At 48.8% G+C, this 71,016-nt stretch overlaps 1 protein-coding gene across 3 annotated transcripts; it reads left to right on the top strand.

The window, feature by feature from the left end:
* Nucleotides 1-440: 440 nt before the first annotated feature.
* On the top strand, nucleotides 441-50,284 carry NKAIN1 (sodium/potassium transporting ATPase interacting 1). Of its 3 annotated transcripts, XM_066269833.1 has the most exons (7): nucleotides 441-833; nucleotides 42,394-42,531; nucleotides 44,724-44,804; nucleotides 46,107-46,304; nucleotides 47,080-47,140; nucleotides 47,757-47,838; nucleotides 47,986-48,074. In XM_066269833.1, exons 1-7 carry the CDS (start codon nucleotides 780-782, stop codon nucleotides 47,993-47,995), a joined length of 624 nt encoding a protein of 207 aa, XP_066125930.1. In that variant the 5' UTR covers nucleotides 441-779; the 3' UTR covers nucleotides 47,996-48,074. The 3 variants fall into 3 exon arrangements, with proteins under 3 accessions (XP_066125930.1, XP_066125928.1, XP_066125931.1); XM_066269831.1 differs by lacking the exon at nucleotides 47,080-47,140 and having other exon boundaries at nucleotides 47,986-50,284; XM_066269834.1 differs by lacking the exon at nucleotides 46,107-46,304.
* Nucleotides 50,285-71,016: the final 20,732 nt, after the last annotated feature.

Below are 71,016 nucleotides of genomic sequence, written 5' to 3' on the forward strand. Positions count from 1 at the left end.
ACAGGACAGACAAGGGTTCCTCCAGCACACTCAGGAAGCTGGGCACAAACAGAGCTAAGTGCTTTGTTCGCATAAATGCATTTCATCTTCGTGGCAACACTGAAGTAGAACTTGTATTATTCCTCTTTTAAGAAAACTGAGGCCCAGAGAGGTGACATGATTTGCCCAAGGTCACACAGAGAGTGAGCCAGGGGGGGAAGTCTGGGTTTGACCCAGGGCTGTCACCCACCCTCCAAGTGGGCACTCTTTCTACTTCATTCCCTGCCTCTCCCCCAACTCTCCACTTCCCTACCCCTTCCCACCTCCCCTCGGCTCCCGCGGCCGCCCCGCCCCACCTTCCCCTCCACTCCCTCCCTCCCTCTCGGTGGTGGCGGCGGCAGCGGTGGAGCCACGTGGTGGGGCCGGGAAGCCGCGGCCGCGGAGGTACCGGGCGGCTGCCCCAGCTGGGCAGTGCTGCTCTGCGCCGCGCTGCGCTCGGTGCCTGAGCTCCCCGCCAGCCGCCCCGGGGCAGGCGGCGCGCCTGGCGGCCGGCCGGTCAGACAAAGAAGGCGCGGCGCGGCAGAGCCAGCGCGCGGGTGGACCGACCATGGACTCAGAGAGCAGGCGGCCCACCCTAGCCCTGAGGACCCGGCGCTCCGGGGCCCGGCCCTAAACACCCGGCCCCGCTGCCCGGGGCGCCCAGCGGGAAGAACGCGGAGTCCGCGCGGTGCGGAGGAGGCGGCGGCCGCCGAGCTAGTGGGGCGCCGCGGCAGCGGACGGCCCGCGCGGCCCCTGGAGCCATGGGCAAGTGCAGCGGGCGCTGCACGCTTGTCGCCTTCTGTTGCCTGCAGCTGGTGAGCGCCGCGGCCGGAGCAGGGTGGGGCGCGGCAGGGCGGGGTCCCGGGGCGTGCGGGTGGGATGCTGTGTCTCTGCGTGTGTGCCTGATGAGAGTGCCCGGGTGGGGGTGGCCTGGAGTCACAGAGTGGACGGGCGGAGTCTGCTCCTGCTGGCCGTGCTCTTTGTGTGCGCTTCTCGCCCGGCGCTCCCCAGTCCCGGAGTGCGCCCTGTGCGCGCGTCCCCGGCCCGCCCCGCGCCTGGGGCTCCACGCGTCTGGCCCACACTGTACAGAGACCTCCTGCTGGGAGGTGCGCTGTGGGACTGTGGCTGGCTAGGGCTGGGGGTGTGTCCGGGGCTCGTTTGTGGATGTGTTGAGGTCCTTGCCGTGTGTTTTCCTCTAGATCACTCGTTTGCATGGGTCTGCCTTCCTCTGGGTTTCTGCCTCTGGTCTCCGCCCCTGTGAGCGTTTCTCACAGTCTCTGCTCCTGTGTGTGTGTGTGTGTGTGTCTCTCTCTCCGGGTCTCTCTTTGGTATGTTTCTAGATCTCTGACCATTTCTGGTTCAAGTTCATCTGTGTATGTTGGGATCTTGTTGGGACCTTAGACTTTAAGAATTGTTCACTCCTTTGTGCTGTTTCTGCCTCCCTTCACCCTCAGGGTGGGCCTGGGAAGGGAAAGTCATCTCCCTAGAAAGGGTCAAAAGGAGCTGCCAGGTACTTACTGGACCAGTCTAACAAACAGGGTGCTGACCTCCCCCTGCTTTGGCTGTGGCCATTGTGGCCATGAGTGTTCCATCAGTCATCAGTCCCACCAGAGCATCAGGGGCGAGAACAGGCAGAGTGGCTCCTCTGCCTGGGCTGGCACTGATGGAGGTGGGGGTACTTGGGTGCTCTGGGGAGGATGGGAGCATCTGAGGACACCATGTCTCACCCCAGCTTAGGAGCTCAGGTTCTTATCTCAGGGAGGCTAGTGGAGTCAATTCAGGAGCTGAAGGGGACCAACTCTGTCCTTCAGTTCAGGCTCTGGCAGCTGCATTTGGGAAGGTGGTTAAGGAGAGGCCAGGATCTCCTGCCTACCCTAGAACTGAGGCCCAACAACAAGGGGTTTTTGAAGCTGTGCTGCTCCTCTGGATAGAGATGCATGGGGACCTCTGTGGGCAGAACTCAAGCCTGAGTGAGAGTTCTTCCTGCCTCTGTGATCTAAGTCTCCACTTTGCCTGCACCGCCGCCCCTTCTCCGCCACAGGAGCGTCAGTAATATAGGGTCGAGCTTGGAGCCTGGCTGTGCAGACCTCCTCATTCACCTTGCTTCTCACCTCTTGGGGACACCAGCCCCAAACTTGCCATCCACAGACCTGCCCTCTTGGGGCAGTGGTAAAAACAGCCCAGCCTAGAAGGTTGTAGCCCTGCTACCAGCTGTGGCAGGCAGGCCAGTGACTTCCCTCACTGGGCCCCCTTGGTCTGCCTATCTGTAAATTGCTCATCCTTGCAGGGTGCAGAAATTAATTAAGATCAGGTAGAATGGAAACTCTAGAAGGGCAGAAATGATCTGTTTTGTTCCCTGCTAAATCCCCAGCAGCTGGAACAGTGCCTGGCACTCCATTAATATTTGTAAAATAAATGAATGAATCTGTTATTTTGGCAACTCCTGGCTGACAGTAGAAACACCCTTCTTTATCTACTTTGAGGAACATAAAATGCCAAGAAGTGCTGAACTTTTCAGAGGATTCTTTTTTCTGTTTGCTCATTTTTAAATTTTAAACTAGGACTTTTTATTAGAAAAGTAATTTTTACACATTTGTAAAAATGAATAAATTAATAATCAAACAGAGTGGAAGGTAATGGTAAGTTTCCTTCTATGCTCAGTTCTGCACCCCAAAGCTAAGCAATTTTTAAAATTTTATTTCTTGATTCTAGAGAGAGAGAAAAGGAAAGAGAGAAACATCAATTATGTTCCACTTATTTATGTATTTATTGGTTGATTCCTGCTTGTGCCCTGACCAGGGGATCGAACCCACAATCTTGGCATATTTTGGCAATGCTCTAACCAACTGAGCTACCAGGCCAAGGCCAAAGCTAAGCACTATTCATAGCTTGTCCCATGCTCATTCTGTTCATGAATAGCAATAATAGCTACTAGGTGCTGGCTACCCTAGTAAGCACTTTTCCATGTATTAACTCATGAATTCCTTATAATGACCCTATAAAGAAACTTGCCCGAAGTTCTACAGTTAGGAGCCAGGCTTTGCAGCCGGGCAGCTGACCAGTGGCCTCTGTTGTCTTCTTAATTATATAAATAAAATAAGTACTTCTGGCCCTGATTAAGTTGGGGTCCTTTGGGATGTGCTTACTACTCTCTATAAAGAGATGAAGAAGGTGGGTGGAGCCTGACCTGTGGTGGCGCAGTGGATAGAGCATTGACCTGGAATGCTGAAGGTGAGTGGAGGTAGTCTCTCCTTGCCTCCCGTTCACTTGCTTCCATAGCTCTCACCAGCTAAGCTAAACCCATCCTTCCACACAGAGGGTTCACCAGCATAAGGGGTTCATTCTGAAGTTAGACATGACCTGGCTGGGATTCTGAATCTTCTAATATCTTGGCTTGGGCAACCTGTGAGGGTTACACGAGATAATTTGGAGAGGTGCTTCGGACAAGAGACTTGAAAGTTGGTCTTTTGGCTCTGTTGCTCTGTCTGGGCTGATGGCACAGTGGGTCCCTTCAGTTGTCACCCCCAGGGGTCTCTGCTACCTGGCAGCTTCTGTAATGTGCTCCCAGATGCTGGAATTCACCAGCCTGATACCATCCCGATACCATCCCAGAGAGAAGGGAGACTGTTTTCTCATCCAATGGAAAGGGGCAGAGAAGGAAGCGGCTGCTGTTTCTCAGCTGAAAACTTGACAAAAGGAACTGTGTCTTTTTCCTTTTTTGAGTGGGGTTCGATCATTACAATAAAACAGGCCAGTTCCAAGTATTCTCCTGCAGTTGGGGTCGACTTGCTTCTGGTGAGGGAGAAGGGTGTGAGGGTGTACAGTAAAGGAGGAGAAGCAGGTGGGGGCTGTACCATTCAGGTGGACAAGTGTAGGGTCAAGGCTCTGGAGTTTGACAGGTCAGACCTGGGTTTGAGTCCTGACTGTCACTTTCTAGCTGCGTGATCTTAGGCAAGTTGCTTACCCTTGCTGAGTGTTTTGTCATCTGTTAGCGATAATACAAACCGTTCCCAATTCTTAGGGTTGTTGTGAGGATTAAATGCATGAATTTAGCAGTATGCCAGGCATGGAGTGAGATCAGTAAACTATGTCTCTTACTGTTATCTTAATGATGCTTACCACAGACTGCTTTCCTGGGGCTGTCACCCAAACATCCAGGTGCCCCCTGCACTCTCCCTTTGTGGGAAGCAGTGAGTATTGGGCTCCGAACTGAGAAGCAGGGGGCCTGGATTCAAGCCCAGCTCTGCCACTGACATCCTGTGAACTTGGACAAGTCTTTTCCCCACTGTAAGCCTCGGTTTTTCCATTTGTAAAATGAGAAGAATCATTATTTGGTGTCTTTAGGGCCCTACCGGTTCTGCCCATCCGGGTCTCTGGGATGAAGTTTGGGCTGGCCTGGAGGTTTCGCTGCATCTCAACCCGGTTCCATTCTGTAGAATATCTTGGGTCCCTTGCCTTTCTGGCTCCTGCTTGATAGATCATCTTGACATTATTATTGCTATTCACTCCCTAATTTTTCTGTTTCCCTTTTCCTTCCCCTGTCCAGACCCCGCCCTTCTTTTCTAGTCTACCTCCTTCCTGAAACCTTACGGGCCACTCTGTTCTTCCCGTAAGAGGATGAACCGAGGAGATTTGCCCAAGGGAGCCATCATCACTTTCTTCATCATTGCCATCATTACTCCCATTTCTGGAGTCCTGTGCTAAGCACTTTATATGCATTACCTCATTTAACCAAATGAGCTTACATATGTAAAGTGCTTGGCAAAGTGCCTGGTACATGTTAAATGATCGATAAATGTTAGCTATTTCACTATTTTTATCCTTCTGATTGTTATTCCACACAATGGGAAAGACGGGATTATCCCCTTTTTCAGGTGAGGATATTGAGGCTCAGAGAGGTGACAAGGTTTGCCCGTGATCACTAAGCTAGTCGCTGACAGAATCAGGATGCGTGCACTCTCTTGCCCGAACAGAGCCACCCTCTCCTCCCGGTGCCACTCTGCTGCTCCCATCTGAGCAGTGTGTGACCTCAGACAGGTCCGTTCATTGCTTCAAGCCTCAGTTTCCTCATCTGAAAATGCAAATGATAGTATATCAATAAGATCATGCGCGTGCCTGGCACTGTGAGCCAGTGAGTGCTCACTGCTGTGATTGTTCTTGTCCCAGCTCTGTGTGACCTTGGACACATGCATTCACTCCTCTGGACCCCAGTTTCTTCCTCTGTCAAAAAGTCATCCCTAGCCTGACCAGGTGGTGGCACAGTGGATAGAGCGTCGGACTGGGATGCAGAAGGACCCAGGTTCGAGACCCCGAGGTCGCCGGCTTGAGCGCGGGCTCATCTGGCTTGAGCAAAGAGCTCACGAGCTTGGACCCAAGGTCGCTGGCTCCAGCAGGGGGTTACTTGGTCTGCTGAAGGCCCACAGTCAAGGCACATGTGAGAAAGCAATCAATGAACAACTAAGAAGTCACAACACGCAACGAGAAACTGATGATTGATGCTTCTCATCTCTCTCTGTTCCTGTCTGTCTGTCCCTGTCTATCTCTGCCTCTGTAAAAAAAAAAAAAAAAAAAAAAAGTCATCCCTACCTCTCAGAGTTGTACAAAGGGCTTACCCAGGCACCTTATACATAGTAGGTACTAAGAAAAACGTCAGTTTCATTCTCTTCCCTTTTGGATTGCTCTTTACTTTCTGGAAGGTGGTGGGCGAAGGAGGAAATATATATTTCGCTTCCTGCTGAGCTGCGCGTAATGGTGTGAAACGTGGTCAACCTGATTGATGTCGTTATTAGCGATAGTGATAGTGGAAATGGAGGGAGACAGCTCCTGGGGGGGGGGGGCGTGTTCCGAAGCAGCTGCCTCTGCAAGCTCACGGCTTCCTCGGAAGTGTCTGGTCTGCTCTGGGGGCTTCAGGTCCTTGAGCCAGGCTTCAGAGGCCGAAGCACGGAATTGTCCAGGCCACTGACGCCTTCGGACAGGTGGGGGCTGGGGTGATCGACTCCCTTTTGCAGAAGAACAGACTGAGGCCAAACAGCTCTCAAGACCCTTATGATGTTGGAAGAGCAAGGTGGAGTGAAGAAGGGGACCTCTGTGGGACTGGGGGATGGCTCTGCTTCTGTTCCTTTGCAAGGGTAGGTGATTTTTAGATAAGCTCCCCATAATGGCAGCTGCTCTGAAATCTGGCACAGGGGTTAGGAGCAACAAACCTTGGGTCAGACAGACATTGTTGCCTTGCTTTGTGACTTCCAGAAAGTCCCTTACCCTCTCTGAGCTCTGGCTCTCTCCTATAAAGGAGAACAGCAGTCCCTACCCCATGGCAGTTTGGGGGATTCCGTGAGACAGTGCCCACATAGCACAGTGCCTGGTCATAGGGATGCGCTCTTATTTGCCTTGAGGCTTGAACAAGTCACTTCTGCCCCCATCTCTGCCGGATTAGAGATTTAGTGATCACAGCCATGCCCATAAACTCTTCAAGTCTTAGGCTTTTTTTCGTTTTTTTTTTTGTTTGTTTGTTTGTTTTGTATTTTTCTGAAGCTGGAAACGGGGAGAGACAGTCAGACAGACTCCCGCATGCCCCCGACCGGGATCCACCCGGCACGCCCACCAGGGGCGATGCTCTGCCCACCAGGGGGCGATGCTCTGCCCCTCCGGGGCGTCGCTCTGCCCGACCAGAGCCACTCTAGCGCCTGGGGCAGAGGCCAAGGAGCCATCCCCAGCGCCCGGGCCATCTTTGCTCCAATGGAGCCTTGGCTGCGGGAGGGGAAGAGACAGAGAGGAAGGAAGGGGGGGTGGAGAAGCAAATGGGCGCTTCTCCTATGTGCCCTGGCCAGGAATTGAACCCAGGTCCCCCGCACGCCAGGCCGATGCTCTACCTCTGAGCCAACCGGCCAGGGCCAAGTCTTAGTTTCTTTATATGGAAAATGTATATAGTTTAGTGGGAAATTACAACAACAACAATAATAATAATAATAAACAACTTTCTTTTTTGTTTGGTGTCTGCTATGAACCAAGCACTACATTAAGCACTTTTTATACCTGTCCCTTGTTACTGTCTGGCTTATTCATGGCCACATATACAGGAGGGACAGAATGAGGCTTCAAACCCAGGTCTAGGACTCCTAGCTCCTACCTGTGTGCCCACTGTTCCCCCTGTAAGATCATGGGGATACTGGATGTGGAAGCTGGAGAAACCTAAATTCTTCCTCACTCATTAAGGGTTGTTACTAGATACCAGATATTCTTTTTTCTTCTGCTTCTTTTCCAAGTGAAAGGAGGGGAGATAGACAGACACCCACATGTGCCCCAACCAGGATCCACCCCCATCTGGTGCCAGTGCTCTGCCCATCTGGGGCCGTGCTTGCAACCAAGCTATTTTTTAGCTCCTGAGGCGGAGGTTCCATGGAGCCATCCTCAGTGCCTGGGGCCGATGTACTTGAACCATTCTAGTCATGGCTGTGGGAGGAGAAGAGAGAGAGAAAGAGAGAAAAGGGAGAAGGAGGGGTGGAGAAGCAGATGGTCGCTTTTACTGTTACCCTGACTGGGAATCAAACCTGGGACATCCACACGCTGGATACCACTGAGCCAGCCGGCCAGGGAAATACCGGATATTCTGAGCTCAATTTTGGTTGAACATTTGTCCAACCAAATGTTCCAACAATGCCCCACCCCCACCCCGTCCCCATGTCTACTCATCCCGAGGCCTATGTTGGTTTTAAGGAAATTATGATGCAGGTTGAGAAAAAATTACTCAAGAAAGAAATTAACTTGTACTAAAGCCTTATTAGCCCTCATAACAACTCTATGAGGTAGGGAGGATTTTTAGACCCATTTGCTGGTGGGCATACTGAGGCTCAGAAGAATGAAGTGACTTGTTACCAAGGAAACAAGACACAGTCTAGGACTGAGATAAGTGATCAAGGGGAAAGGTTTTGAGGACAATTATAAAATCTAAACCAAGCTCTGTTGGTCTCTTCATCAGAGGCTCTTCTTTCCTCTAGTTTCAGGGAGGGGTGGGTGCTGGGAGAGCAGGCTGAGACCAGAGATGTGTTTTTTCAAAGCTAGTTGCAGGCCACAGGGCGTGGAGCTGTCTTTGGTCTGGACAGTCCCAGTCCCCGTGTCCTGGGCCTCCCTCCCCACTTGATCTGGGAGGGGAAAGGGATAGTGATTTGAAAACTGAGGGATAGGCTCAGGTAGCAAAGCAAGCTGCCCAGAGTCCCATGTTTCTGCCAGCAAGCACCAGGGTTTCAGAAGAACTGTAACTGTGGTTGAGGTGTTTATGGGGTGCCCTGGCCCCCTAACCCCTGCCTCTCAAAGCAGCTGGCGAATCCTGGGTCAGGGACATTAACTGGGAAGAGCTTGAGCTTTGGGGTCAGGCTGGGTTGGAGTTCCATCTCTGCCTCTTTGTAGCTGGGTGACCGTCGATAAGACACTTATCTCTGAGCTTCCACCTGCATTTCTCGAAATCAGGATAGTAGTAATCTGCCTCAAAGAGTTGTCAGAGATTCCTCTGAGGTAAGATAAGCTGAGTAGGAGCTCACAAAGGGTTGATACTCTTGAGTGGCCCAGAAATGAGAAAGCAGGTTCTATGAATCTGAATTCTGTGGGATAGGAAATGGGATATGTCCCCTTTTTCAACCAGTGGAAGGCCCAAGTTGAAGTGGCAAGTTCAGCTAAATCTTGTGGCCTTGGCCTTGACTGTCCCTTAGTCTTTCCTTCTGGACTATAGGGACTATAGGGAGGGTGCCCTGAGATAATGCAGGGAGAGCTCTGGGCACGGAGCCCGGCACTCACTCAGGAGGAATCAGAGAGAAAGGCTTGACCCTCTGTGTCCCCCCTGTAAAGGGAGAAGGTTGGACTCCAGCTCTGAGTCATCACTGAGAACTGCTGCCCCAGGGCCCACCTTGCTGCAGGAGCGGTGACTGATGGGAATATCAGGCTCTGGGGAGAGCAGGAGACCCCTGCCTTTGAGGGCCTGCTCCAGGCTCTACACCTGGGTGTCATCAGGTTGTCAGGGACTCAGGTGACATCCTCTTTCCTCTTTCTGTTTGGATGAGTGTTTATACTGTCCCCATCCCAAATGGCCACACAGCATGTTTGGTTGTAACACAGTCCCAGACCAGAGGTTCTGACCCATCACTAACCCCTGGTCACCACAGGTGAGCTTCTTGAACTCCAGAAAAACTAAATACCATTGGGTCAGGGAGTAAGAATTGCCACCAGCTAACCTTACCCAGAGTTGCATTCACCAAATATTTATGAAGAGCCTGGCTGGTTAGCTCAGTTAGAGTGTCGTTCCAAAACACCAAGGTTATATAGGTTCGATCCCGGTCAGGGCACATACAGGAAGCGGCTAGTGAATATGTAACTAAGTGGAACAACAAATGGATGCCTCTCTCCCTCTCTCTCTCTCTCCCTCCCTCATCTCCCTTCTCTCCCTCATCCCCTTTCTCCTTCCCTCTTTCTGTCTCTCTAAAATCAATTTTAAAAAATTTAAAAAATATTTAAGAACACCACACAAAGTGCTCGGCACACTCCTAAGTGCTGATTCACCTTATGGTACAAAATGTGTCCTCAGCTGCAAGCCAGAATTCCACGATTCTCATCCTTACTTGCTGTGCAACTTTGAGCTGGCCCTGCCTCTCTCTGAGCCTTGTTTTCTCCAGTCTGTGACACTGGGGGATAGAGGAGAGAGTGCTGCAGTGGCTTTCAAACTACAGTGGCAAGCTGACAATCAAAGGTAGTAAGTTCCTTGTCCCTGGAAGTAATTAAGAATTTATATATGGATTGAACAACCACTTGGATGCATAATGGGGCCAATGATGATCTAGGTCCCTTGGAGTCACCAGATGTGGTTCTGGGTCCTGAGAGGACAGTGCTGATAACACAAAATGGTATCTAGTACAAATAATTAAAATTGTGAGTGTTTTTGTGCTCTTCCCATGTACTCTTGCCTTAAGCATGCTCCACCTCCCACCCCCACCCCAAGTCACAGAACCTGGCATAGGAAATAGGGGAAATGGGAGTTTATAGACACTTTCCCTTGTGACCACTCTGGCTACCCCTTACCCTAGAAGAGGGATTTTCAGGGTAGGGATGGTTCCTAAACCTCTTTCTGAGGGGCTGGGGGGTAGGTTCTGCAGCCCCATCCTGAACCAGAGATGTGGGTTTTCAATTACACAATTAAATGCACAATTAGGCATAATTACCAATGTTCAGAGCCTGAGACTGCTCATAATAGGCGTGTAATCTACTGCAGCCTCTGTTTATACTACTCAGTGTGCTCCCTAATGATGCCAGGATGCCTTCACACTGCACACTGTTGCCATGGAGATGAGCCCGCCACCACCATGCAGGACTGACAAATGGTGTTCCGGTCCGGGTCCCTGGATTGTTCTTGAGGCCTCTGCAGTCAACTCTGGAGTGGAGGGGCCAGCCAGGTGGGCCAGGAAGATGGGTCAGTCCTCCTTGGCCTCTAACACACCTCACTAGAGTGAACCAGCCTTGGAGACGCTAGGGAGGACAGGAGAGGGGAGCTTCAGCCTCCCTCACCTCCTAGAGTCCCTTGGCCTTGGGTAGGGTGGTCCAGGTGCCGTGAAAGGTCTTGTGGTCCGTCATCCATGCAAGCTGAGGTCTGGACCAGGGGGCCCTGCATACAGCTGGCTGCCATAGCTGGGTCCACCATGAACTGGCTCTGGGACCTCAGACCAGTCCTCACACCTCTTGCAGGGGTCGGGAACCTTTTTGGCTGAGAGAGCATGAACGCTACATATTTTAAAATGTAATTCCATGAGAGCCATACAACTACCCATGTACATTACGTATTATCCAATAAAAATTTGGTGTTGTCCCGGAGAACAGCTGTGATTGGTTCCAGCCACCCGCAACCATGAACATGAGCAGTAGGAAATGAATGGATTGTAATACATGAGAATGTTTTATATTTTTAACGTTATTGTTTTTTTTTTTATTAAAGATTTGTCTGCGAGCCAAATGCAGCCATCAAAAGATCCACATCTGGCTTGTGAGCCATAGGTTCCCGACCCTTGTCTTAGGGGCTCTGTTTACCTGTATGTGAAATGAATTGCAGGGTCTCTGCACGTGGTGTAGTCCAATAGAGGAGATTTATCAAGCGCTTACGGCACCTGTCCTGGCGCATTCAGCCTCACCACCGCCTCTGTGTGGTGGACACGGCTTTACAGAAGCTGAGCCTGAGGCAGCGCCGGAGCTGGGGTGCAAACCCCAGGGTGGCCTGGCTCGTGCCCCCCTTCTAAGCTCTAACATATGGCTTCACACATATCATTTTTTATTTCTTTTTTTTCTTTTTTTGTATTTTTCCCAAGTTAGAAGCGGGGAGGCAGTCAAACAGACTCTCGCATGCGCCCGACCGGGATCCACCCAGCATGCCCACCAGGGGGTGATGCTCTGCCCCTCTGGGGCATCGCTCTGCTGCATCCACAGCCATTCTAGCGCCTGAGGCAGAGGCCATGGAGCCATCCTTAGCGTCCGGGCCAACTTTGCTCCAGTGGAGCCTTGGCTGTGGGAGGGGAAGAGAGAGACAGAGAGGAAGGAGAGGGGGAGGGGTGGAGAAGCAGATGGGCGCTTCTCCTGTGTGCCCTGGCTGGGAATCAAACCCAAGACTTCCACATGCTGGGCCGACGCTCTACTGCTGAGCGAACCAGCCAGGGCCCACACATGTCATCTTATCTCCCTCTCTCAGCAGCCCCAGAGGTGGACTGTGGTCATCCCCATTTCCTAGATGACGGCTCTGAGGCTCAGAGAACTGAAGTCATTTGACAAAAGTCACACAGCAAGGCAGTGTCAGAGCTGGTTCTGGCTGATGCCCAAAACAGGATTCCCAACTGGTGTCTTTAGTGGAAGTCATGAAGGGGTGAAAAGGTTGCCTTCCACAATCACATACCAAGGCTCCCACATTATCCTACCTGGCCTGGCTCCAGCCACTGAGGAAGCAGGGAGTCCTAGAGTCCCTCAGACCCAGCACTTGGCTTTGACCTTGAAGGAAATTTTTACCTCATTCTAACTCCGTCAGCCCACCCTTACCTTGGTCATTAGAAACAGAGCCTGTTATTACAGTCACTTTTTTTCTACATTTCACTGTTACTCAGCATGTTGTTATGGATCCCTACTATGTGCCGGCTCTAGGGGATGGGTCAGACACAGTGGAGAAGCAAGACTGGAGTACAGAGGCTTCAGGGTCAGATGGGCCTGAGTTCAGATTCTGCCACTTAATACATGATTTTGGATAAGCTGCTTGACCCACGCCTTTGTTTCTTCGTCTGTAATGAAGGCACCGGTATTGCAGGATTGTTGACAATATTTGCAATCACAGCCACTACTTGCCAAACACTTACTATATGCCAGGCACTTGGCTAAGCCATTATAAGCCCTGGGTGAACCTTCATCACATATAGTCAGTCATTCCCATTTAACAGATGAAGCAACTGAGGTTCGAGAAACTCAAGTGCCTTGCCCAGGGCTTCACAGCTGGTGAGTGGCAGAGCAGGCATCGGCACCCAGAGCCCCTGCCCTTCCCCACCAGGTGTCCCGCCTGCATGTGGATGTATGTGGGTGTTCCTCCTGCCAATTCCCTGGAGCCCCCAGCTGCTTGACCATTTCTTCTTACAGAATGAGGCATCTGGGTGAAAGAGCAATCTGAAGGTGAGGGTGCAGTGCCCACCTGGCCCAGCTCAGGGTTCTGTCTGGCTGGGTGATCCCTGTTGACATCTGAATTCGGGGTTTTCTGAGAGGGGGCTGTCAGACATTACCTTCACCCCCAATCTATGCAGCCGGGAAAACTAGAATTTTCCCAGGACCACAGTGTAAGTCAGTAGCAGAGGTGGAACTGGGATACTTCTTGTTACCTGTGTTTTACTTCCCCATACACACACACACACACACACACACACACACACACACACACACCAGTCCTTTGGAGAGAGGTGTGATATGTATGTTCGTGTGTTTCTATGAATGTATACAAAACTGCGCACAACTCTGTGCCTAAGCATTTGTGCAGCAGACACTGGCACGCAGAGATTTGTGGATCAATAAACATCCCTTCCCGCTTCCTCCCTCTTCATTTATTCATGAACTCTGAACTCCTTGGCTCCAGAGAAACTGCCTGGAAGAAAGCAATTAGAGCATAATTAGAACCACTCCTATTATCAACTCTCAGCGGGAGGCAAAGGGGGGCTCTTAGGGTGTGGGGGTGGCCCAGGGAGTTCCCTCCAGCCCCAACTCCTCCAGCTGCCCATTCAGCTTCTGTTCACCCTCTGGAGCTCAGCCTCCCTGGAGTCCTGGGCACCTGTCCACCTTAAGCAGAGAATAAGGACCTCATCCCCAGAGGCATTCAAGCACTTGCTAAGGCTAGGGAGGAGGGCTTTCTGCCACGCATACTAAGTTAGAGTAGATGATTTCCAAGTCCCTTCCATACTGAGCTTCTTGGGTGCCCCCTGCCAGGGCCTGGGCCGGGCATTGCAGGAAAACTATGAAGCTCATGGCTCCTGCTTTCTAGAAAACATCCCAGTATCAGGTTATAGTGAATGAAGACTACAATGACAATAGAAAATGTAAATTACCAGGAGGAGGCAATTTACCAGACAGGACTCCGTTCATGGCCAGATGATTAGTAGTAATAATTACAGTACACACAGCCAATGTTTATGGAGTGTTTCTGACCCGATAGCCACTGATCTTCACTGCCAGATGTCCCACCAGCAGAGGGAGGTCACCCGGGAACCACATTCCTCCCTTCTCCCTGAGAAAGAGGAAGTCAAAGACGCAGGGAGGTGTCAGGCACTGTTTCTCACTTCAGAGGTGCATTTCCTCACTTAATCGTGCAGGAACCCTAGGAGGTAGATGCTAATATTATCTCCGATGTACAGTTGAGGAAACTGAGACCCAGGAAGCAACAAAGCCTGCCCAAGATTACACGGTGTTGGTGTAGGACTCAAGCCCAGGCCTTTTGGCCTCTAGAACCCTCGTGCTTTGTGCTCTATCGGGTTTGAGAGAGAAGTTTGCTTTCCTTTGAACTTCAATTTGGACTTGAGGGGTTCTGAGCTTCCTTATTGGGCCATTCTTTATCCGTGTCCTGGTTGAAGGTAACACAGTGAATCCTCTTGTTCCTCTTTTTCTCACTCTGTCAGCTGAAGAGAGAGTGGCGGAGCCCTGCACCTGATCTGGGTCACCACCCTGGACAGGAGGCACTGCCCCCAGAACCAGCGCTGGCAAAGTGAAAACCTGGCAGATGAGGGTTTCGGGCCTCTTGAGAGAGGGTCACCATGGATACAGGAGCCCCTGCTGTAACCAAGGAGACAGCTCCCCCAGCCCTTAGGCTGTGACAAGGAAGGTGTGGCTTCATGACGGGAAACTGCCACCTGGGGCTCAAATGGGCAGAGGAGGGGATGAAGAGCCAGACGCAGTCAGAGGAGGACTGGGGGGTCAGTGGGGCTCCCTCCTGGGGATGGGGATAGGGTGCCAGGAACAACCAGGCTGCCTTCTTCCCTTACCCTGTCCCACCTGAGGGGAGGTTGCCATGATAACCAGTTCCCCTCCACTGACCCTTTCTCCCAGTGGCAGGTGGTTACCCTGGCAACAGACCCCATGCCCAGCAGGGGTCTCTGACTTCCCAGTAGCCCCTTCCCTCACATGTGAAGATAGATTGTTCTGCCACACACAGCAGCTCTGCCCTGGGGAGGCGAAAGTCTCTGTGGGGGCAACTTTCGGACATGGGCCTTTTACCAGCCCATCACCAGACTGACGGCCCAGTGATCGCAATACGGTGCCATTCTGATGTTCTGATCTCCACCCACCCTCACCACGTACCAAACTCCCCTTTACAACCCGTCTGTGGATCCTCCTTGCCTTCAGGAGGAAGTTCACCTGGGGGTGGGGGTGGGAGGTTGCAAACTAGAGCATCAGCTCTAGTTTGTAGCATCAGCATCAGCTACAGCAGTGGCAGTCAACCTGGTCCCTACCGCCCACTAGTGGGTGTTCCAGCTTTTATGGTGGGCGGTAGTGGAGCAACCCAAGTATAAATAAAAAGATAGATTTAACTATAGTAAGTTGTTTTATAAAGATTTATTCTACCAAACTTAGTGAAAATCCGACATAAAGTACTTGGTAAGTAATTATAATTATATGCTTTAACTTGCTGTAACTCTGCTTTATAAATTTTATAAGTACTTCCCTACTTTATAAATCACCATTACTGTGGAACTGGTGGGCGGTTAGAAAATTTTACTACTAACAGAGATACAAAAGTGGGCGGTAGGTATAAAAAGGTTGACTAACCCTGAGCTACAGGGCTTATTAAAATATACGTTTTTGCCCTGGCCGGTTGGCTCAGCGGTAGAGCGTCGGCCTAGCGTGCGGAGGACCCAGGTTCGATTCCCGGCCAGGGCACATAGGAGAAGCGCCCATTTGCTTCTCCACCCCTCCGCCGCGCCTTCCTCTCTGTCTCTCTCTTCCCCTCCCGCAGCCAAGGCTCCATTGGAGCAAAGATGGCCCGGGCGCTGGGGATGGCTCCTTGGCCTCTGCCCCAGGCGCTAGAGTGGCTCTGGTCGCAACATGGCGACACCCAGGAGGGTCGCAACATGGCGACGCCCAGGATGGGCAGAGCATCGCCCCCTGGTGGGCAGAGCGTCGCCCCCTGGTGGGCGTGCCGGGTGGATCCCGGTCGGGCGCATGCGGGAGTCTGTCTGACTGTCTCTCCCTGTTTCCAGCTTCAGAAAAATGCAAAAAAAAAAAAAAAAAAAAAAAAAATATATATACGTTTTTGATCCACGCCCTAAGTTTCCAATTTAGTAGGTCTGAGTTGAGATCTGAGAATTTGCATTTCTAACAGGTTGCCAGGTGTTGCTGATGCTGCTGGTCTGGGGATCATACACTGAGAATTAATGGTCTAACCATTGGGACATCGAGCTGTCTGGCTGGCCTGCCAACCCTAACACTTACCACCTCCAGTCCCTGAGCCCGGGCCACAGTGGTGTAAACACACCAGCTGCACCTCACACCTCAGTGCCTTTGTATGTGCCATCTGGCCTCTGGAAGTTCTTTCCCCTCTTTAAAGCTAGCTACTCATTTGCTCTTTGGAGCCTCTCTGTACTCTTGCAGCCCTGTCACACAGTGGTGTCTCCCTTTAGGCTCTGGCCACACCTTGTCCCCACCGCCTCCCTTTCTGCAGGCTCTACACTGTTGGAATTCATTTCTGTTTCCACGTGGAATCCCTCTCCCTAGACTGAGCTCTGTGAGCCTGGAGAGGCATCTGAGCCACCGGGACCCCAGAGCCTGGCCCTCAGAAGGTCCTTTGGTGAATGTGTGATGATTAAATGAAGGTGGGAGCAGACAGAAAGCCCGGGTGAATAGTCATAAGCCTCAGCTACTCAGCCAGTCAGATATTCGTGGTTACTTACTCTGGGCCAGGCACTGTGCTAGGTGCTGGGCGCTCAGTGTTGTGGGAGGCACAGCCCCTGCCTGTGGGCTCAGGTGCTGTCAGAGATTGGGTTGGGATATGGCCAGTACTGTACAGGAGAAGATGGTGACGGAGCTGCATGCTACAGAGAGGGCTCCTTAGAGATGGTGGTCAGTGCAGAGTTGCACAGTCTGCAAACAAAGCACGAACCTTTGCGCCGACTCTATTGCATTTACTCCTCACTGCAACCCTGCCAGGCAGAAACTGCCATCCCTGTTTTACAGATGAGTAAATGGGGCCCAAGAGGAGAATTCACTGGGCCACAGTCACAGCAGGCACGTGGCAGAGCTGTGGCTTGCTGGGATTCTGACACTAAATCCCAAGCTCATTCCATCCCCTTCTGCTGCCTCAGAGGCCAGGCACCTGGGTGGCCTGAGACTGTTCTGGGAACAGGTCTCCAGTGAGGATTTATCAGCTTACTCATAACAGACCCCGGAGCCCCTGTCTGCTCACCCCAAGCTTGCTGCCAGGCCTTCTCCCCAGGACAGCCTCTGTGGCTGGTGTGTGCAGCCCCAGGCTCCAGGGACAAAAGGGGACTGCGACGAGGGAGAGGGCCAGGTGGGGATGTTGCCTGCGTGTGTGTCCTCACCTGTGTATGAGGCCGCTGCCCACAGGGAAGCCAGAGTGGGAACGCTGCTTAGAGCTGGAAGATGGGACTGATTTCCAGCACAGAACTCGAAGGAGTCAGAGAAATTTAAATTCACACCCTGGTCTTCCAGACCATTATGTCTAGGTAAGAAGCTAGAACATATTTTATTTGTTTAAGAGTTTGTTAGCGGCCTGACCTGTGGTGGCACAGTGGATAAAACGTCGACCTGGAAATGCTGAGGTTGCCGGTTCGAAACCCTGGACTTGCCTGGTCAAGGTACATATGGGAGTTGATGCTTCCAGCTCCTCCCCCCTTCTCTCTCTCTGTCTCTCTCTCTCCTCTCTAAAAATGAATAAATAAAATAAAATAAAAAAACAAAAACAAACAAACAAAAATATAATTAAAAAAAAAAAAAAAAAGAGTTTGTTAGCTTGGTTTGTAACAAATATTTAGACACTCTTGCCTCAGTCCTGAAGAGCCCCAGTGTTAGAGAAAGGGGTCTGGGCTTGGTGTAGGGTGCAGGCAGAGGCTCCCAGGGGCCTGATTTGCCTCTGAGGATCCCAGCTGCTCCAGCCTGTCACTGCTTGTCTGCTGTCAGCAGCCCCATGTGCCATCTGAGCAGGCTGCTGTCCTCAAACTCCTGCTAGCTGTTATCCCCAAGGTATTGTCCCACAGGGTTCCCCCACCAAAGAGAGAGGCTGTATGGGGCCCGTCCTGGGCTTCACACCATGGCTGTCAACTGTGACAGGCTGGGCTGGTTGGCTGCGCCGGGCCTGATGGGACAGGATGGGGTTGGGGGAAGGGAGGGAGGCATGGTGTATCCAGCCCTGCACCTGGCAATGCTGAGACACCCTGTTCCTGCTACTTCTTAGGAGTGTAGCAGTCAAGTTGCTCAGCCTCTCTGAGCTGGAGTTTTTCATCTGTAAAATGCCTCTTAGGGCTACTGAGCAAACTCAATGAGAGAATCCACGAAAAACACTCAGCACAGCACCTGGCACTTAGCCAATGCTTAAGACACAGGAGCTGCTGTAATTACGGCTAACAGGATCACGATCAGGCTCTTGGAGGAGGGTGCATGTAGAAGGTGCAGTCGTGACTATTTGCGGAGTGGGAAGCTCCTGGGCAGAGGATCCTGGACTTCAAGACCAGGAGGGTCCCCAGAGAACATCTCTCCAACCCTTTGTTTGAACAGACAGGTAGAGAGACCCAGGGAGGGAGTGGGTCTTAATGGGTCCGATCTGATATCTGGCATCGGGCCCTTCATGAATGGCTGATGCCGTTCTGGAAAGGGTCACAGTTGGGTGTGTGATTCCAGACAAAAATACCCTGAGCGAAAATAAACACTCCCGGGTGCGTGGGAGTGGCCTGCTCCTCTGCTCAGTTCTGGGCTGCCATGGGCAGGGGTCTGCAGCCAGAGCCGCTCCCCATGGTCTCAATGTTCCCAAGCAGAGCTGGTGAGAGAGCAGTGGCGAAGGGGCCCATCAGTTCAGGAGGTGTCACTGAGTTAAGTTATAATGCCACACATATTCCCAGAAGATGGGGCTCGAACCCCACTCTGACACCTGGCAACCTCAAGAAAGGTCTCGCTGTCTCCCTCTGGAAAATGGGGACACCACTCCCTTAGCAAGATGGTAAGTCTGTCCCTCATGGACACGGGGCAGAAGACCTGTCCAGACCACTGTCAGCCGTGTGACTTTGGGCACCTCTCTTCCTTATGCTTCAGTTTGCCGTGTGCGAAGCCAGGATGATCTCAGTCTCTACCTGGCGTGTTTTCTGCTGTGAGGATTAAATCAATCAACGCCTGCTAAGCATTCAAGAGATACTTGGCATATAATAAGTGTTAGCTATTATCTCTTTGTGTCATTCCGGGGGATAAAATAAAATGACACCTGGAAAGTGCTGTGCTCAGCATATGCACATAGTAGGCACTTAGGGACCGTTTCTTCCTTCTCCTTCCTCCTGTGAACCCCAGCCCCTTCTTCCACACACACCTCTCCCCCCAGCAGGCTCTGGCCCTGGGCCAGGCCAGATTGCAGGAGGCAGCTCCCCTCCCTCTTCTCAGCTCCTCTGCCCTCCCTTTAGCCTCAGCCAGCCTGGGGGCTGGGGGCTAGGTCAAACCCACCTGGGCTTGCCACAGCCCTGCCCCCTCTCCAGCTCTGAGATCTCAGGCTGTGCTCCCCTCTCTAGAACAAGGGTGGTGACCCATCCTCCCTCGGAGCTGAAGGCTCAATGAGATGGCGCACGCAAAGCACTTGGCACAAAGCCCAATACAGTAAGCACGCACAAAATATTAGCGTTCGTTATTAACACCAGTGCTAAAGATCAGAGCCAGGCATTTTGAAGGGAAATGCTTCAGCTCAGTCCTCTGGGGTAACCCCTTAGGGGCCAGGGCTGGACCCTGCATGGAGCCTCTCCTGTACCCCTTCTTACTGCCCGGGCTCTCACAGGTCTCAAATGAACCCTCCCCTGGCCCTCTTTTGGGCTGGACCAGAACAGAGCACCCCTACCCCCCAGAACTGGTAGATTACCAGGAAAGGAAGAAGGGACAGGTTGGAGGGAGGACACTCCTTTCATTTATTTATTCCTGTGTGCTGCAGATGAATCGGAGCAGGAGACCTGTGCCAACAAGCAGACCCTCACCATGCGGTAGGGCGGCGCAAAGGAAGGAAGTATTCCAGGCTGGCAACCCCCCCATCTCCTCTCTGAACCTTAGTGTCTTTATCTGTCCAGCGAGGCTAATAATCCCACTCATGGTGGTGGCATAGATCACAGACTGAGCTGGGAAGGCCTGTTGAGATGTTGGTAGCTGCTGTGGCTCTCTGCTGGACGGAGAATTAGGGAAGCCGGGAAGCTGGGATGGGAGCCAATGCTGGGAGATAATGGAAGGGGAATCCGGAAGACCCCGGGGAGGGCTTCTGACGCCCACCACTGTTGCTAGGCAGACTTCCCCACCTGGCCTTTAGTCAGGTGGGAAGTCAGAAGTGATTGCTGTTGCCATAGCAGTGAGACTGGTTTTCATCGGTATTTTCTTCCTGGGATCTTCAGTACAGGTGCCACTAAATAATCAGGGAATCACATTCTTTTTCCTCTCTTTCTATTAGGTTACATCAAGAGTGGCTCAGCCCAGATAAGTGACCTCCCAACTCCTTTCCAGATGTTGACTGGGAGCACTTCACTCGATTTTTTCTGTATGATACTTCATGTGTGTGTGTGTGTCCCCACCACCTTTCTCTCTCTCTCCTCTCTCCAAAATCAATAAATAAAATCTTAAATAAATAAATAACATCAAATTCATTAGCAATTACTCCCCTCCTGCCAGCTCTTGGCTACCACTAATCTACTTTCTGTCTCTGGATTTGTCTATTCTGAACATTTTATATGGGTGGAATTATATAATATGTGGTCCGTGGTGACTAGCTTCTGTCACTTACCATCATGTTTTTAAGATTCGTTCACTGTAGCATGTACCAGTACTTTATTTCTTTTTATGGGTGAATAATATTCCACATGTGGAAATATCACAGTTTGTTTATCCATTAATCATTAAGTGAATGAACATTTGGGTTGTTTCCACTTTGGGGCCACTGTGGATAATGCTGCTATGAACTTCCTGTAGAAGTTCTGTGTAAACACTGTTTTCAGTTCTCGAGTATATCCCTAGGAATGAAATTGCTGGGCCATATGATAACTGTTTAAAATTTTGAGGAACCAGACTGTTTCTCACAGTGGCTGCACCATTTTATATTCCCACCAGCAGTGTATGAGGGTTCCACTTTCTCTGCATCCTCGCCTGGATTTGTCATTATCTGTCTTTTTTATTTTGGCTATCCTTGGTGTAAAGTAGTATCTGTGATTTTGATTTGCATTTTCCTAATATTTAATGATGTTGAGCAGCTGTTCATGTGCTTATTGGCCATTTGTATATCTTCTTTGGAGAAATGTCTATTCAAATCCGTTGCTCATTTTGGGGGGGTTACTTGTCATTTTATTGTTGAATAGTAAGAGTTATTCTATATTCTGGATTCTAGACGCTTATCACATCTATGATTTGCAAATATTTTCTCCCGTTCTGTGACTTGATGCCTCACTTTCTCAACAGTGTCCTTTGATGTTCAGAAGTTTTTTATTTTGATGATGTCCAATTATCTAGTTTTTCTTTGGCTACTTGTACTTTTGGTCTCATATCTTAGGCATGCCTATTGATCATTCAGATTTACACCTGTGGTTTCTTCTAAGAGTTTTATAGTTTTAGGTCTTATATTAGGTCTGTGATCCATATTCAGTTAGTGCTTGTCTGTGGTGTGAGGTAGGAGTCTAACTTCATTCTTTTGCATATGGATCTCTAGGCATCCCAGCACAATTTGTTGACAGGATGGTGCTTTCTCCATTGGGTGGTTTTGGCACAAGACCATTGGAATGGTCAATTAACTCTAAATAGATGGATTTATTTTTGGACTCTCAATTCTATTGCATTAATCTATGCATTTAACCTTATGTCAATACCTCACTGCCTTTTAAAAAATTTTTTCATTTATTGATTTTAGAGAAAAAGAAGAGATGGAAACATTGATCCATTTCTGTATCTACCCTGACCGGGGATTGAACCAGCAACCTTTGCATACTGGGACGACACTTGACCCAACCAAGTTAGCTGGCTAGAGCTAAATAACACACTGCTTTGATTACTGTAGTGTCATTGTGAGTTTTGAAAGCAAGAAGTATAAGTTTTCTAGCTTTGTTCTTTTTCAGGATTACTTTGGCTATTCTGGGTCCTTTGCATTTCCATATGAATTTTAGGACCTGCTTATCCATTTCTACAAAGAAAAAAATGTAGTTAGAATTTGGACAGAGATTGCATTGAATCTATAAGATCAAGCTGGGAGCATCGCCATCTTAACAATATCAAGTCTTCCAATTCATGAACACTGGGTGTCTTTCCATTTATTTAATTTCTTTCAACATTTTATATAGTTTTCAGTGTACAAATCTTTCACCACCTTGGTTAAATTTATCCTAAAGGTCCTGGCCAGTTGGCTCAGTGGTAGAGTGTCGGCCTGGCGTGCAGGAGTCCCAGGTTCGATTCCCGGCCAGGGCACACAGGAGAAGCGCCCATCTGCTTCTCCGCCCCTCCCCCTCTCCTTCCTCTCTGTCTCTCTCTTCCCCTCCTACAGCCGAGGCTCCATTGGAGCAAAGATGGCCCGGGCGCTGAGGATGGCTCTGTGGCCTCTGCCTCAGGCGCTAGGATGGCTCTGGATGCAACAGAGCGATGCCCCAGAGGGGCAGAGCGTCGCCCCCTGGTGGGCATGCTGGGTGGATCCCGGTCGGGCGCATGTGGGAGTCTGTCTGCCTGCCTCCCCGTTTCCAGCTTCAGAAAAAAATGCAAAAAAAAAAAAAAATTATCCTAAGTACCCTAGTCTTTTAGATGCTATTTTAAGTGAAATTTTCTTAATTCAGTTTTGGATTATTCATTGCTAATGTATAGAAATACAACTAATTTTTGTGTATTGATCTTGGATCTTGCAACCTTGTTGATCTTAGTAGCTTTACGTTTTTTATAAATTCTTTAGTTTTCACAAAAAAAAAATTCTTTAGTTTTCTATATACAAGATCATGTCATCTGCACAGAGGTCTAGTTTTATTTTTTCCTTTTCAATCCAGATGCGTTTGATTGGCTTCTTTTTCTAGCCTAATTGTCCTGGCTGGAACCTTCAATGTGACGTTGAATAAAAATGAGGAGAACAGACATTTTTGTCTTCTTTCTGAACTTAGGGGGAATACTTCCAGACTTTTACCATTAAGTATCATGTTAGCTGTAGGGTTGTTGTTGTTTTTTTTACTTTTATTTATGGATTTTACAAAGAGAGGCGGGTGGGGCAGCAAAAAGTATAGTTGCTTTAGTTTAGTTGTTCACTGCTTGCTTGTTACTTCTCACATGTATGTGCCTTGACCGGGCAAACCCAGGGTTTTGAACTGGCAGCCTCAGCGTTCCAGGTCGACACTCTATCCACTACACCACCACAGGCCAGACAGCTGTCAGTTTTTCATACGTGCTGTTAACCAGGTTGAAAAAATTCCAGTCTGTTCTCATTTTGTTGAGTGTTTATATCATGAAAAGGGCTGTGTCTGTTTTTGCTTTTGCTCAGCACTCTATCTCCAATGGCTTAGATTGTGACTGACATTCAACAAATGAGGCAAAAATAAAGGTCTAATAATGGCCAATAGAGCCATTCTTCTCAAGACCCTCCTACAGTGTGATTCCAGCTGTCCATGTCCCTGACCTCAGGCTGGGATCCTTTCTCCTCACTCATTCCTCTTAGCCTTTCCCTGGCTTGGACTTAAGTTCTAGTATAAATTATCCCCATTTCAGATGAGAAAGCAGCCTCAGTCCTGCTGAGTGGCTTACTAGTCGTGTGGCCTGTAAGTAGTGGAGACAGGATTCATGCCGAGTCTGACAGCATCTCAGATCGCAGTTCCTATACCTGCCAGGTTGGAGGGAGGAGGACATTAAGCCACAGGATACAGATACCAGGCATCTGTGCAGAACGTCAACTCTATATCCCGATTCCTGGGAAAATGAACTAAAGAGGAGGCTCTATTTCAGAGTAGAATGCTGGATGCATATTCTTTTAAGATAAAACAGATTCACAGAAGAGTCCTCCCTTGTCGCTGTTGGGGATGCTCAGGTCGAAAGGAGGAGGGGCCTGAACATTGCTGTGCTGCTACTCTCGGCCCAGTTGGAACAGGAAGACTGGGCCCTGGGGGTCCCCCCTGTGAGGACAGAGCTGATGGTTCCTGGATCTCAGTCATCCTGCTGGAGCCACCCTTAACACAGGAGGCAAGAAGGATAGGGATTACAATTCCCATTTTACAGATGAGGAAACAGAGGCCCTAGAAGTTCATACAATTTGCCCTAGGTTGCAGCAACGTAACTGTGGGTCAGACAGGCTGTCCCAGGCTCACGCCAGAGCCCGTAAGGAAAAGCTGGAGTCAGCAGGAGGCATGGCAGTCAGGAGTGTTTGGTGTGCAGCATCTTGTCTGGTGTCTGGGGGAGTGCCTCCACTATAGGCAAGGGATGGCTGCTATCCAAGGGCCTGGAAAAGGAAAGTGTGAGGCCCACTACTGATAGGGGACCGTAGCTGAAGGAAGTGTGAGGTGACCGCCGGAAAGGGGGAACCTCACCTGAAGAGGTAGGGGTGACACGAGGCCTGGAGACCCCGCCACGTATCACTGGGTGGGTGGCTGCCTCCCTCATCCTCGCCTCTGTGGGCTTTGCAGAAGCTGCAGAGACAGAGGCCATCAGTGCCTTTCCTGGGCAGGGCAGAGCCAGGTCCTAGAGGAGGACACAGTCCCTGGGACACCGGTACCAGTCACTCTGCTTTCCCGCTATTTATGAGGGAAGCCCTTTCCTTCAGAAACCTTTGAACTCCTTAATGACAGTATCCTTCACTTATAACTTACGACTGTCCCCTTTGCCAGGAGAAATGGTTAGGGTCAAAGGAAACTTTCTACAGATGCATGCTGCGGTCTCTCTCTGTGCCCTGCCACCTGTGTGTCTGGGTTTAGGTCCCCAGCGTAGGCGAGCAGGAGTGAGCAGTCCCATCCATTCAGGTCCTCCATGGCAGGAACTCGTGTGTACTGAGGGCTCCTCCCCTTTCTCCTGATCCCCAAAGCTGGAGGGAACAAGAGAGGAACAGGCTACAAAACCCCAGGGGATACCTCTTCACACCCAGCAGGTCGGCCACCATCAACAAAGCAGAAACGACCCATGTTGGAGGATAAGGAGAAATGGGAACCCTGGTGTCCTGCTGGTGAGAAGGTGTGGAGGGTTCCAGAATAACCCCACACAGAATTGCTGAATGAGCCAGGGTTCCATTTCCAGTGGACAGGTGAGAGATATTTGTGTCACGCAGCATTTTCCCAACCATCAAAAGGTGGAGACAAGTTACAATAATTAGAGGAATAGAATTTGATAGAAAGAACTTGAGCACTGTGCCTGGCAACTACACTTTTTCCTGTTGGTATTACTTGTTATTGTAATGTTAATATTTATTAAGGATAAATGATGTCTAAAAAATCTTCAATAAAAATTTGTTTCTCTGTTTAAAAAAGAAAAGAAGCCTGACCAGGCAGTGGCGCAGTGGATAGAGTGTCGGACTGGGATGCAGAGGACCCAGGTTCAAGACCCCGAGGTCGCCAGCTTGAGTGCGGGCTCATCTGGTTTGAGCAAAAGCCCACCAGCTTGAACCCAAGGTCACTGGCTCCAGCAAGGGGTTACTCGGTCTGCTGAAGGCCCGCGGTCAAGGCACATATGAGAAAGCAATCAATGAACAACTAAGGTGTCGCAATGCGTAATGAAAAACTAATGATTGATGCTTCTCATCTCTCTCCATTCCTGTCTGTCTGTCCCTGTCTATCCCTCTCTCTGACTCACTCTTCTGTCTCTGTAAAAAATAAATAAAAATTAAAAAATAGGCCCTGGCCGGTTGGCTCAGCGGTAGAGCATCGGCCTAGCGTGCGGAGGACCCGGGTTCGATTCCCGGCCAGGGCACACAGGAGAAGCGCCCATTTGCTTCTCCACCCCTCCGCCGCGCTTTCCTCTCTGTCTCTCTCTTCCCCTCCCGCAGCCAAGGCTCCATTGGAGCGGGGATGGCCCAGGCTCTGGGGATGGCTCTGTGGCCTCTGCCTCAGGCGCTAGAGTGGCTCTGGTCGCAACATGGCGACGCCCAGGATGGGCGGAGCGTCGCCCCCTGGTGGGCAGAGCATCGCCCCTGGTGGGCGTGCCGGGTGGATCCCGGTCGGGCGCATGCGGGAGTCTGTCTGTCTCTCCCCGTTTCCAGCTTCAGAAAAATGGAAAAAAAAAAAAAAATTAAAAAAGAAAAAAAGAAAAGAAAAGGCTGGACTGGCGTGAGAGAGCCCAGGTCAGCCTCAGGGGAGCTTTCTGAGGGGCCCTGAGGTCCAGGACACTGTGCCCTGACATGAGTGGTTTCCATGAGGAAGCTGTCAGGCGACCCTGCTTCAGGAGATAGCAAAAGGGCCACAGGAAGGACTCTGTTCTGTCTCCTTAGCAGGGAAGAAAGGCCTCCAGAAGAAAATGAAAGAAACCTTCCCCAAAGGAAGCAAGCTGGGAGTGAGGAAGCCTCATGGGTGGCTGAGCTAGGTTAGAACCAAGTCTCCAGGAGCACGGATGGAGAGTGGCATGGGGCGTGGCGGGGGACTGGACTGAGTTGATGGAAAAATGGCATTTGTGCCCTGGCCAGATGGCTCAGTTGGTTAGAGTATTGTCCTGAAGCACAGAGGGTGACCTTTTGATCTTCAGTCAGGGCTCATACAGGAACATATTAATGTTCCTGTCTCTCTCTTTCTCTCTTCCTCCCTAAAGTAAATAAATAATAAAAAATATTTATATATATATATATATATATTTTTTAAGAAAAAGGAAGAAAGAAAGGCACTTGTCAGGTGCCCTTCTGTGCCAAGTGCCATATTTTGCATCCTTTAACACCAATTCCAAAAGGTAAGTTTTCATATTTTCCTTGTTGTAGATGAGGAAACTGAGGCTTTGAGGGTTAGACACTGACTGGAGGCCACATGGCTAGTGAATGAAGGGTTTGAGCAGAACACATCTCAGTGTCATCGGTGTCCTTAGCAGATTCGCTGGGAGAGTTGCTGGTTTCAGCAGTCAGGGAGTCAGGCATGGTGGGGACACTGGGGGGGCCCAGCAGCCATTTGTGGACCAGAAGAGCTAATGGGGAAATGTGGAGTGGTGGGGGGCAGGCTTCAGAGCCCAAAGGTCTGTGTTTGAATCCTGCCTCTGCCCTGTCCCTGCTGTGCGACCTAAGGTCTATTACTTGGCTCCCTAGGCCTCCGGTTCCACAAAGGGAAATAATAGAGCTGAGAGGAGTAAATGCAGAGGACATCAGGCAGCCTGTACAGGGCAGGCTCAGTGCCAGTCCCCAACGGAAGTCCTCGCTCTCTGGGCTTGTGCAACACTGACACTGAAGTCCATTGCCTGTGCCCCAGTGAAAGGGGGTGCCGTGAATGCTTGGTGGGTGAATAAGGAGAGAAAGGGCAGAGCCAGGGGTTGGGGGTGGGGTGGGGTGGGGGGAGCCCTAGCTGGTCACAAAGGGGCCTGCACACCAAAGATAACTGTAGTTTGTTCTTTAGAACATGAGTCCTCGGTGGGGGGACTCAGGCCCAGGACCTTCACTGTGGTCACATCATCACAGCTAACATGGCTTTTTACCTATGGCTCTAGGCCAGGCAGTGTTCTGAGCATTTTACACATACGGGGGTGCTCAGGTTATGACAGTCTCAACATACGATGTTTTGAGTTTACGACGCTCACTCCCATAAAAACTAAAAAAAACCTGAGACGTGTTTCAGCTTACACCATTAGCGCCATACTTACGGACTATGTGGGCAGACTAGTTCGATTGCATGTGGCAGAAGAATACGCAGTAACGCAATGTTTGTGTTTTTATGTTCTAGCTTATGATTTTACAGCTGTGTTAGAATAGGTTATGACTTAGGCTAGGGTGTGCTTCCATTCACACCAAAATTTGGGTTATGTTACTGTCATAGGAATGGAACTGTGTCGTAACCCAAGGACCCCCCTATATTCCTTCATTTAGGCCTCACAACAACCCCATGAGATAGGTCCTGTTATCATTAATCCCATTTTATAGGTAGAGAAGTTAAAGCACAGGGAAGTTAAGTGATTTGCTGAAGGTCACACAGCTAATGTGCTAAAGGTTGCATTCAAGCCCAGATAGCCTGGCTCCTTGGCGACACTATTAACCACTATACTGTACAGCTTCTCAGGGAACAAACACCAAGAATCTGACCTTGGTATGAAACAAAAGGCTTAATAATTATCCTAATAACAGTTAAAAAGCACTTTAGAGTGTATAAATTGCTTTCATGGTTGTGATCTTATTTGATCTCTAATTGCTCTGTGAAGAAGACAGAACATTATTATCCCATTTTGCCAGTGAGAAATTAAGATGCCAGAGAAGGACAATGACTTGTCCAATTAATGATAATTTACTGAGCACTTACTATATGCACGCACATGACCTCACTGAATCCTCACACAACCCCAAGTACTATTAGTAGTTGTATTCCCATTTTCTAGATGAGGAAACTGAGACTTCAGGAAATTACTTTCCCAGACCCCAACGTGTTTAAGTGAGAGCTGGGACTCCACCCCCGGTCTGCCAGAGCATGAGCTGATAACTACTAGGCTCAGACGGCAGTCCCACGCTGGGCAAATGTTAACACCCAATTGTTTTTGTCTATTTTCTGCTTTTTCCCACCCTAATTCCATCCTTATAGCCACTCCTGAACCTCTCAATGCCTCCTTAATTAATTCTTGCCTAAGTGTCTGCTCCATTAAGATGCTTTCTGCCAGGAGTTTTTGGCTTAATTATATGGTGTCATTTGTGGTACTTAATGGGGGGATCTGATTAATCACCTTTATATTTCTCCAAACGTCCATTTGTCTGTAGTTGGCATCTCCTGAGAGAGCCTGGCTTTTGCTGGGTTTTCTCCACCTGGATTGTCTTCCCTCCAACCCTGTCTGAAATGCTCCCCAGAGGATGCCCTTTTCCTGGGCCTTCTCTGCCCACTCCAGAGCCTGCTTGAATTCTCAGCCTCTGGGGATGCCCCAAGAATTTGGACATGGGGATATGAGCAGAGGTAGAGTGAGCATTGCCAAGAAGGTGGGAGAATGGGGCCCTGAGCAAGGAAAGCCTCAGCATCTCCCCCTGATGGCCCACTTCCAGTCCGTCCTCCACTCCCCCAAATCCCCCAGGCAGAGAAAATCGTGGCTGAAATGCCCAGCTTCTGTGTCCCTCTGCTCAAACCACCCCTGGCTTCCAGAAGCCAGTGGGATAAAGCTCTGGGTCTGAGCCCCAGCCAGGAGTCTTCCCCAGCCAGCTACCCCTCACATCATTCATTTAGAGACACCTCCAGACCCCCAAGTCGTCCATACTATCCCACATCTGGGCTGACCAACTTGTCCCAGCTTGCCTAGGACTTTTGGATTTTATCCTTTAAAGCAGTGGTTCTCAAAGTGTGTGCCAGGGTGCACTGGTGCACCCTAGGAGATTTCCAAGTGCGCCCTATGGTATTCCAGAGAAATATGTGCCTATTGGGGGCCAAAAAACCAACAGGGTTTTTGGAGTTTAGATTTTTGGAGGACAGAGGTGTGGGGAATTGGCTGTAAGCTGACAGTCTGCCTAACCTCCCACCTCACTTGCCTGATTAGGTTGCAAAAGGCTGTTAAGCTGTGGTGCTGGATTGTTTACACTACCCTCCATGTTCCCCGGAAAGACTGGAGGCAAGTTTCTTCTATCCTTTGTTTGGTGTAAAGTTAAGATGATATGTATGGTGGGGATTTTCTGCACACAATAGAATTAAGAGTAAAAAGAGAGGAATTTTTTAATGTATTGATAAGGAAATGAGAGTTTGCCTTTTAAATATATGCCCAAAGCCTGACCTGTGGTGGCACAGTGGATAAAGCATCAACCTGGAAATGCTGAGGTCGCCGGTTCGAAACCCTGGGCTTGCCTGGTCAAGGCACATATGGAAGTTGATGCTTCCTGCTCCTCCCCTTTCTCTCTCTCTCTCTCTCTGTTTCTCTCTCTCTCTCCTCTCTAAAAATGAATAAATAAAATTAAAAAAAAATAAAATAAAAAATAAATATATGCCCAAACATTGAAGAAATCGCTAGGACACATCAGGCTCATTTTTCTCATAAACATAGGAATAAAAAAACTTAATACATTCGGCTGGGACCTGCCGAATTTACTAAATCTTACTAAGAATGTACCTATATATAAAAAGATAACTTTTTTGTCATTTTTAAAATTTTCTTAACCCTCTTTTCTACGAATTCTAAAAAGCATAACTCAAAAAATGTAACATAAAAATGTTTTTTAATGTCAGAATAAATTTAATTTTGTCATATTTATTTCATTTAATTACCATAAAAGCACACTTGGACTTTATATTTTTTATTTAATATTTGACTTAATTATTATAACATATTTCTCAGAAACTTGTTTATAGTGCGCCTACAATTATTTGTAGGATTTTAAATTTGCCCTAACTTCAGAAAGTTTGAGAACCACTGCTTTAAAGTGATGCACCCCAAAAGACTCCCCAGTCCCAGGCAAACCAGGACAGTTGGTCACCTTGCTCACACCTCAGGGTTTTGTCCATGCTCATTTGTTCCCCGTTAATTTCTTCTTTATTTTGTTTCCATGTAAAGAGTATTACTCCTCAATGTAAAACCTTACAAAAATATCTCTAGTTGACTCTCAAAGACACCCCCCAATCTTATTCTCCAGAGTAAACCATTTGATAATTCCCTCTTTTTCCTTCTTTGCACAAAAATAGGACTGTGCTGCTCAGGAGGCTCTGCAGCCCGCCCCTCACTCGCCCAGCTTGGCCCTCTTTTCGCACCCCGTTGTAACGGCTGCGTTGTGTTCCACCGTTTGGAGGCGCCGTCATCGATTGCGGGTCCTGCTGAAGGACAGTCAGAATGTTTCCAGTGTTTCATTCTTATAATTGGGCCAAGGCCAAATCTAAACATCACCTCCTCTGTAAACCCTTCCTTGATCTTCCATGTGGTCTCAGGTTTTTTTCTCATTACTGTAATAATATATATATAGTTAACATTATGGAGCGCTTATTGTGTCAGGCATGTGACATATATTATCTCATTTAATTTTTACACCAGCTCTGGGAATTGTGGAAACCGTTATCCACATTGTACAGATGGGAAGGCTGAGGCTCACCTGGCTGATAAACCCAAGCAGTCTGACTCCAGAGCGCCCCCATTGCCCTAAATGCCCTCATGGTCCCAAGGATGCACTAGAGTGGGTGTGGGTCAGATGCCCACCCCCTGGCTCTACAAAGAAGAGGGATGAAAGGCCAAAGCAGGAGGCCTCCAGTTTCCAATTCATTTCCTGCCAGAATCCAAAAGTTAGTGGGGGGAGGGCCTGATAGGAGGAGGTGCACATAGTAACCCAGCCCTGAGGTGCAGGCTCTACCATGCTCCTGGCTTTTCTGGGCCAGTGAGAGGGGTCTGCCTACAGGCAGAACACAAAGAGCTCCACGAATGGAGACTGGGAGCTGGTAAGGGCAGGGCAGGGCTGTGCTTGGGAGTGGTGGAGAAGAATCCTCCATTCTCTCAACACCTCCGTAAAGCAGGCGTCCTATCCCCATTCTACGGAGGAGAAGACTGAGTCACAGAGGGTCACTGGTGTGAAAGCCCTCCTCGGCACTGCCCACGCTGCCTTCCACTTTGCTGCCTGTGGATTTGGACCAGATGGTGCATGAGGGGATAAGCCCTATGAAATGGAGGGGCCCTTTGATTTTTTTTTTTTTTTTTGGACTGACCTTGATATTATCCTGGTCTGCTAGGCCCAGGGTTTATGCAAATTAATGTCTATATATGCTAATTAGACCGTTGCCAATCCCCTCTTCCTAATGAAACTACCAGTTCAGAGATGCAGTGAGTGGGATAGATCTTCTCTAAAGAGGCCTGAGGAGCCTCCCAGCTCAGAATGGGTCAGCAGTCACTGGAGTGGAGTTGCCATGGAGACTGAGGCCAAGCCCTAGTGGTTGCCTCCTGACAGGACCCAGGCTGGCCAGATCAGCCCTCTGAGACAGTCCTGAGCCTCCTTAACAGCTTCAAGCTGGTCTCGCAGGGCTAATTACCCTGAAGGTGGTGGCCAGCTGCTCCCTGGCTCCCCAGGCCCTACTGAGGTAGAGGGCTGGGCCACAGCAGGAGGGTGAGGACAGACAGATGGCAGTCTAGGGGTTTGGGGGAGTGGGGAGCAAGACTATAATGGGCGAGATTCCCAAACGTCAGGTCTCAGGGAGCCCTGTGGGAGGGAAGAGTGAGGATGTGGCCCCAAACTGACTGTTGGAGCCTCAGCTCTTCTGTGTGTCCCTGGCGAACCCCTTCACTTCTCTGGGCCTTGTCTATCAGTGGGGCAGGATTAAGAGATGTGCTGTGAGTATGAAGTATGAGGGGTAATATACAGTAGGTGCTCAATAAATGATTCTACAATTCCTAGACCTAGTGAGAGAGAGTATTAATCTCCTTAAGGAAGAATTGGTTTTGTTTCCTATGAAGAACGTTGCCTCTTCTGCTTCCCCTGCTGTCTGGACTGGGGCAGTGTCCTAGAATCCGCACAGAGGAGAGAGCAGGCAGGACTGTCATCCTTGAGGACAGGAGCTGGGCTGTCTCCTCACCACTGACTGCTCAGCACTCAGCACACAAAAGGCACTCGAGAACTATTTGTAGAATGGATGAATGAACAGATGTGAAGTACGCAGAACAGTGTCTGGCACTAATTGGAGATTAATAAATGTTAGCTGTTACATCACTGCCCACGGAAGGCTGGGCTGGGTGACTCACGACAGGCCCCAGAGCCAGAATAGGCTCTGCCCCACTTTACTCTCCCTCCCCGCGCCCCTGTCTCTGGAGAGATGGCTGGCGGGTGGGAAAAGCCGTGGGTGTAGAGACAAGGACTCAGATCTTGGTTCTGACACCTTTTGTGTGTGATTTCAGGGGATTCAGGTGACAGCTCTGAGCCCCCCCTATAAAAGGGGAACCTTTGTATTCAGTGGCACTAGGGCTGTGGGGAGAGGGCACCCTTGGCTGGTAGAATCTAGAGGGGGCTGGTGGTGGGTGTGGATTTAGTCAGCTGGGAAGCAGAGCTGCGGTGACTCAGGTGGAACCTGGGAACGGGCCATCGTACCAGGGACTGGCAGAACAGCTTCTGGAGGAAAGGGCCATCAGCTCTCAGCAGAGGTCACAGGACCCCAAGTTCAGTCCCCTGCCAGCAGGCAGGCTGCAGCACCACCAGGCTGACAGTGAAGTAGAATTAAGAGGCCCCATGGTACAGATAGGAACACTGAGGCCCAAGGGGAAAACCCACCCAGCGGCCCACACACATTCATGTTGGAGGAGGGGGCCTCAGATCGTGAGCTCCTAGCATGTCTTTGGAGACATGGACTAAGCAATGAATCAACATTTTAAACCTTTTTTTCAAAAAAATATGTCTTTGTTGTAAAAAAATTTTCAGAAATACAGAAGTGTATATTTAAAAGTAACAGTCTCCCCATCTCCCTATTGCCACTTCTGAGAGAACTCAGAACCGTGTGCTGTGTTTCCCTGGCTCTCGACTTCGCACTTACAGTCATACACATTTTGTGTCTTTCTCATGCTCTTTTTCAGCTTTTTTTTTTTTTTTAACACAAATGGAATCATATTGTTCTGTGGCTTATATATTTATTTATTATTTTTTCCACTTAACGGTTATTGCTTGGCCATTTTTCAGCAGCATCCAGGACTGGGACAAAGTGTGTGTGTGTGTGTGTGTGTGTGTGTGTGTGTGTGTGTGTGTGTGTGTGTTAGGGGAGAGGAAGGAGTCCCCACACATCACCACACATAGTAAATGGGAACCTGGCAGCAAAGCCCCCATCATCAGCTCCCAGAGGACTGTGGGATCTGTCTTGCTGAAGGAGGAAGCACGACTCGTTCATGGCCACATGCCCTGCACAGGGCCTGGCACATAGTAGGTGTTCAAGAAACATTTGTTCGATGAATTTAGTCCCCACAAAGCCCATTCCCTGGGCCTGACAAAGACTACCTGGTTTCCATGACTGTACTCCTTTTAATCTCTTGTTGGGTGTTTATTTCAATGCATGCTCAGATGGCATTGACCCCAGATGGACCCTGGAGATGGCAGAGCTCAGGGAGAGTGCGAAGACCCTGTCCTTAGACAAGTCACTGCCTTTCTGCTGTCAGTTTGCTCACCTCCCTAATGAGGGGGTTGGGCCAGCAGATCTCCAGGGGTCCTTTCAGCTCTGCCATCTGTGGCTTCAATCCCACTCCCTCATTTCACGGATGAGGGGCTGAGTCAAGTTTAATTTTGTCAGCTGCCTCAGAAACCCATTAGAAGAAGGAGGGGCTGGAGTTTGGGGATGCAGAAAAGGCTGTTACCATACACGGAGCACCGACTGTGTACCAGGCACCAGGCTAAAAGCTTTTCGTGCACTGTCTGGATCCTTAGGGCATTTTCCTAGGCTCAGAGAGGGTGAGTAACTTGCCCAAGGTCACACCAGGACTGAGCTAGGGGTGGAACTCAGGCCCACCAGATCCCAAACAGGGAACTCTTCCCAACTCAGCCTCTGTGAACTAAAATCAGTAAAAGAGACAGCATCAGGCTGGATCAAACCATTCTCCAGAAACTTCAGAGGCCTCTGCCTCATCGTTTCTCAGACAGTCTGACTTCTGTGCCTAAGACCCGTGGCAACCTGACTGAAATTTTGGCCAGGAAAGTAGTTGATTCGCAGAATAGGCTGGCAAGGGCTTGGGCACAAGAGACTTCTGCCGGGTTTTTGAGGCCCCAACCCCAACTCCCTCCCTGCCCTTTCCCCCAGCCAGCTTTTTGGAGCTTCAGTGGGCCCATGTCCATTATTCATTCCTTGCCCCCTACTCTCCAGCCCCCACCTGGTGTTGGGCTCCTGGGGCTGGCGGTCTAGACAGACAAGGGCATCCTACTGAGAACAGAGGCAGCCCTGACTCAAGGCTGCAGGTTCCCATGGCAACTGCATCCCCCTCAGCTGGTAGCTACCCGATAAATAAATAATCCGGGTGGGGGTGGGGAGCTAAGGGCAGGGGGAGGGGCAGCAGGGGAGCCTCCTGGAGGCTTCACTCTGGAAAGAGAGGGGTGGGTTAGCCTTGAAGTTGGGGGGAGGCTGGCATTGCAATGGCCAGGTGAAAGAAGGCAGTGGAGGGAGAAACGTGGCCAGATGTGTAAGAGATTCCGCAGATCAAAGAACCAGGACTGGATGACAGGTGGGGCATGGAGGTGAGGGAGCAGGAGAGAGACCAGGACTTAAAGTTGAGCTTTCTAGTTCATGCAGCCTGGACACATCATGGGGCCCAGAAACACTGGAAACAGTCCAGGTTTGGGCGTGTTAAGTTCACGATGAGCCATGCAATGGGTAGTTGGTTCTAAAGGGGCTGGAGTCTGAAACATGAACAAGTAGTCACTGAAGCTTGGGTAGACGTGAATTTGCCAGGACAAATGGAGCATGAAGAAGGGCTGGATATAGCCCTGAGGTTCTTTGGTATTTACGGGCTGAGTGCACGGGAGGATGGGCCGCACTGGAATCAGGGGTGGCCAGGAGGGTGGAAATGAGTTTAACTTAGCACCTACAGTGTGCCAACATGGCCGTGCCACCAGACGTACAGCAGGGGACATCTCAGACAGAAGTCCCTGCTCTCGTGGAGTTTGCCTTCTAATGCAGGAGATGGACAGTAAATAGGGAGTGGGTAGGAGGGTAGTCGATGATAAGTGCCATAGAAATAATAAAACAGGTGGGGAAGGAGGGAGTTCTGCGTGGAGTATAATTTTCAATAATACTGATTCTTTTCACAGCCGTATGAAGAAGGTTTTTTGTGTTTTTTTTTTCAGGGACAGAGAGAGAGTCAGAGAGAGGGATAGATAGGGACAGACAGACAGGAACAGAGAGAAATGAGAAGCCTCAATCATCAGTTTTTTGTTGCGACACCTTAGTTGTTCACTGATTGCTTTCTCATATGTGCCTTGACCACAGGCCTTCAGCAGGCCGAGTAACCCCTTGCTCGAGCCAGCGACCTTGGGTCCAAGCTGGTGAGCTTTTTGCTCAAGCCAGATGAGCCCGCGCTCAAGCTGGCAACCTCGGGGTCTCGAACCTGGGTCCTCCGCATCCCAGTCCGATGCTCTATCCATTGCGCCACTGCCTGGTCAGGCGAGGAAGGTATTATAAATCATTTCCATTTTGTTGGTGAGTAAACTGAGGCACAGGGAGGTCAAGTGACTTGCCTTAACAGTTGTATAAACACCAGTGATACCAAGATTCTAACCCAGGCTCTACTCCTAACCACTGGACCAGATTGTAGGAGGACGTGGGCAGAGGAGCAGGTGGCAGGACGGCCATGGAGACCTTTGAACGAGAGTGCTGAGATAGAAAAGGCATTAGCAATAAGGGGTGACGTACCATGTTTTTCTTTTTAATGGGAAAGGCTTCAGCATGTTTAGGAGCCAGTGGAAAGGATCCTGGGCAGGGAGAGATTGAGTTTACAGGAGAGAAGTGACCATGGATGTTTTGAGCACCTGAGTAGACACATGATGGAGTTCGGAGTGCAGGAGGAGGAATTGGCCTTGGGTAGGAGGAGGGTCAGTGCCTCTAATATAGCAGGTTGGGGAGTAGGAGACAGGTCCTCCCAAGAGAGTTGAGGACAGTGAGAAGATCTGAAACAGTCCCTGGGGAGAGTGAGTTCCCCGGAGAAGCCCAGTCGGGTGTGGGACAGCATCCGGGCACCTTGTGAGGCCAACAATTACAGGTCTACAGTGGACCCATCCTACCTTCCTGGAGTGACCTCCTCCAGTGGTGCTTGGCTGCTTTGCAAGCAGAAAAAACTATTCCCTGGATGTAGCTAGGTGTGGGCTTTTCCTGACACGTGTGATGAAAAGGCAGAGGAGTGTGAGTCTGGGTTGCAGGCAAAGCTGATGTTAAAGTGAGGGATCATGGGAGCCCCGCAGGCCAAGTTGGGATGTGAACTGGGGAATGGGGTAGAGTAGAAGGGGGGGCTGGGACCTGATGCACCAGACGGGGCTCACCACTGTGAGGGGTGTTGGGAAGGCAGCTGGGGGGTCTGAGTGGGGCTGTTGAGTTGGTGACTTTGGAGGCAGGGCAGTTACAGTTGATAACACAATCCAAAGGGTGATGGTGGATGAGGAGGAATGGAGGGAAAGGTCAGGGGAGAGGAGTTCACAAGACTTAGAGGTTGGGAGTCTGGATGATGTGGCCCCAGATGTCAAAGTCAGCCAGAATGATTTGTGGATGTGACTCACTTTTAAAGAAGGGGCAAGACCCGGAGGCCAGTGAATGAGGAGGCGAGCAATGGAAGAGGCTGCCATAGCCACAGGGCTACACAGTTCTACGAGCAGCTTGGGGACCCCAGAGGATGTCAACCTCACCTTCGGGCCTGAGGAACATGGAGTAAGATAAGAGAAACAGAGTCATTTAAGAAGAGTGCAGATAAGGTAGCGCTCTTGGGTACAACATGTAAGGGGTTAGGCGGGGGACCCTTCAAGGAAGGACCTGAGGCTATATGGACACTCGTGGAAAGGGGACAGGGTGGCTGGATGAGAGGAAGCAGCACAAAACCTTGTGGAGATTAAGGGTAGAGAGAACTGTTGGGCAGGTGTGTGGGGCTACTCTGTGGGTCAGATCCAGAAAGGCTTGTTCTCATCTGTCACTCTGGGACTATGTCCTGGGGACCTATCCTGCTTGTCTGGGATACTGCTTGTCTGGGATACTGCTTGTCTGGGGATTTTTTAGACTCAGAGACCACAGGGATTACCCCAGACTCTCATTTTTTTTTTCTGAAGTTGGAAATGGGGAGGCAGTCAGACAGACTCCCGCATGTGCCCAACTGGGATCCACCTGGCATGCCTACCAGGGGGCGATGCTCTGCCCATCTGGGGCGTTGCTCTGCCACAATCAGAGCCATTCTAGCGCCTGAGGCAGGGGCCACAGAGCCATTCTCAGCGCCCAGGCCAACCTCGCTCCAATGGAGCCTTGGCTGCGGGAGGGGAAGAGAGAGACAGAGAGGAAGGAGAGGGGAAGGGGTGGAGAAGCAGATGGGCGCTTCTCCTGTGTGCCCTGGCCAGGAATTGAACCCAGGACTCCCACACGCCAGGCCGACGCTCTACCACTGAGCCAACCAGCCAGGGCCAGATTTATATTTTTAATAAAGGCACTCGACAGGGGTGGTGGCCAGCCTCCTTCTGCCAGAAGCCCAGGGAGGAGGCTGTATCTGTTGCCCACAGAAGTTTCTGCACCAGCCCACTCAGGAGAGAGACTCAAGAAGTTAGCTTGACTTGACTTGCAGGCTGACTAGATAAAAATACCCCCAAAGTCGGTTTTGTCTCTCAATACACATGCACTTGAACTATTTGCGTAGGAGCTGGTTTCTGTTGTCTCCACACTGTTCCTCTCATCGAAGTAAAAAAGGCTCACCAATGCCGGTTACAGTTTACAATCATCACAGCCCTCAGATATTGTTTCTAAGTTGGTGTGACCAGATGAGAAAGATAGTCCTCATATTTTGTTCGTATCTGTATTTGTTAATTAACCGCACACTACTGCAGCACAAGCAGGAGTTTTGGAATATTTGAATATTTATAAGACAATGAATCTCAATTTTAAATATATATATTAAATATATTATATTAAATAGATATATTAAATAGATATATTAAGTATATATATATTTATATATTTGAATCTACCTTATTTCCCCATGTATAAGATGCACCCATTTTCTGATAAATTTAGGGTTTAAAAACTGAATACATCTTATACAGTGATTGCATTTCCTGCTTTTTCACACTTGTCCTTTTTTCAAATTTTGGGCCCCAAAATTAAGAGGCATCTTATACATGGGGTAGTACGGTATCTCTGCACTTACCACTGGAGGAAGAGATGGCATTATTTGAGCCTGGGTTATAATGCTGACTATGCTGGTTTGTAACTGTTCGATTTTCCATCCATCTCTTCTGCGAGGCTCTGAGTTCCCAAAGGGCAGAGACCACAACTTAGTCACATCTGCATCCCAATGCTAGCACAGGGCCTGACACAGACTAAAAGTTCTGTGATTAAATAACATGGATCCTGGATGGATGAGGGCGTGTCAGATGTCGGAAGGATGGATAAATGGATGTGCATGGGGTGTAGAAAAATGAGAGAGCGGGTGCTGTGTGTGGAGATGGAGGGATGGCTGAGAGTGACAAGAACAGCTGTTGCTCCATATTCAGTGGAAAGAGAGATTGTGACAGTCAAGTCTTACTAGAAAAGGAGTGAATTAGGCTGTTATTTTAAAGACCAAGGAAGATTTGGATATAGGAAAAAGGAAATAAATGAAGGTATGTTATTTCAACCACTTGCGGGCAGGAGTTGACCTGGAACAAAAGATTGAGCCTGACCCTAGCAAACCTTCAATACCAAACTAAGAAGCTTCAAACTATTAAGTCTTCTACTAATTAACCACTATTTATTAAGTTTAATTGTCTGTTAGCTTATGTGATGTTTCCATATCCTCACAACAACTTCTCAGGGGAGGATTATCTTTTCTATTTGTAGTTGAAGAAATAATCTGAGAGGGTAAGTAATTTGCCCTAAGTCACACAGCAGAGCTGCTATTTGAACATGAGCTTTAGTGACACCAAAGCTTCTTCTTCTTTTTTTCTTGGTGGGGGGACTATTTCTTGCTGCTCACTCTATCAGTGAGGTCCCTGAGAACACAGAAGAGAGTTGAGCAGGGCCGGGGTGGGGGTGGGGGTTATGTCATGTTATCTAGGTAGGCACGTCCAGGCAGGGTGTCTCCCAGCTACACTATGAGCCTGGGCAACTCTTTGACAGCCCTCTCTCCTCTGATGTCAACCTCCTTGCCAGGACCAGGTGCCAGCTGAGTTGAGAGTATCAAGCTGGACCCCAAACCACCAGGGATCCCTAAAGCCTAGCAGAGTCAGGGTGGAAAGGAGAAAAGAAGTGATGCAGGGGCTTTTGGCGGTGGGGGGAGCAGCCTGGGGAGTTTCTCCGCCAAGATCAGCAGGCCATTGGAGTCAAACCCAGAAGGGCCCTTAGGGTAAATATAGTCCAGTGGCCTGTATGTATAGAAGAGAAGCAGGAGACCCAGCAAGAAGGTGGCCTACCCAAGGTCACCTGTAGTCAGTGTCAGAATCTCAATCAGAGCCATGCCTTTTAACTCCCAGGCCACTGCCAACTAGTAAAGGTTGTGTGTTGGTGCCAAGATGAGACAGGTGGCAGAGAAAGGTAGAATGGTTGCCTGGCTCTGCCACCAACCTGCTGTGTGACCTTGGGCAAGTCACTTCCCCCGTGGTCTCTTTCTCCAAACTGAGGTAATGATCTCAGCCCTGTCTTTCTGCCAAGGAGTAGCAAGTGAGAGATGAACTTGGAATGCACTTTACAATCTGCAGAGCCCTCAGAGGGGCGTCACCAATCAGAGGCAGGCTGGCGCCAGGTGGGTGGGTGCCAGGGTTGAGCCCGCAGCTTCCTGGGTCTCTGCCCAGCCTTGCCATCTGTGTGGTAGCATCAGCTCTACCTCTTCCTGCCTCCCTGCCAGGAAAAAAGCTTCTGGGATCTCTCCACTTTATCAGAATCTTCCCTCTCTCCAGCCAGACCCTCTTTTCTCCCCTTCTACTCTAGTCAGGACTCTTGGTTGCAAGTGACAGAAATCCCAAGTATAGGGAGGGACAGTTAGTTTTAAGTCTTGCTGGATCCTCAGACCTAAACCAATGTCACCAGGAACACTCTCCCTGCTTGTTCATCTTCCTTCCTCACTCTCTCTCTCTCTCTGTCCCTTTAGCTCTGGTGACTCAGGAGTAGGGCACACAGTGAGCGTGAGTCCCTGAACAGATGACTGTTTGGGGTTATTTGGTTAGGCCTAGGTCACAAGCCCACTATGGAAGTTAGAAGTGGGCCCAGCCCCACTCAACCCACATGGACTGAGTGTCTGGGAGGCAGCTTCCAAAACAAAGAGATGGGTTCTGTCACCAAAAGAAGGGGTGTTGGTCAATCAATATTTTTATTTATTTTATTTTATTTTTTTACAGAGACAGAGAGAGAGAGTGAGGGATAGACAGGGACAGACAGACAGGAACAGAGAGATGAGAAGCATCAATCATTAGTTTCTTGTTGCGCATTGCAACACCTTAGTTGTTCACTGATTGCTTTCTCAAATGTGCCTTGACCATAGGCCTTCAGCAGACCGAGTAACCCCTTGCTTGAGCCAGCGACTTTGGGTCCAAGCTGGTAAATTTTTGCTCAAACCAGATGAGTCCACGCTCAAGCTGGCGACCTCGGGGTCTCGAACCTGGATCTTCCGATTCCCAGTCTGACGCTCTATCCACTGCGCCACCGCCTGGTCAGGCTGGTCAATCAATATTGATAAGCACCATCCTGACCTGTGGTGGTGCAGTGGATAAAGCATTGACCTGGGAACACAGGTTGCCAGTTCAAAACCCCAGGCTTGCCTGGTCAAGGCACATATGGGAGTTGATGCTTCCTGCTCCTCCTCGCATCTCTTTCCCTTCTCTGTCTGTCTCTCTCTCCTCTAAAGTGAATAAATAAAAATATTTTATATCTATATTGATAAGCACCCTTGGCACTTCTGTTCCTAATTGTATGAGCTGAAAAATTGAACGAGGGGCTACTGAAATGGGAGTGGTGGTTGTGTCCTGTATCATAGCTTTTGCTGCAGAACGAATCACTTCAAAATAGAGTAGTTTAAAAGAACCATTTGATTCAGCTCATGATTCTGTGGACCAGCTGAGACTATCTTCTGGTCTGGGCTACATGTCTGGTCAGCTGCTGGGTTGGCTGGCGTCGGAATGAGCAAGTACGCCTCACTCTGATGGTTGCTGGCCATTAGCTGGGGTGCCTCGGTGCCCTCCATCTGGCCTCTCACTCTCCAGCAGGTCAGCTCGGGCTCTCTCACAAGGCCCTCTCTGTGTTGCAAGTGTAGCAAGTGAACAAGCTCTAGTACACAAGCATTTTTCAAGCCTTTGCTTGCTTTGCATTTGCTTAAGTCTCACTGGACAAAGCAAGTCACATGACCAAGCACAGAGTTAGTGTGGGAGGGCACTGTATGGAAATAGCAAGAAGAATTTGACGCTAATTTTGCAATCTACTACAGCTCCCTCAGGGAAAGGGAGTAAAAAAAATCACTTTCTTGTGGCCCATGAATCCTGTAGTCCAGGGCAACCTCCAGGTAGGGCCTTAGAAGAGATGACTCAGACCCAGGGGCTTCCCTGGGGCCCCCAGAGCCAGGGCTCAGCCCTTGGGCCAGGCTGGGGGAGGAGTCTGTATCCTGACCCCACCAACTGAGAGCCCTCAATAAGGAAAGTGCAAGTGGGGAGGGCCTCTTGGCAAAGAGGCAGGTGCTCTGAACCCTGGCTCCCATCTCCCTGCAGCCCACCCCAGAAGTCATAATCAGGGCTCTGTTCTCCACAGACTCGCCCCCACATCCCAGCATCCCTTTGGTAGTGCAGGGCTGGGATGGACCTAAGATTTGTGCACAATGAGGCCATAATGCCTCATCACCATAATAACTGATGTCACCTCTTCCACAAGGTCAAGGAGGAGTCCCCGTCCTTTCCTTTTAGGAGGTGGCTGTGGCTTCAGTCTGTTTTTTTCCCCACAGGTGGCTGCACTGGAGCGGCAGATCTTTGACTTCCTGGGCTACCAGTGGGCTCCTATCTTGGCCAACTTCCTGCACATCATGGCGGTCATCCTGGGCATCTTTGGCACAGTGCAGTACCGTTCCCGGTACCTCATTCTGGTATGGCTCACTTGGCCCCTCCCCAGCCAAGCCCTCCTCCGCACCCCCACCTATCTCCCCCCACTCCTCCAGCCAGAACTGCCCCCCACCTTGGGCACCCATCCCCTGCTCTGTCCTGCCTCCAGCCATGTTGGTATGAATGCCCAAATCCCAATGCTTCTTAGTTCAGCAGAGACAAGGTATTTTCCCTAAAGAATTTCCTAGGGAAAATCCAAACATTAACATATATCATTTAGTGTGGGTACCTATCATGTGTCAGGCACTCTGCTCAAAGCTTCACATGCTTTATTGGATCTTTACGACAACTCTGTGAGGTATATTGTACCATGTTCATTTTCCAGATGAGGAAGTGAGTCTCAGAAAGGTTACGATGCGTCCTAAGGTCACATAGCTAATAAGTGGCAGAGCCAGGCCTAGAGCATCAGATCCAGAGTGGAGGCTCCTGCTGCATCACCACGCTGCCTCAGAAAGCCAGTGGGAGGAAGGGGCCTTGTCTTGTTTAGTTTCTCAGGTTGCTTCAGGAAAGCTTGGCTTTTGTCCCTTGGTGCTCATCAAGAATATGGTTGAGCCAGACTAGTGGTGGCACAATGCATAAAGCATTGATCTGGGATGCTGAGGTTAGTGGCTTGAGTGCAGGCTCATCTGTCTTGAGTACAGGCTCACCAGCTTGAGCGCGGGGTCGCTGGCTTGAGCGTGGGATCATAGACATGACCCCATGGTCTCGGGCTTGAACCCAAGGTTGCTGGCGGGAGCAAGGAAGGGGTCACTGGCTCAGCTTGAGCCCCCAGTCAAGGCACATATGAGAAGCAATCAATGAACAACCAAAGTGATGGAACTATAAGTTGATGCTTCTCATCTCTCTCTACTCCTCTCTCTCTTAAAAAAAAGAAAAAAAGAAAATGAAAAAAATAAATAAAAAGATGATTGAGAGTGGCTTTGAAGCCAATGCATGTGTAGCCATCCCAAGAGTGGACTATGTCCCTGGTTCCTTCCCCCGCTTCCTTTTTCTAAGCCCTGGTCCTTGATTGTCTCTCTCAAATTACTGTTTTCAGTTCACCTTTGTCCCCTGCTCTTCTTCAGTGACCCATTCACATACTCGCCTGAGGGAAAAGGTTTTGGGTAGATGTACTACGGAACTGCTTGACACCTATAATAACAACGACTTGCAGTGTTCTGCTACTACCAGAACCCACTAGCAGTCATTCAAGGGTTTCTCCCCACCTCCCACCAGCTCAGCTCCCAGTAGCCAGGTGAACAAGGCCCTTCTAGTGTTTTCTCTCATCTGAGCAAGATATGAGAACCTTTCCCTCCATTTCTCAGGAAGCCCCAGACACCAGTGTAAACAGCCACGCCGGCCAGGTGGCGGCCACTAGACTTGTAGGCAGAGGGCTTGGATGGGAAGAGCCAGCTCCTCTCCAGCTCTTTGCCATGTCCTGTGGCTGATGTTCTCTGTTGAATGGCTAGGAGTAGCTACCCAAAGACTTGGGTTTGAGTACCAGCCCTACCTCTTCCTAGCTGTGTGATTTCAAAAAAAAAACAACTCCAACAAACACCCTCTCTAGGCCTTAAATTATTTGTCTCTGAAGAGAAGACAGTGCTGGGCCCTGGCCAATTGGCTCAGCAGTGGAGCGTTGGCCTGGCGTGTGGAAGTCTTGGGTTTGATTCCCAGTCAGGGCACACAGGAGAAGTGTCCATCTGCTTCTCCACCCTTCCTCCTCTCCTTCCTCTCTGTCTCTCTCTTCCTCTCCAGCAGCCAAAGCTCCATTGGAGCAAAGTTGGCCCAGGTGCTGAGGATGGCTCCATGGCCTCCGCCTCAGGCACTAGAATGGCTCCAGCGCAAGGGAGCAGCACCCCAGCTGGGCAGAGCATCTCTCCCTGGTGGGAATGCCAGGTGGATCCGGATCGGGTGCATGCGGGAGTCTGTCTTGACTGCCTCTCCACTTCTAACTATGAAAAAATACAAGAGAGAGAGAGAGAGAGAGAGAGAGAAGACAGTGCCTTCCCGGCAGGGCTGTTGTAAAGACTGAATAGGTATAAAAATGATTTGTAAACTATTCTCAGTGCTCCGTGAATGAGGTATTGCCATACCTTCCCCTGCAACGATCTCCTCAGAACATTAGCTCTGTCTTCATGGCCATGACCCAAACCCACTGCTCTAGTTCCCACCCTGACCCCACCTCTGCTTTCCCTAGTATGCAGCCTGGCTGGTGCTTTGGGTTGGCTGGAATGCATTTATCATCTGTTTCTACCTGGAGGTTGGACAGCTGTCGCAGGTAAGCCTCAGGCCTGGCTGAGCCAGAGGGCAGAGCCTGAGCTTTCCCACCCCACCCTAAAGGCTCCCAGGGTGGTGTAGGTCTGGGGCATCATCTCTTGAAGAAATCTCCCTTTAAACACCCAAATAATCTGTTCCCACCTCCCACCCCATTTTTGTATGGCCCCCTCTGCACTTCTCAGAAACAAATGATGATGGAGCAGATAAGGGTGAAGATCAGTCTGTGTGATGGGCTGGGGTCCCAGTTGATAACAGGCTCAGTAGGAACCAACAGTATTTGGTGGCCCAGAAAACTACTCTTAGGCCCTATACATGTTCAGGCCAAAAGAGTTGAAAATCCCATGTATTTTGTACTGTTTAGACCACAAAGATTTGAGTCCAGTGCTGATCAATATTTTTCAGAAGAGAAAGAGATTAGATAGAGTTTGTTTGGGAATCACTGAACAGACCACGTCACATGGAAAAGCATCAAGGAAAACAGGAGTATTTACCTTCAAGAAGACTAAGCCCAGAGGTCACAGCTTCTATTGTTAGATATTAAAAAGGCAACAGATATGAATAAGAACATTTGGCTTTGTAGTGTGACCCTACTTGATTCAAATCCCAGCTCTAATATTTTCTAGCTGTGTGACCTTGGGCAAGTGTCTTACCCTCTCTGAGCTTCAGTTCCTTTCTATTTATCTAGTAAGTTCAAATAAGAGCAATTCCATCTTCCTTTGGTTGCTGAGTGGATAAATGAGATTACACAGCTCAGTGCTTGGCACCTGTCAGCACGCAGTGAGTATTTGTTAGGGGCCTGTATGAGTGAATGGATTGATGGACACATGGATGCCCATGATGTATAAAATTTCTGATCTAGACCAGCCTCTTCTCCATTTCAAATGGGGAGACTGAGGACCAAAGAGGAAAGAGATTTGCCTGGGGTCACACATAGGGAGAGCGTTGGAAAAGCTGAATGGGCCATGAAAGGACCTGTATAGAAGATTTCACCAATGGCTGGAAAATTGTACCTGGTTACTTTTAATGTTCTTTTCAGCCGTAAAATTCTGGGGTTCCGGTGGGTCAGTATCGGCCCCTTCTGTAGCTTATGGAAGAATGTGGTCATCAAGTGTCACCTACTGGCCAAATGTAGAGCTGCAGGCACAGACCCTTTTCTGCCATCCCCCGAACCCTCCACAAATCAAGTCAGAGAAGGAGGCTGCTATACTAGTCCAAATGTGAAATAGGCTTTATATACAGTCTCCTGGGATCTGGGGAAGGTTCCCCCACCCCAGCTCAGTATCCTAGGCCCCTCCAACCCCAGGACCGGGACTTCATCATGACCTTCAACACATCCCTGCACCGCTCCTGGTGGATGGAGAACGGGCCAGGCTGCCTGGTGACACCTGTCCTGAACTCCCGCCTGGCCCTGGAGGACCACCATGTCATCTCTGTCACTGGCTGCCTGCTTGACTATCCCTACATTGAAGCCCTCAGCAGTGCCCTGCAGATCTTCCTGGCTGTGAGTCCTTCTGTCCCCCAACCTCACACACTCCCAAAAGTGAAGTCTGCAAACCCCTTTGTTTAGCTCTAGTTAAGAAGGGCTGAACCTAGGTCTTCCAGCCTGTCTGTGCTTCTGCCTGGCTCTGTTTCTGTATCCTGTACCTCCTCCCTTTACCTCTGCCCTACTCCCCATTCAGGGAGTGAGCAGGTTTATTGCTGTGCAATGTTGGGACAAGCTCCAACCAACTGAGCTACCTGCCCAGAGCCATGAGCACATATAATGAATAGGATGAGGCATCCTACCATGAGTCAGTCCTGGTTTAAATCTCCAATATACCCACTATGTGACCTTGGACACGTCACTTGCCATCTCCAAGCTTGTTTCCTTACTTAAAAAAAAAGAAAAAAGGAATGACAATATCAACCAAAAGGAGTCATAAGAATACAGTAAGAATTACTGTAGTTCCCATTTCTAGAAGGGCCAGTCTTGCCCTAGGCACTTTACATATACAAAGTCACATAATTCTCTTTCCTCTCAACAAGCCAGTGAGGTATTGCCCAGATCCAACTGGGGAAACTGAGGCTCAAAGAGGTAAAAGAATTACTTGTCCAGAGTCGCACTCCCAGAATGGAGACTGGAACAGGCATGTTCGGCTTTAAGGCTCAGTCATTAACTTGCAGTCAGTATGGGTTTGCCTTTATCCTAGCACACCCTGTCCCTCCAGTGCTGTTAGGTAGGGACGTGCAGAGGGTGGAGGAAGAGTTTTCCTTTCCCCGTTTCTTTCCTCCCTCAGCTGTTCGGCTTTGTGTTCGCCTGCTACGTGAGCAAAGTGTTTCTGGAGGAGGAGGACAGCTGTAAGTGTGCGGCACCTCAGGGGAAGCGGGGAAGCCTGGCCGCAGGCCAACCGACGCCTTCAGCACCTTGGACAGGGGCCCGAGCTGTTTCAGTGGGAGGGGGCCCTGGGCCCGCCCCTATTGGGTGAAGAAGAGGCCTCAAGGGTGGGTTTGCATAACCAGCCCATTTTGGGCTGAGGCCCAGACGTCCAGGTGCCCGGTCCACGGCCCCAGCACCCCTCCCCCCCCATACACACACCTATCCACCCCTCCTAGGCCCTTCCCCTTGGAAGGGCTCCACAAGGCTGGCCCCTCTCAAGCACCGCCCACCCTCCCACGTTTTCCTCCCCTTCTGTGGTTCAGTCCTGCCCTCTACCCCCACCCCCATGAGCCTTCTCCCTTGAGGATGCCCATCCCTCCCAAGTTCTCCAACTTCTTAGGGCCTAGGCCCGGTCCTGACCGAGGTCCTCCGCGTTCCCGCTGGCATAGGCTCAAACCTCAGGATCTGGCAGCAAAGCCCCGCCCCTAAGGCCCTGGACGTGGTCTGCCCCTGGATTTTTCCCTTTCAAAACCCAGCCTCCTGTAACTTGCCTGCCACAGGCCCATTCCTAACCACGTGCCACTTCCCCTTCTGCAGTTGACTTCATCGGTGGCTTTGACTCCTACGGATACCAGGCGCCCCAGAAGACATCGCATTTACAACTGCAGCCTCTGTACACGTGGGTTATGGCGCCGAGCAGGGTGGGGTGGGGGACCCGGGTGTTAGTGTGGGGAGAAAAGAGGGGGAGGGGAGGAAAGAGCAGCCGTATCTCTCTGCTCCCCTATTTTCGGGGTCCACTTTTCTAGCCTGCCTTTGTTTCTTGCAGGTCTGGGTAGCTCCTGCCCCGCGCCCACCCCGGTGTCGAGTGCTTTGTGGCGACTGACAGCTGCTGCCGCGAGCTCGGGTCAAGATGACAGGCGCGCCCCCTGGCGACTGACGGGCCTACTGCAGCTTGCGCGCTTGATCTGGGTCTGCATCAGAATTGGACTTGGCCCTTCACAGCCTGGACTTCAGGGGTGGGGCAGGGTGGGATGAGGGAGGGGAATCTCGGGGTTTGTATTTTTTTTATCTTAGCCTTGGCGTGCGCTGGGGCCTGCCTCCCTTCTCCAGCCTCTCCCTTTCAACCTTCAGCCAGCATCCTGTCCACTGTCCAAAGAGTAAAGGCAGGATGGACAGATTCATGCCATCTCACCACACTCATTCACCAGCTCTGGGGAAAGTTACTGTGAAGTAGGAACAGGAGTCCTGGGTTCTAATCGCAGCTCCATCACTGACTCTGTGTGACATCTGGCAAGGCCCTTGCCCTCTCTGGTCCTCAGTTTCCCCACCTCAAACTATTGAAATAATCCCTTAGCAGATGGAGCTCTTTCTAGTTTTCTCATTTGACTCTCAGTTCCCTGGGTTAGGCTATTATAATTCCCATTTTGCAGATAAAGAAACTGAGGCCCAGAGATGTGAAGCAATTTGCTTCAAGACCACACAGTTAGGCTTTTGGTGGAGGCAGGCCTCGAACACAGTGCACTTTCTGTAGTTTCCGCCTCCAAAACCCAGTGTCTGGTCTCTGAATTCCATTTTCAAACACCTTTCCAGCTTGGACACTCTAGAACCCGTGATCTACGCCACATTTACACATCACCGCCCCACTTGCCAATACCTCTCTTAAAGCAATATACCTGTTTTCTTGTTGGGAACCAGACGTATGGAGCCCAGAGCCCTGAACACAGCCTGACCCACAGGGAAGCCTTCCTAGACTCTGCTTCTGCCCACCCTTGGCAAACATTTCAGGTTCTCTCGAGGAAAGAGGATCCACAACTCAGTCACCATACCCCCTTCCAGGTCCCTGAAGCTGCTACACTCATGATCTCCTACCCCCTCAGCAACTCCACCAACCCCTGACAGCCCCATCCATCTTACCAGTTGGAAGACCTGTGGTTTAACAGTGGAAGAGGGCTGGTCAACCTGCCTGGTGACCACTGTTCACAGATCACTAGGGTTTATGGCCACTCCAATATCCAGGAGTTCTGAAGAGGCAGAATGGGAGTATGGGTCGTGGTAGGTGGTCAGGAAGGCCAGTATCCTTTGAGAGCAAATAGAGATGAGAGCTTATTCTCCCTACCTTCTCCCACAGACATCCCAGAATATCTGTGCCCTGGCTGTTGAGTCCAAGGGCAGGAGGATCAGGTCTCAGCTTCCCAGTCTGAAATAGGAGTGGCTCTGGGCAAGGAGGCATCAGGGAACTGGAGGGAATTGCAGATGATTTGTAGGCCTGAGCCCGTCCATGGTGACCACTTTGTTCCATGCTCTTCACCCTCCAGTCTAGTATTCCCTACTGTCTAAGGCCAAAATAACCCGAGCTAAGATCCCAATTCCTCTGAGCACCCCAGCACTGAGGTCCCAGATGGTCAGTCCAGTTAGCTGATGGGTGCAGCTCAAGATGGGGACATTTCCCTTTTAGGCCTGGCTGCTGCCCCTCCACTTGGCCAACACTTGCCTCCAACCCTCCCTTCTCCCACCCCCAGCCAGCTGTCATCTCACCTCTACTCTCCCAACCCCCTTTCTACTCAAGGGGTTTAGCCACTGGTGCTTTGAAGCCTTTTGTTTTTTTATAAGACAGTTTTTGCAAAAGGACCAAGTTCTCACTCGGACCTTGCAAGGCAGGGCATGTTCCCCTGGTTTCTGTGCAGATGGGTTGATTAAAGATGGTGTTTTCTTCTCTATCTTCCCGTCCTCCTGCCCTGTGAGTCAGCAGTGTTCCTGCATGAGGGTGGGCAGGGGTTGAGAGTCAATGTCATTGTCAATATCTAACATTCCTGGGGCACTGGCCTGGTGCCTCTAACTATCTGCATAGCTTTGGGCAGGGTTCTCCCTCTCTCCTGGTACATAAAATACAGAGGTGGGACTGAATCGGTGGGTTCCCAGGGCTTCCCATTCCCTTGTAGAGCTTTCTATTTTATTTTTCTGATTATGTTTTCAATTTATGCTTCCAAAATATTCTTTGCTTCTGGGCTCTCCCCTCTTCCTGACAATTCAGTTCCTGACTTGAACTGGCAGACAGTACTTAGAAAGAGATTCCTGTGCCCCACCTGGGGCACCCCGGATCCTTTCTGGAGATACACCAGAATTGATATTTTTGAATTCTTAAAAGTTTACTTACCTTTGTGAACAGGTAATATGTATATATGGTAGAGAATTCAGAAAGTGGCAGCAGGTTATGTTTTCTTATTTTATATATCTTTCCAAAAATAGTCAATTCTTTTTAAAAATTATATAAATATTTGTTTTTTCCTTCTTTCTATACAAATGGCAACATATTCTACTCACTCTTCAATTCCCTGATTCTTTTCATGTTCTAATTCTTGGAAATGTTCCCCCAATAATGCATGGGTGGCTGTCTCCTGTCCTCTGCAGTGATTTGGTAGCATTGGGAGTTTTGTAGAGGTCCCCATGTGATTCTGATGCAGCTAGGGACTCAGAACCAGGGGTCCTACATAAGAATGCCCCAGGTCCATTGTGCAAACTTCTGTGAACTACTTCTGGTCGTGGAGTCCAGAGGAAAAGATAACACAGACATTGCCTATAAGGAGCTTATATGGTCTATAGGGGAGCCACAGGATGGGCAGGCCGAAGGATGAATGCTGATGGCAAGTGGTCAATAGTGAGGGCAGTGTTATGTGAAAGGCAACCGTCAATAGGAGCCCAGCAGCGAAGTGATCCTGGACAGGGGCAACAGCATGAGCCACGCTGTGGAGGGAGGAGACCAACTGGTTGGAGGAAGCTTCCACGGGAAATGTATCTGGTTCCTATTGCTGTCATAAATTACCACAGCTTTCATGTCTTAATACCAGTTTATTATCGTACATAAGTTCAACATGGGTGTCACTGGGTGAAAATCAAGCTGTCTGGAGGCTGTAGGGCACAATCCATTCCCCGCCTCTTCTAGCTTCTAGAGCAGGGGTCAGGAACCTATGGCTCGCGAGCCAGATGTGGATCTTTTGATGGCTGCATCTGGCTCACAGACAACTCTTTAATAAAAATAATAATAACGTTAAATATAAAACATTCTCATGTATGACAATCCCTTCATTTCCTACCGCTCATGTTCGTGGTTGCGGGTGGCTGCAGCCAATCACAGCTGTCCTCCAGGACAACACCAAATTTTTATTGGATAATGTATAACGTACATGGGTTGTTGTATGGCTCTCACAGAATTACATTTTAAAATATGTGGCGTTCATGGCTCTCTCAGCCAAAAAGTTTCCCGACCCCTGTTCTAGAGGCTGCCCTCACTTCTTGGCTCGTGGTCACCCTTCATTTTCAACGCCAGCAATGTCGCATCTCTCTGACCCTTCTGTGCACTCAGTGGCTGATTCATCACATTGCTCTCTAACAACAACCAGGAGAAGGTCTCCATTTTTAAGGTCTTGTGTCATTAGATTGGGCCCACTCACATAACCCAGGAAAAGCTCCCCTTCTCAACGCCCTTATTCACATTTGCAAAAGTACTTTTAAAAAGTTCTTTTTATTTACTCTTTTTTAGAGAGAGGGAGAAATATTGACCTGCTGTTCCACTTATTTATGCACTCATTGGTTGATTCTTATATGTGCCCTGACCAGGGACTGAACCCTCAATCTTGTATTAGGACAGCACTCCAACCAACAGATACCCAGCCAGGGCTGGAAAAATCTCTTTTGCCATGTGGCACATTCACAGGTTCCAGGGATTAGAACTATGGACAACTTTGGGGGTCATTATTCTGCCTTTCACGGGGAAGTGGTATCCAGGTTACAGCTTCCCTGAATATCAAAGCAGGGTGCATCAGCCTGATGTGACTACTGAGGGATTTTTAACAGAAGCTACCCAATTAGAGCTGTCCTTTAGAGAGAACTGGGAGTGCTGGAAAGGAGGGTTGGAGGAGGAAAGCCGGAATCTGTGTTCTTTCAGGAAGAAGCCTGGGGCTTCTCACTTCCCTGTGTAAATGTGCATTATTGGGGATATGTGTGTGACCATGAACTCTGTAAACTTGGGAGGGCTAGTAAAGTAATGAAGAGCATGGGATGGAGAAGTCAAGGCATACCTGGGTCCCCATGTATCACTCTGAAACCCGTCAAGCTGGTCTTCCCACCAAGCCCAGTGAAGCTCCCCTAGCTCCTGCCAGACCGTCTGCAATAACTGCTCAGTCGTAGAGGGGCCCAAGGCATTCTTTATATAAATTCCCCAAGGTGCATTTGACAAGCACAATAGTCTACTGGGATTTATAGGCATACTAGTGTTTTCTTGAACATGCTAGAATTGGTTCTTGCAGTTTCTAAATAGATTAGAAGTGAGGGAGGGCCTGATGCCAAGACCTCGTTGACTTATATGATTCATTACTCCACAGGGTACTGGCCCACGCAGTGTTTCCAAACTGGCAGACATAAGAACCTCTTAAAATCCCAGTTTTTGAGCCTGATCTGACAGTCACTGAAACCCAGTTTCTGGGCAATGACAGGAATCTGCATGTTTTTCTTTTTCACAAGTGCCCCAGATAATCCAAGTTGTGGAAATGTCTGGTAAAGAGGCATGCAAACAGTTTTAAATTTTCCTTTACACCAGTGTCACGGAGGCCCCAACAGTTTATGCCTGTCAGTTTCCTTACATCAGGGCTAGATTTTTATTTCCCCAAAGCTCAATTTCACTTGTTTCAGTTTTTTACATTTTTATTTATTGATTTTAGAGAGAGAGAGAGAGAGAGAGAGAGAAGCATTGACTTGTTATTCTACTTGTTTATGCATTCATTGGTTGATTCCTGTATGTGCCCTGAACAGGGTTTAAATCTACAACCTTGTTATAGCAGAATGATGCTCTAACCATCTGATCTAAGTGGCCAGGGCCACAGATTTTAATGAGTTAGGCATTTCAAACGTTGTGATCAACTCTTAAACTTAAACATTGACATAGTTTCACCACTAAGTTAGTTTGGGCAAAGGCAGTACCACACCTGCCTTTCCCTCTCAGCCTCAGTCACCTGGAGGAGGTGAGTTCAGCTCCAATTTGCCTCCATGGCCACCTGAGCTGGGGCCATGCCCTGCCCTAATTTGGGGTTCCAGTGACTCAGTAGTTCCCATCTCAGTAGGCCCTGGAATCAGAATGGGCAAGCCCAGGCATATCAGAACAGCAGAGAGAGCCCTGTGGGGGTGTCCAATACCTAAATTCTACCTCTTCCTCTGCCCCGTCCACTTGGGACCTGGGGTAACTCCTCCCATCTCTAGCCTCAGTGCCTTCATTGGTGAAATGAGAGGGCTCAACTTCACATAATGACTTCTTTCCTACTGACATTCTGAGAAAAGACTTCAAATATTTATTAAGTACCTACTATGTGCCAAGAATTGGGGCTACGACTGTGAACAAAACAGAAAGTAATTCCTGCTCTATTGGAGGATATCTATTGGAAGGGAACATACATAAATACACAAGCAAAATCTGTAGTATATCAGCTCTGTGTCAGAGACTAAAACAGGACAGGGATGGAAGGGAGTACAGGATGGGAATCGATTCCAGGGTTTTTGTTTTGTTTTGTTTTTTTGTTTGTTTCTTTCTTGGTTTTATTGATTAGCGAGAGAGAAACAGAAACATCCATCTGTTCCTGTATGTGCCCTTACATCTGGCAACTTCTGCACATGGGAACGATGCTCTACCAACCGATCCTTCTGACAAGAGCTCAATTTTAGACTTCAATTGAACTGCAGGTCGGTTAGGGAAAGTCTCACTGAGAAGATTTTTTTTTTTTACAGAGACAGACAGAGAGAGGGACAAACAGGACAGACAGACAGGAAGGGAGATGAGAAGCATCAGTTCTTTGTTGCAACACTTTAGTTGTTCATTGATTGCTTTCTCATGTGTGCCTTGACCGGGGGCTACAGCAGAGTGAGTGACTCCTTGCTCAAGGCAGTGACCTTGAACTCAAGCCAGTGACCTTGGGCTTCAAGCCAGCAACCTTTGGGCTCAAGCCAGCGACCATGGGTCATGTCTATGATTCCACGCTCAAGCCAGCAACCCTGCACTCAAGCTGGTGAACCTATGCTCAAGCCGGTAACCTTGGGGTTTCAAACCTGGGTCCTCTGTGTCCTACTCCAATGTTCTATCCACTGTATCACTGCCTGGTCAGGCAAAAAGAATTTTTGATAAAAGACCTGAAGAAGATTAGGTAGAAAGCTAAGGAAACAGCAAGTGCAAAGGCCCTGAGGGGGGAGCACACTTGAATATTGCAGGGAAGCAAGGAGGCCAGCGTAGTTTAAAGCAAGGAAAGGGGAGAGCAGTAGGAGATAAAGTCAGTAGGAGATAAAGGGGAGGGGAAGGCATGTCAGACACTGTAAGGGCTCCAGTTTTTAATCTGAATGAGATGAGAAACCACTGAATGAACAGAACACCGCGCTGGGGAAAATCCGTTTGGATACTATGTGGAGAATAGACTGTAGGAAATCAGGGCTGACAGAGAGAGACCTGTCAGATGCCACCGGGGTAATCCAAGTAAAAGCTCTTGGTAGTTCCGTCAGGGTGGCAGCAGTGGAAGACGTGAGAAATATCTGGGTCCCTGTCTATTTCGTGGGCAGGACCAGCATGATTTCCTGGCAGATTGAATGTGGGATGTGAGTGAAAGACAACAGCCAAAAAAGACCCTGAGCTTAGACCAGGGCTGCAGATATATAAAGGCTTGTCTGGCCTGCAGACTCTACTTTCACTGTTGCTTACTCACATGGCTGGTGACAGGAAGCCTGAGACCCTTTATACATAGATCTCTCCATTGGGCTGTTTGACTGTGCTCATGACAGGGCAGCCAGCATGCCCAGATCGAGTGATAAGAGTGAGAGAGAGAGGAAGACCTAATCTCAGAAGTCACACACCATCACATTCTGTCAGTTAGGAGTGAGTCACTAAATCCAATCCACACTGAAGGGGTTGGCAATTCATTGCGACCTTTTGAGGGAAAGATTGTTAAAAAAATTTGTGGACAGGTCTGACCTGTGGTGGCGCAGTGGATAAAGTGTCGACTTGGAACACTGAGGTCACCGGTTCAAAACCCCAGGCTTGCCTGGTCAAGGCACATATGGGAGTTGATGCTTCCTGCTCCTTCCCCCTCTTCTCTCTCTCCTCTCTCTCTAAAAATGAATAAATAAATAAATAATTTTTAAAACAGCTTGACCTGTGGTGGCACGGTGGATAAAATGTGACCTGGAATATTGAGGTTGCCGGTTTGAAACCCTGGGCTTGTCTGGTCAAGGCACATATGAAAGTTGATGCTTCCTGCTCCTCCCCACTTCTCTCTCTCACACACACTCTCTCTAAAAATGAATAAATAAAATCTAAAAAAAAATTTTTTTTAACAAAAAAATTTGTGGACATACTTTAAAACCCTTACAGGGACTCTGATTATGGTTATAATGCTTATATTATTTTTATGAAACCAAACAGGTGCTGAGAAGAAATAGACTGTCAGTTTCCCTTCCACCACTCTTCCTTGTGACTTTCTGGCTTCAAAGCCTCAAAAGTTGGAACATAGGGGAAACGCAGATCTGATCTGTCCACTGGTGGACAGTGTAGAGCCTGGGACATGGGAGACACTTGATAAATATTTATGGAAGAAGCCTGCTGGAGGATCTCATAGAATCAGACCCAGTGGGGTCACTCTGTGGATGCTTATTGCTGCTTCCACATGTCTGTGTTCCGGTGCTGGAGTGCAAAGATACATCTGACCTAGCCCTGGTCCCTGGAGAGAGGCCTCAGACTGGATAGGGGGGACACTTAATACAAAAAAAATTTAATACCAAAAAACTATAATAGATGTCATAATGGCAGTATGGTCCCAGGATGAGGTAGAGAATCATGATGAAGGCAGAGGAGAAGAGGCCAATCCGGGAAGACTACATAGAAGAGGTGACAGTTGAACCAAGACTTGAAGAATAAAGAGCAGTGTATTTGGAAGACATGTGCAAAGAGAACAGAATTCCAGGCAAAGAGTAAAAAACAATAACAACAAAAAAAACAAATGAAAAAAATATCCAGCTTGTTCAAAGGCGTAGAAGTGTGAGAGAGCCTAACACTTTGGGGGAATTTCATATTTAGAAGCAACCTTGATATCATCTGAGGGAAACTGCAGTGCTGCCGGCATCTCCTACTAATAGTAACAGCCCACATTCTCAGGTTGCCTGCCACCTGCCAGCCATTACACTGAGCAATATGGATGGATTGTCAGATTGCACACTTGGTGTGAGACGAAGCACACCATCTCTATCTCTAGGACACAGAGGCTTTGAGGTATTTTCATACACTCTCCAGTCCTTCAGGAGTTTTTTAAATTTATCTGAGAGAGAAAGAGAAACATTAATTTGTTATTCATTGCTTGATTCTTGTATATGCCCTGACCAGGGATTGAACCTGCAACCTTGGCGTATCAGGACAATGCTCAAACTAACTGAGCTACCCAGCCAGGGCCACCACCAGACTAATTAAAGCAAAGGGTCAATAGAAAGGTAAGCACTACCTTGTGTTTCAACCCAACAAGCATTTAATTTAGTGAATATCAATCCAATACTATTTTCCCAAAGAGCTCTGGTCAGAGGTAGCATGATCAGCACCCTCTTAGGACAGATGGTGGCTGCAGGGGCCAGCAGGAGGACCAACTCTCCCAGGCGGGGACTCAGGGTAGGCCTCCAGAGTGACCCAGAGGGCAGGTCATGGGGCTCTCTGAATCAGTTTTTCAAACAGCATTATTCCCACTCTGGCTGGACAACTTGATTGGTTAGAGCACTGTCCCAATACACAAAGTTTATGGGTTGGATCCCCAGTCAGGGCACATAGAGGAACAGATCAACATTTCGCTCTCTGTCTTTCTTCCTCTCTCTCTAAAATCAATTATTATTTTAAGGAAAAAAAAAATCTTAAAAAGAAACAAGAACAAAACAAAAACAACATTATCCCCATTTTGGATTAGATAATTCCTTGTATGGGGGGGCCGCCGTGTGCACTATACGATGTTTAGCCACATTCCTGGGCCTCTACCCACAAGGTGCACTCTGCCTCCAGTAGTGACAACCAAAAACATCTGGACAGTGCCAGATGTCTCTGCAGAGCAACACCACCGCCAGTAAGAGCTACTGCACTACAGAGAGGAAGGAAATTAAGTAAAGTCATCGAGGGGGACAAGTGCGACTTTGGGTAAAGCACTTTACCCGGGCCTCATTTTTCTCATCTGTAAAATGGCATGACATTTTTTTTTAAATTTTTTGAGAGAGAAAGAGGAAAAGAGAGAAGCATCAACTCATTGTTACACTTAGTTGTTACATTGATTGCTTCTCATATGTGCCCTGACCATGGCTCAAATCAGTGACCCCTAGGATCAAACCAGCAACTTTGACACTCTGGGTCACTGCTCTATCCATTGCACCACCAGCCAGGGCTAAAATGATATAACAATTCAAAGTGTTATTGTGACCATAAGAATGCCTATAAAATACCTGACATAGGAGGCCCCAAATAAATGTTAGTTCCTTTACAGAGTAAGACAAAAATGACAGTCCTCAACTCCCAGTCTCACCACACCACGGGCCACTTCCAAGACTGTGATCTTGAGGCTCCAAACTTAGGCCTCCGTGTCCTCTGCCCATAAAATGGCATTGGAGTGGAGGGAGGAATGAAACTAAATCTGTGGCTTGCAACCTTTAAAATCACCACCCCCATCCAGGTCTTATTTTAGAAAACAGAGCACTGATTAATTATTAATTTGTTTCCCATTTGCCAAGGCAGCTGTCCTAGCTCCGTAGGGCAGGACTCACCACGTGACCTTCTGGAGAGTTGGTGATCCCAGCTCCAAACAGAGACTCTTTGTTGGCTTGAGCAACCTCTCCCCACTCACATATGGGATGGTCCTCTGGCATTCAGAAATATCACGGCTGCACAAGGACCCCATTCTGCCATCAGAGACTCCTAAATATCAAATTAAGAATCACAAGCCTGAGGGTGATTTGTAAGAGAGCAGGGACTCCTGAGCCCTCAATCAACATCAGCACCAAAAGTCCTGTGGCTACGGTGCCAGGCACTAGGCTAGGGGCTTCCCATACACGGATGGCTCATTCACAGGTATTGTCACAGTTTCACAGACAAGGAAACGGGTTCAAACAGTGATATCACCTACCAAGGACACTGACTTCCAAACTCACTCTCTACGTGAACACCCCCTGTATGCCTCTGTGCCCACCTTCTTGGCACCCTGGCCTTGTGTTCAGGGAGAGTCCTAGGTGTGGCTGGGGGCCTGGGGAGATGATGGGAACTAAAGCCTGAAGGCCCAGCAGGGAGGTTGCTGCTGCCAGGAGGAAAAGAATCAATACTAAACACTCATGAACCCTTTCAACATTCCAGACTTACATAGCTCTCTTAATCTTCACAGTGACCCTGTAAACGAGTGCTGGTCTGCTCCCATTTTATAGATGAGGAAACTGAGGCATAGAGAAATTAAAATTTCACAAGTGGTAAAGTCAGAAGACAACACCTGACTGTTGAGCACTTGGATGGACCCTTTTCTTCTTCTTTTTTTAATTTTTAAACATTTATCGATTGACTTGATAGAGAGTGAGAGAGAGAGGAAGGGTTAGAGAGAGAGAGAGAGAGAGAGAGAGAGAAACATCAACTTGTTATTCCACTTAGTTCTGCATTCATTGGTTGCTTCTTGTACATATATGCCCTGACTGGAGATGGCACCCACGACCCTGGCATGTCAGGACGATGCTCTAACCAGCTGAGCAACCGGCCAGTGCTGGACCCTTTTCTTTTTTTTTTTTTTAATTAATTTTTTTTTTTTTTTTTTTTTTTTTTTTTTTTTTTTTTAGAGAGAGAGAGACAGAGACAGGAGAGGCCGAGAGAGAGAAGGGGGAGGAGCTGGAAGCATCAACTCCCATATGTGCCTTGACCAGGCAAGCCCAGGGTTTCGAACCAGCGACCTCAGCATTTCCAGGTCGGAGCTTTACCCACTGCGCCACCACAGGTCAGGCCCTGGACCCTTTTCATCAGTGATATCATTCATCTTCCGCACCAGATCCAGTAAAGGTAGAGCCCTTGTTTTCCAGTTGCTGTCTCTTCCTTGTTTTCACCATTTTAATCTCGTTCTTGAATATCTCACTCTAATTCCTTCCATCAGAACAGCAAAGAACGCGGCTGTTACAGCGACACCTGCTGGTTGGTGCTGCATCTGTGAGGCCTCCAGGCATCTGGAGTGGGAGACCACCCCTCCCTACCAGTCAGCCAGACTCCCTTTCCCAGGTCCCCCTGAGTCACTGTCTTTCTGAATGCCTGGCCACCCTCCTGCCCAGCGAGTGCCCTCCTTCTCTCCCTCCTTTCTTGGTCTCAGTTTCAGAGAGGTCCTGGGCTCTGGAGTTAGACAGACCAGGGTTTGTGTCCTGGCTCTATCTACCACTTGGCAAAGTTATAACTTTTCAGATACTCAGTAGCTTCATTTGTAAAATGTCTCACCAGGCAGGGTTCTGTGAGAATCACAGGTGGTAGTAAATGTAAAATACGAAGAAGTGTGAGTCCCTTCCCCTAGCCTCTGGGCATTGGTGTCCGAGGGAGTGGAGAGGACACCTGGAGGAGGGAGGAATATTTGGACATAGGATTGTGTCCTCTCTGCCTGACTAGAGCCAGAGTGCAATACAGTTGGATTCAACTCCAGTCTCTGAACCTCGGAATCCCTGCCCTTCCCTGGCACCTCACCCCTCCTGAAAGATGACAGCTCTTGGATCACCCTAGATGGGGAAAGGAAGCTTCAGGGTCCCAAGAAGAGGGCAGATGGGGAGTTGGAGTTGGGAGAAGTTCAAAGGGGAGATGAGAGGAGTGGGGATGAGCTAGGATAGTAGGAGTGACCAGGAAGGTGAGTTCTTGTCTCTGATTAAAAAATCGCTTTAGGCAGGTTAGCCTGCTGCTCTGACCCTCAATATTTTTATCGGTAAAATGGCCCTAGTAATGTGTATCTTTGGCCTGTAAAGGTTAAGAGTAAGGACTTTGGAAATTGTAAAGGCTGTATAGGGGAAGAAATTATATTTTTGATGGCCTGATGCCTCCTTGCTAGACCACACTCTGGAGCACTCTGGAAGGACCCGAGACTCACCTCTGACCCCCTGAAACGGCTTACTGAGGCCTCCCTGGTCTGGGAAGCTCTGGGGGGCTGCTTAGACTTTCCTGCCAGCCCCTGCCTCCTCCATTAACCTCTGCAGCCCCAGCCTGCCCTGCTGGGATGGCCATGGGCAAAGGGAACTTGGTCCTGAGAACCAACCACCATCTCCTGCCTTTTCTTCACCCTATGATCTGCTCACATCTTTGGCCTTTTCCCAGAGGTCCCAGGAAGTTTCTCTAAGCTTCCACTGTGACAAGCACTCCCATTGCCTATTGGAGAAAACAGCCTCTGAAGGGAAAGGAATTATTCCAGGTCTGGGGACAATCATGTCTCCCTCCCCAGTGTCCTGCAAGTACTGACCAGGGGTCTGATCTTATGGGTACACTTCTGTTGGGGGTGCACCTTAGGTAGCCAGTCATGTTGGTGCTTAACAGGTTTGTTGAGTAAGTGAATGAGTGAGTGAATTAATGAAAGAAGAGCAGGGCAGGTACTTGGAACCCTGGAACTTTTTCACAATAGAAGAAATTAAAGCAAAATGAGGCAAAATGCCCATTCCCACCTGACCAGGCGGTGGTGCAGTGGGTAGAGCGTTGGACGGGGATGCGGAGGACCCAGGTTCAAAACCCCAAGGTTGCCAGCTTGAGTGTGGGCTCATCTGGTTTGGGCAAAGCTCACCAACTTGGACCCAAGGTCGCTGGCTTGAGCAAGGGCTTACTCGGTCTGCTGTAGGCCCATGGTCAAGGCACATATGAGAAAGCAATCAATGAACAACTAAGGTGTCGCAACAAAAAACTGATGATTGATACTTTTTATCTCTCTCCATTCCTGTCTGTCCCTATCTATCCCTCTCTCTGACTCTCTGTCTCTGTAAAAAAAAAAAAAAAAGCACATTCACACAGCCAGGTCACACAGCCGAGACTGGATTCTAAAGTCCTTGCTCTCCCACTTGCGGAGATTCTGCTCTTCACCTGGGCCCTGCAGCGTTCCATGCTCTCCATGGACACAGCAAGAATGCTGGCCTAATTCCCTGGGTGTTAGAGGACCTGGGCTCTCCACATCCCCACCCCCTTCTCCCTGGGAAAGGTACACAAGGCTTCTTCCTGGCAGGGAGCACCTAAGCCCCCTCCCCAGGGTGCTGGTGACCACCCACTCAGCTCCATGCAGTCACCACCACCATGACATCTTCGAGGGCCTCTCACCCCTCTGACTTGGCCTGGCCACAATTCCATAGCTGGTGCTTTGTTTGCCGCAAGAGCACATCACTTTCTCACTCTAAGCGTCAGTTTTACCTATGTGAAATGTAGACCCATTATCCCCATGTGTAAAGAGCCATGCATCACTAAGCTCAATTTTTGTGCCCTTTCTGCCTCATGTCATCAGTGTGAGGTCAATCAATACCTTCACTGTGAAGCCATGGACCTCCAACAGCCAGCCAGAAGAAAGGTGAGGACTGTCCATCCCTCTGGCCAGGGTGCAAACAGGCTCTCACTGCCTTCTATTTTCTTCTTTTTTTTTTTTACAAATTTTTTATTTAAAATTTTTTTTTTTACAGAGACAGAGAGTGAGTCAGAGAGAGGGATAGACAGGGACAGACAGACAGGAACGGAGAGAGATGAGAAGCATCAACCATTAGTTTTTCATTGCACGTTGCAACACCTTAGTTGTTCATTGATTGCTTTCTCATATGTGCCTTGACCGCAGGCCTTCAGCAGACCGAGTAACCCCTTGCTGGAGCCAGCGACCTTGGGTTCAAGCTGGTGACCTCGGGGTCTCGAATCTGGGTCTTCCGCATCCCAGTCCAACGCTCTATCCACTGCGCCACCGCCTGGTAAGGCACTGCCTTCCATTTTCCACCAGAGTATCACTTGCCCGCCCTCCTGAGTCCTGGTGTTTGCCCGGCCAGCATCCTGAGTCTGGCTCCCCATGGGACTTGTTCCATCTGTTCCAGTTACCTGCTGCCGTTGGACAAACCAGCTCAAAACTTAGTAGCTTAAAACATTTTAATTCGGGTGATGCTTCCAGATCTCTCTCCTGCCACTATGAGCCTACCTCCCCTACAACGCCTACCAAGCCTGTGGTGCCCCTGGAGTGGGCATCAGGAGTGATGCCAAAGCCAGACCCCATGGTCATCAACAAGCACATAAGGAAATTAGGTGAGTCTGTGTTTAGAAACTATGACCATGACCATGATGGGTACATCTCCCAAGAGGACTTTGAAAGTATAGCTGCCAATTTTCCCTTCTTAGATTCCTTCTATGTTCTGGACAAAGATCAGGATGGCCTAATTAGTAAAGATGAAATGATGGCTTATTTCCTGAGAGCTAAGTCCCAACTACACTGTAAAATGGGACCCGGATTTGTCCATAACTTTCAGGAGATGACCTATCTCAAGCCAACCTTCTGCGAACACTGTGCAGGATTTCTCTGGGGCATAATCAAGCAAGGATACAAATGCAAAGACTGTGGAGCCAATTGTCACAAGCAATGCAAAGACCTTCTGGTTCTGGCCTGCTGGAGATTCACCCGGGCTCCCTCCTTGGGCAGTGGCAATGGGTCGCTGCCTGGAAGCCCCTCATTGCCCCCAGTGCAGGATGAGGTGTTCGAGTTTCCTGGCGTCGCTGCTGGACACCAAGACCTGGACAGCAGAGCCATCACACTGGTCACGGGCTCTTCTTGCAAGATCTCTGTGAGGCTGCAGCGGGCCACCACCAGCCAGGCCACCCAGACCGAGCCTGTCTGGTCAGAGGCTGGCTGGGGGGACTCAGGGTCCCACACCTTTCCCGAAATTAAATCCAAATTCCATGACAAAGCAGCAAAGGACAAAGGCTTTGCCAAGTGGGAAAACGAGAAGCCCAGGGTACAGGCTGGTGTGGATGTTGTTGACCGGGGCACCGAGTTTGAACCTGACCAGGATGAAGCAGACATGGGTGAGACCAGACAGGATGGTGAGGATGGCTGACTTCAGGCTGAGGACACCGAAGGCAATAATGTTGGCATTTGGAAGGAATGAGATGAGAAACTCGGAAGAAGAGTCCAACTGAAAAGATACCTGGATGTTTCCTGCTGTGTGACACTGTGGGGTCTCCATGATTGGACTATGGGACAGAGGATTTACCCTATGAACTATTTATTTACTCCTCCCCTGCCCCTAGCTGGGTGCCGTGAAGATAGTGTTATGTAGTTGGTGGTTTTGTCATGTATCTTCTCTAGAGTCATTCATATACCGGTGAAATGAAAGCTTATCTGCATGAACTTGATATTACTCTCTAAAAAAAAAACAACAAAAAAACATTTTAATTCATCTTACAATTTTGTGGATCAGGAATTTAGGCAGGGCTCAGCTGGGTCATTCTGCTCCATATGTTGGCAACCAGGGTCACTTGGCGATATTTAGTGGATAGTTAGTCTGGCCACAGAGTCCAAGACATCCATGAGGTTTCACTCACATGCTTGGTGCCTGGGTAACATTAGCAAGAGGACAGCTCAGCTGGACCCCTCTCAGGATCTTCCCATATCATCTCAGACTTCAGTTTTAAGAGCTTCTGCCACTTACTAGCTTGTTAATATGGCCTGCTACAAAAGATCTTCTGAGCCTCAGTTTTCTCAGCTGTAAAATGGTGATAATTCTGTATTACCTATTTTAGACGGTTGTTTTGTGGAATAAGGCAATGTGTGTATGAAGTATTAGTACTGCTATGACAACAGTTCCTCCTAGTAAGTACAATATACACTAGTTAAGTGAATGACAAGCCTTCGTCTTCATATCCATTCTCTCAATCATTCTCCAAGCACCCTGTGAAACAAACTGGTCACTGTCATTTCACGAACAGTACACAGGACCCCCCTGCATGGGAAAGACTTGTTCCAGGACTGGCGGGGGACCGACAGGCGGGGCTGCGGAGCAAGCTGAGAGAACTAGAGCCGCCAGGAGCCAACCCGACGCACAAACTCTGAGCCCCGCCTCACGCCACCTCCCAAACCCCCACTGCGCCCCGTCCCATATCCTCCCTTCCGCTCCCCCTTTATCTGACCCCCCCCCCCCCTCCCGCCGCCCTATTTCCCGGGATAGAATCTCTCCTGGACTCGCCGATCCCGCCCCTTTCTCCCGGATTTCGGCACCGCCCCCATCCCCACCCTTCCCCTCGCTGTCTCCGATGCTCCCGGGAACCCTCTCCCAGGCCCACAGGGTCCCCGGGATCGGGCCCCACCCCTCACAACCCCCCCCCCCCCCACACACACACACACACCTACCTCTCTCTTTCTCTCTCTCTCTCTCTCTCACTGGACTCCGCCGCTCCCCGCCCCCTCTCCAGACTTGAACCCCGCCCCACTCCCCCCACCCCCACCGGATAGGGCCCAGCCTCCTAATGCCACGGACTCTTTGTTCTAGAGCCGACCTGCCGCGGTCCTGGGAGCCGCTGACTCAGCCGAGTGGAGCCAGACTTGGCGCCCCTACCCTCACCCCCCTCTCTCTGGAGACCTGGAGGCTGGCGCCCGGGGAGGTGGGACGTGCGAGCTCACCAGCCCAGCCCTTCTTTTGTTCTGTAAAACATTCCTTTGCCCCAGCCTTTCCAACCTGGGAAGACTGCGGTTACGGTTTCAGGTTATGTTTCAGGAAACCGACACCAAATATGTAGCCCTAAAACCTGGTTCCTGCCACGTCCTAGTTGTTGGCCTTGAGCTAGTCCTTTGACCTCCCTGACTCTGTTTCCTCACTTGTAAAATGGGAGCCAAAATGCTGATATCTGTTGGGCAGATAAAATGTATTATGCTCACTTTGTTAAAGAGGCCATTGCCCAGGTGATATTAATGTGTGTTGAGAATTGTTGTAGCCTGAGGCTTGGTTTTGGGATTAAGCCTGTCCCACCCTTTTTGGCGTGAGGTGGTACAATCCTATCATGCCTCATAGAAGTGATTTTGTATTAGAGACTTCCCCATTATGTATATTGGATTAAGGGTTTGGATTTCTACACTATAAAATGGGAACGGAGCGGGAGTTTGCTCTCTTGGTTCCTGAGGTTAGCATGAGAGAGCAGAGAGAATAGAGCCAGCAGCGGGAGGAGGCCACGTGGAGAAGGCCAGGAAAAGCAGCCAAGATGGCGGAGTACTGAGTGAGATGCCAGTTTGTACAGAGTTTGTATCTGGGATAAGGAAGGAAATGGGGAACTGAGGAGAATAAGGCTGTTGAGCTAGAAACCTTTGATTCTAGGAAACTCGGATAAATCAGTAGCTTTGTGAGCACTGAATGTGACTGGGGTTTTGGAGCCCAGTGTGTATTTTTACTTGCCCGCCGGGTGCAAGCTAGATTAAAGACTATGGCCCACCAGTTTTTGGCTCCATGGTTTCTTTACCGACTGTCCGAATCCAATGCGAACCTGCATGAGCCAGGCAGCTCTGATGCTGGCCATGGCCCTGCCTCCTGGCTTTACAATATCGAAGCATCATTGTAACATTAAGTGCAAAACACACACAAATATGAAAGCTGCAGGTATAAAGTGAACATTGTTAGTTCACCCTCCTCCATAATCCTACTTTTCAGGGATAATTTGTCTCTTCCTAAAGACTTAAATCTCACATTCTCCTTCCCTGATTTCTCCCATACAACCACAACCTGGTAGAAGTATGCTTGTCGAACTTTACAGAGAATGCAATAATTTTCTCTACTCAAATACTTTTTTTAAAAGTGAAGGTATAATTTTCGTTCAACGAAATACACAGACAACTTAAAAACGTAGTTCCATGAGTTTTGACAAATGAAAACACCCTTGTAATTTATACCTTTATCAAGACTGAGAACATTTCCAGTGACATGTAAAGTTCACTGAGTTCCTTTTCAATGAGTTCAATGAATCCTACCTCCACCCCAGGCAACTATTATTCCCATTTCTGTCACCCTACATAAATTTTGCTTGTTCTAGAATTTATATAAAGTAAAGAATGCAATACTTTTTTTTAGTCTGGATTCTTTCATTCAGCATAATTGTCTTGAGAGATTCATCTATATCATTGCGTGTATTAGCAATTTTTAAAAATTAAGTAGTATTCTGCCTGACCAGGAGGTGGCGCAGTGGATAGAGCGTCGGACTGGGATGCGTGGGACCCAGGTTTGAGACCCCAAGGTCGCCCGCTTGAGCACGGGCTCATCTGGCTTGAGCAAAGCTCACCAGCTTGGACCCAAGGTAGCTGGCTTGAGTAAGGGGTTACTCGGTCTGCTGAAGGCCCATGGTCAAGGCACATATGAGAAAGCAATCAATGAACAACTAAGGTGCAGCAAAGAAAAACTGATGCTTTTCATCTCTCTCCGTTCCTGTCTGTCTGTCGCTATCTGACTCTCTCTCTGACTCTCTCTCTGTCTCTGTCAAAAATAAATAAATTAATTAAGTAGTATTTCATTATATAACTATATCGGAATTTATCCATTTTTCTGTTCATGGACGTTTAGGTTGTTTGCAATTTGGGGCTAGTATAAAGCTATGAACATTCTCACACAAATCTTTTTTGTGGACATCACTTTTTATTTCTCTTGGATAAAAGAGTAGAATTGCTGGATCATAGAGTAGTAGCATGTTTAATTTTATAAGAAACTGCCAAAGAGGCCTGACTATCGGTGGTGCAGTGGATAACACATGGACCTGGAATGCTGCGGTTGCTGGTTCGAAACCCTGGGTTTGCCGGGTCAAGGTACATACGGGCATTCACACTTCCTGCTCTTTCCCCATTTCTCACTCTTTCTCCTTTCTAAAATAAATAAATAAATAAAATCTTTAAAAATTAAAAAAGAAAGAAAGAAAGAAAGAAAGAAACTGCCAAAGAGTCTTCTTTTTTTTTTTTTTTTTTTTTTTAAGTGGGAGAGGGGGGAAATGAAGTTAAACCTTTAGCAAAGCATCATGGATTTTTTTTTAAATTTTATTTATTCATTTTAGAGAGGAGAGGGAGAGACAGAGAGGGGGGGGGGTAGGAGCTGGAAGAATCAACTCCCATATGTGCCTTGACCAGGCAAGCCCAGGGTTTTGAACCGGCGACCTCAGCATTTCCAGGTCAAGGCTTTATCCACTGCGCCACCACAGGTCAGGCCAAAGAGTCTTCTAAAGTGGTTTTTTACATTCTCACCGGCAATGTGTGAGAATGCTAGCAGTTCCACATCCTCCTGAGCATTTGGTATTGCCAGTCTTTTTACTTTAGCCATTTTAATGGGTGAAGTGTATCTCCTTATGGCATTACTTTTAAAATAATGGATCAATATTAATTTTTTTAATTTATTGATTTTTAGAGAAAGAAAGAGAAACATTGATCTGTTTCTGTATGTGCCCTGGCTGGGGATCAAAACTGCAACATTTATGTTTTGGGACCACGCTCTAACCAACCGAACTATACAGCCTGGGCTGAATCAACACGCACACGCACACACGCACACGCATATGCACACACACACGCACACATACACACACATATTTAAAATGATCAATACAGGTACACAATTCTAAAGATACAAAAGGCTATTCAGTAAAGAAGTGACCCAGGCCACTCAGCTTTTCTCCCTAGATGGTATCAGCTTTTATGAGTGGCTTGCATGTCCATGACTCTTTTTCACTGTCATTTTTCTCCTAGAATATAAGCCCCAGGAGGAGAGGGACCACCTATCTATTCAGAGCTGTGATCTGAGCTCCTCCTCAATGCTAATAAAAGCCCAATATATATTGTTGAATGAATGTCAGGCACTGTTCTAGACACATCATCTAACCTATTACATTATCACAGTTTAATTCAAGTGAGTAGCCGGGTCCCTATCGATGGAGCCCAGAACTGAGTGATATCAATAAAAATCAGTTAAATGACTAAATGTTGATAAAAGAGATCTCCAGGGGTACTCTTGTAAGCAATGCAAACTGGCTTTTTTCTTTTCTTATTTTTTCCACAAACATTTCTTATGTTAGGCACTGTGCAAACACAGAAAATAGACACTGTTACTGTATTTTTGCTGCCCAGCATTACTTCACCCTCATTAACAGGACCTCAGTTTTTCTCTGGGGAACTGACTTCCTCCACTCAGCTTTCACTTCTATTAGCTCCAAGTGGACATGTGACTCGAGCTTAACCAATCAGTTCTTCTCAGCCCCTTGGCAAACAGTAATTGGTTCAAGGATATGCCCAAGTGCAATTTCGGGCAATGAAAGCCAGCCCTGAACTTATGTCCAAACTCTTGAACAAGAGAGATCTCTTTTTTCCTACTGAACTTGGAACTGTGAGGATGGAAGCCTGGGAGAGATGAGATCAAGGAAATTATGAATGAAGTTAGGGAGCAGGCCCCAGGGTGAGTTCCTGGTAGAAGGACCTCCTTTCCTCTCCCCCTCAAATGGGAAGCAAGCCAGGGCAGTAAAATGGGAGAGTCAAGAAGCAGGAGATGAGTTCAGGGGATCAGGCAAAGGCTAGTTTTTAGGGCCCTGGTGGGCCACAGAAAGGGGTTTGGATTTTACTCCAAGAAATTATTGGAGATTTTGAGCAGAGGAATTACGTGATTCACATGTTTAAAAGATTACTCTCTCTGTGAGATGAGACAGCGAGCAAGGGGTAGAGGTATAGAAAGAAGGGAAACCAGGTAAGAGGCTGTAACAGTCATTATGGTAGAAATGGTGGTGCTTTTGACTAGGGTAGTAGCTATGGTGAAAAATAGAACAATTTAACATGACTTGTTTGAGAATGGAGCCAGAACCAAAAAAGCAGAGCCTCGAGAATTGGTTTTTTCTGGTTTTTTTTTTTTTTTTTTTTTTTTGTATTTTTCTGAAGCTAGAAACGGGGAGGCAGTCAGACAGACTCCCGCATGTGCCCGACCAGGATCCACCCGGCATGCCCACCAGGGGCCAATGCTCTGCCCATCCGGGGCAGAGCCACTCTAGCGCCTGAGGCAGAGGCCACGGAGCCATCCCCAGCGCCAGGGCCATCTTTGCTCCAATGGAGCCTTGGCTGTGGGAGGGGAAGAGAGAGACAGAGAGGAAGGAGAGGGGAGGGGTGGAGAAGCAGATGGGCACTTCTCCTGTGTGCCCTGGCGGGGAATCGAACCTGGGACTCCTGCACACCAGGCCAATGCTCTACCACTGAGCCAACCGGCCAGGGCCAAGAGTTGTTTTTGATGACATCATTTGAGCCTCTAGATCCAGTTATGCCTGAAGCTGTTTCTCCTGGCCTATTCAGTTATATAAGCCAATAAATTCTTTTTTTGTAATTCAGAAGAGTTTGATTTTTGGACTCTGTCATTTGGAAATGAAATGCCTTATGTGCATTATTTCATTAATTCTTAAAACAAATCTATAAGATTGCCACGATTATTAGCCCAATTTTGCAGTTGCGAAAATTGAGGTTTAGAGAGGGAGAGTGAATTGCCCAGGGCCATACAGAGATTAAGTGATAGAGAATGGATTCAGACCACCCCACTTACAACCCCAAAACCTGTGCAATATACCCCATAAGACAACATGTGGTGCTCACTCCTGGGTACCACAGTATTAAGGCAAAGAAGAGAATCCATACCATTCTGTGTCTCTCTCTGAGGAGAAAACATTTCCCAGAAGCCTTCCAGCAGAGCTCTCTCAGAACCCACTGAACAGAATTGGGTCCCAAGACCATTCTTGAGCCATCACTGTCTCGGGGATGGAATCGCCGTGATTAGATTAGACAAGTCACCTGAGTGTGGAGAGGTGGGGAGTCACCACACCACCATGGAACAATTTAGTAAATAGGTGTCAAAGGCCTAGTAGGTGCTCAAATACAAATAGTTTCCTTCTCTTTCTGACTTGGACTGATACTGTGATTAGCTGATGTGTCTGAAGAAGTTCATGTCAGATAGCAGTTGCTCCAAGGATAACAAGGTTTATGGCAGAAACCTGCTGAAGGCTCTGTGGTTGGAAGAAACTGAGCTCCATTCAACCTAGATCAAATAAAAGAGGGCTTGTAGAAAAATTTGGGAAAACTATAGGAAGGAGCCCAGTCTTCACAGGAATTGCTGTGCCTTTTCTCTTCAAACAATTGCTGCTACCCACCGCCATCTTTTCTTCCCTAGACCACCCCAGTCATCTCCTAACTCTGCCTCCAGTCCCAAATGTTCTCTATATCCATTCCCCACACTGCAGCTGCAATAGTCTGTCTTATTTTTAAAAACGAACATGTTACTTTATATGAATCATCTTATACTTAAAATTATTTTTTTCCTTTTCATAAACTATAATCTGCTTTTTGCTTCAATGTCCAGGAAGACAGAAGCACCAACTGAAAAGAGGTAAGAGACTTCTCTGGAAGATGCCCTTATTTGAGTTAAATAACTTGTCAGAATTTTCATAAGTTTTGGTGGAAGTCTAATTCTGTATCAGACCTGTGGAAGGCAATTTGCTAATGTCTTTTTAAAAATTTAATTGTATATAACCTTGGACCAAACATTTCTACTTCTAAAAATCTGACATACAGATATACTTGTATGTGTACACAAAAACATATTCAAAAAATATTCACTGCAGTTTTGTTTGTTGTAGTAAAGATTAGGTGTAATCTAAATATCCGCCAATAAGGGAATGCATAGTCATGTCTATTTGCCTGACCTGTGGTGGCGCAGTGGATAAAGCATTGACCTGGAATGCTGAGGTCAATGATTCAAATCCCTGGGCTTGCCCAGTCAAGACATATATAGGAGTTGATGCTTCCTGCTCCTTCCTGCTTTTGTCTCTCTCTCT

The sequence above is a fragment of the Saccopteryx bilineata genome, chromosome 3 (genome assembly GCF_036850765.1).
Source record: "Saccopteryx bilineata isolate mSacBil1 chromosome 3, mSacBil1_pri_phased_curated, whole genome shotgun sequence".
NCBI classification, from domain to species: Eukaryota; Metazoa; Chordata; class Mammalia; order Chiroptera; family Emballonuridae; genus Saccopteryx; species Saccopteryx bilineata.

Coding starts and splice junctions, on each gene's coding strand:
- NKAIN1 (XM_066269831.1), top strand. CDS start 780: ATGGGCAAGTGCAGCGGGCGCTGCACGCTTGTCGCCTTCTGTTGCCTG. Junction 42,532..44,723: donor GTTCCCGGTACCTCATTCTG/GTATGGCTCACT, acceptor TGCTTTCCCTAG/TATGCAGCCTGGCTGGTGCT. Junction 44,805..46,106: donor AGGTTGGACAGCTGTCGCAG/GTAAGCCTCAGG, acceptor CTCCAACCCCAG/GACCGGGACTTCATCATGAC.